The 56,530-nt window shown below is 46.7% G+C and overlaps 2 protein-coding genes and 1 long non-coding RNA gene across 3 annotated transcripts; 1 reads left to right on the plus strand and 2 right to left on the minus strand.

Annotated features, from left to right (window-relative positions):
- Positions 1-13,420: 13,420 nt before the first annotated feature.
- On the minus strand, positions 13,421-31,794 carry LOC144168232 (ipis-1-like). The gene is made up of 6 exons (XM_077697261.1): positions 31,746-31,794; positions 28,241-28,319; positions 26,540-26,765; positions 22,456-22,726; positions 16,796-17,081; positions 13,421-13,637 (listed from the first exon to the last, which is right to left on the minus strand). The coding sequence occupies exons 1-6, from the start codon at positions 31,792-31,794 to the stop codon at positions 13,421-13,423; spliced, it is 1,128 nt and encodes a 375-aa protein (XP_077553387.1).
- A 12,952-nt stretch (positions 31,795-44,746) lies between these two features.
- Positions 44,747-46,182, plus strand: LOC144167309 (uncharacterized). The gene is made up of 3 exons (XR_013321945.1): positions 44,747-44,958; positions 45,562-45,655; positions 46,096-46,182. It is a non-coding gene; the product is annotated as an uncharacterized LOC144167309 (long non-coding RNA).
- A 2,657-nt stretch (positions 46,183-48,839) lies between these two features.
- Positions 48,840-54,544, minus strand: LOC144169127 (defensin-1-like). Its single transcript, XM_077698155.1, has 4 exons — positions 54,377-54,544; positions 52,252-52,319; positions 51,618-51,677; positions 48,840-49,151 (listed from the first exon to the last, which is right to left on the minus strand). The coding sequence occupies exons 2-4, from the start codon at positions 52,292-52,294 to the stop codon at positions 49,033-49,035; spliced, it is 222 nt and encodes a 73-aa protein (XP_077554281.1). The 5' UTR covers positions 52,295-52,319; positions 54,377-54,544; the 3' UTR covers positions 48,840-49,032.
- Between the last annotated feature and the right edge of the window lie 1,986 nt (positions 54,545-56,530).

Here is a 56,530-nt window from a genome sequence, read left to right on the forward strand (position 1 = left end):
GAGTTATTTTGTGACGAATAAAAGAGATAGAGAGAGAAATTTTATTGAAATGACAAAAAAAAAACCTAGAAAGGCTGGCCTGATGATGTAACTTTTGGCCAGCAGATCAGAATGTCGCAAAGGTAAGGGAATAAAGACATGTATGGAGGAGGAGAGAGATGAAGATGGCGGAAAAATAAACGAATTGCTTTGTACAAAGGATGTCTATGCTTATACAGGGTACGTGTTTAAGGTCGTCTATCCTGGCTTCAAATACAAAATCGCAGCCACGCCGCTGCTGCGCTGACATATGAGCGCTGCTTTGAATGCCTCGTGGGAACGCTGCGCTTCCGGCTAAGGGCCCAGCAGTACTGCCTCAGACACAACACGACAGTCCAAATGGGCCTACGATCTCACTAATTGTTCTTCAGGATGCGTGTATCGTGGATAGTTGCAAATTACACGCAAAAAAGTCTGTTGTAAACGGCATGTTTCACATTTGGCATCACTCGCAACGTCGATAGGGTGCTTGTAGGGAGTGGTAAAGGCAACGCCAAGCTATATTCGATAAAACTGCAGGGCGTGGATTTGCTGAATACCGGGAGGTAATCGAAACTTCCAGTATGGGTCCAGTAGGTGGTCTTCTTTGACGATTATCCCGAAACTGCCTACGACAACTTTGTGATAATAATAAGCATCTTGAAAGGAGAATTAAAAAGAGCTGTATACGCCGAATAGCGAAAACACTCATGATCATGGCTAAATCTAAAATTTTGGCAGCTATTAAGAGAACAGATGCACGTTGGTCGAGGTTCCACAAAGCCCCGAACAACGATAATGCTTATTCTGAATTTCGCGCACCTAGTTACCGTGCCCAAGTGTGTCAGAGGCAGTTCAACTCTAAGCAATTCCGATATTCCGATCATTATATGCAAAAACGCGGTCTGTAGTAATCAGCTACGTGGAAATCATAGGAGATATATTCAAGATACGGTAAAATATGACTGTGGGAGTTGATGTTTGTCTTTGGCTAATGATGTTCACCATGAGTTTTGCTTTGAATATTCCGCGGTGCCTCCTAATACAGCTTTCTGCGGAATTGTTTGTCAAGCATTTTCCGCTTTTGTTCCTTCCTGAACAGAGCCCGACGTAGTATCTATTGTGTCGAGCCTCAAACATCAGAAAAGTGCAGGACTAGACAGCGTATATATTGGCGACATTTCTAGGAACTTGCCACGTCAAAAGATGTACTGTTATTTCTTCTGAATGGCATCATTGACTCTGGTGAGCTACCTTATACGGTATTGCAGGTGCGCATCGTTCCGGCCGACAATGTAGGAACGAAAAAAAAACACTGCCAACTACCGTCCTATTTCTATAGCGTTCTGCATATCACAGATGTTATAAAAACATCTAATTGTTGTCATGAACCATTTTGTTACTCAAGCACGATTTAGTAGTGCGTATCAGTATTGTTTCGTTTCGGGCTCGGATAGGCAAACATCTTCGCTATTGCATTTGAAAAACATTTGAAAAACAAAAGAAATAGCTTTTGGTCTCTTATTGATGGGTAAAAGGCATTCGATACTGTGCCTCATGAGATTTTTTGTAATAAGTTATTTACTTATGGACCTTTTTTATCTGTCCTACGTGGCTACATATCTACCCGTTCCCGAATAATATACCTTGGGCGTGAGCTGAGTCCTGAGCTTTATTTGTGGAAAGTAGTCCGGCAGTGCTTTATTTTATTGTCACTTATATTTAACAGCTATCTAATGATATTGTTGACGTGTTTCCATCGCATAACATATTTTCTTACGCAGACAATACTTTGGTTGGGTCTAGCAGCACCTATTACTACACTGCGGTTTTATGGCTTCACAAAGGTGCTCTAAAGTGGAGGGTTTGGGTTGAAGCAAACTTAATAAAGTTAACCCTAAAAAAAGTAAACTGAGCAGTTTTCGGAATCCTCATAAGATAATAACAAATAATGATTCCGTTTTCTGCACACGCCAAAATAGACAGCTTTTTCTTGCCGCCATGCAACAAGGGTACCTCCGGTAGAATATCTCGGAGGGTTTATTAACGGTGGCCTGCAGTAGAACAGACTCATGGAATATACATATAACAAATTACTAAGCGTTGCATGTATACTTTACAATGTGAAGGTATTGCTGCGCTTCTCAGCAGGTAATTGGTCGAAGCTCAAGGTTACAGTATTGTCCGTTATGGCATGTGCTTTGTTTTTAATTGTTCTGCAATATGGAAACGCAGTGATAATCTAAGTCTGAAAAATCTTGCGAAAAATTGTTTTTAATGTGCAGTGTCTAAATAAGACGGGTTGCTAGTTTCGTCAGTGTATTTAGAATATGTGTCATTAAAATATTTTTGGTAAAGTGATTGTTGCAAATGAAGAAGAGGGGAAAGCGGGCAGGGGCACGCGGCGCATTATCAGCATGGGTAGTGGTGTTCGAGGACAGCCAATAAAGAAGCACGGATCGCTCCGTCTAGGGCTCTCGGCCGTGACTCGCGCTAGCTTCCGCGACATCTTTGATGCCGAAACCCGGGAAATCGCCCTTCGGAGCATCACCCTCATCGCTTCGTCGATCGACCGCCTTCGAAAGACTCGTGGCGTCGTCAGGAGTGGCATCACGCGGGCTCTCACCCAGCTGAATGACCTGCTGCAGCAGCCCTCTCCCGACGCTGCAACCCTGAGCTTCCACGTCGAGTACATCGTACAGCGAGAGCCTGAGCTCACCACCCTCAACGAGAAAATCGCCGATGCCACGGATGACGACGGGCTGGAGCAGGAGCTCGAAGGAGCTGCAGAATATACCCGCAAGGTATCCTACGCCGTCTCTCAAGCAGGCTTCCTTCTACGAAACGCCCAGCAAGTGTCCAGCGCGACCGATTCCATCGCCAGCGGAGGGACAGCCGCTCCAGTTATTGATCCCACGGGTGCGTCAGGCGGGCACACGCATGCTTCACGTCATCGGACGGTTATGCTTCCCAAGCTCCAGATCCCAGCGTTTTCGGGAAATCTGCACGACTGGCAAGCGTTTTGGGATCATTTTAACGTGACAATCCATGAAATTACCGAGCTGCCGAAGATAGAGATGTTTAAGTACTTATTGGCACACTTGATCGGCGACGCCAAACGAGCCAATGAGGGAATCCGGCTTGCTGACGCGAACTACGATCTCGCGGTGAAGACCTTAGTTCAGCGATTCGGCCGACGAGACTTGCTCATCAACGAGCACATTGACCAACTCATGGCAATGAAGCCGATCAGAAGTTCAACGGAAATCGAGAGGCTCCGCGAAATGTACGACAAGGTACAATTCCGTGTCAGCACCCTGGAAGCCCTGGGAGTTCCGCGAGAGCAATACGCCGTAGTCCTGAACCGTGTGCTCCTCCGATGCCTGCCGGATGACCTGACTATAATGTACCAGCAGAGGGTTAAGGAGACGGATAAAGGGCTAACGGACGAATCCACGACGCAATAGCAAAGAGCTGGACAGGTGAAAGAGCTGATGGAATTCCTACGAATCGAAATTGAGATTCGCGAGGAAGGGAAGCAAGGACAACTTCTATCAACCGCACCTCGTGAATCCGTCCAGAACGCCGACTTGAACCCCCCAGGACAACCGGAGACACTCGTTCCTTCAGCGTTGGCATTGACCGCAGAGACCCAGCCCTCAGCCACACCGGCGTGTCCCTTGTGTGACAGCCGCGGTCACAAGGTGGTGGACTGTCGGGTCAACCTGTCGGCGGCCGAGAAGAGGACGCGATTGCACAACGCTCGCTGCTGCTTCCGATGTGGCAGACGCAACCATGTTGCTCGTCAGTGCAGAGCGTCGCGCTACCTGACCTGTAGTACCTGCAACGGGCGTCACCTCAACGTGCCGTGTGACGTGCTCCGCCGGCTGATCACACCACGCCCAGATAACGCCGCGTGTACAAGCTGGGCAAGGGGCACTGCCAACTCTGGTGACGGCTTCGAGCGGGCACTCCGGAGCAACGTCAGTTCTGCTGCCGATTGCTCGAGCCTGGGCGGAGGGTGCTCTACGACGTTTAGTGCGAGTACTTCTAGACACCGGAAGCCAATGCACCTTCATTCGCCAGGATGCGGCGAGGGCCCTGAAATGCACGGTTGTCGGCAGGGAAGACCTGTCCTTAGTAACGTTCGGTAGTGCGAAGTCACCCAAGGTTCTACGGTGCCGGCGAGTACAGGTGACGCTACGTGGACAAGCTCGTGGAAAGCCGGTCATGTTGGAAGCTTTAGAAGTTCCGAAGATTTGCTCCTTTACGAGTCCGGAACTCGATACCGTGACCGTAGAAACCCTCATCGAAAAGCGGTACAACAAGCCGACGCCTTCCAGCCGAGTACATGGAAGGGAAATGAAATCAGCGTAATGGTTGGTTCAGACGCCTACTGGAAGGTGGCCACGGGAAGGGTGGACAGAATCAGTGAAGAGCTGACAGCGGTGGAGACAGCTCTAGGTTGGACGATTCAAGGAACACTCGGATCTACGGCTTGTAGATTTGCTAGCGCCATGGTCCTCTCGGGTGGCACACGACGGCATTTAGAATTTGGCGCATGTACTGTGTGGCGCCGGCGGAACTGATGGTCTAGTTAATCACGTGAACCCGAGTCGCCTAATGCCTTCCTCAGCACTTGTAAGGGATTCAGAACCAACCGCAAAGTAGTTGAAGACGTGATGATGGAGAAAGGGGCGGAAGGAACGGATAGCTCTAGCGAGCAGACCCCGAAGCAAGAACCTGCCCAGAAAACACCCACTTATAAATCCGCACGTGGACGCAAGAAAAATCGATACCCCGAAATGGCCCCGAAAGAATATGTACCTAAGGACCCGACGTCGAACCCGAGCGCATTATCGAAAGAGGGCACCGGGAAGGCATGTTCGAGACGGGTCAGTTCTGGAAGACCAGCAAAGGGGGAGACGAAGACAAACCGAACGCCCATTGCGTGTTCAGCCAACCGTAAACATACGCATGTGGAGAAACGCCAGAAACTTAGCTTGGGCAGCAGCAGCGAAGGAACCAACAGGCAGAGCGTAGATCGCATCAGCCGTTTCTCAAAGCAAACCGAGGCCAAACAGTGTGCACAGCCTTTTGTGTCTGCGGAGCCGGAACGTCAGGCTTCGGGTGGCTGCAGGAAACCTCATACGCTGGCCTGTAACCGGAAGGTTCTCACGCTGTTGACTGCATCCCCAAGCGAAGGAAGGCAAACGTCGAACACCGACGATGGAGTTGGAAGCCATCGCGATCGTGATCCTGGGCGACAAGGCTCTTTCTTCAATTGCAATGGGGACATCGCCAAGTGTTACCGCCGCATGACAAGTTTTATGTGCAATCTTCCTGTGTAATAACTGCACGTGCTTGAAGTCGCTGACTGACCATCTTGGGCCCGCGGGAAGATGTTGCAAATGAAGAAGAGGGGAAAGCGGGCAGGGGCACGCGGCGCACTATCATCATGGGTAGTGGCGTTCGAGGACAGCCTATAAAGAAGCACGGATCGCTCCGTCTAGGGCTCTGGGCCGTGTCTCGCGCTAGCTTCCGCGGCAGTGATAACAAAGTTTGTAACGCGAAATATTTACATCTGCGAGATATGCCTTTTTATGCTATACCAATAACTGAAATTCATTCCGAGAGAGCCATACGATCATCAGATGTTCAAGCATATTTTAAGGACCTTACAGTGGATTTGTTTCGGATAATTTCGCAACGTAAGCTGAGAGCAGCCATTCTTTCTTTAGAGGACGGCTTATCTCAAGTGCCTAGAAATGTTTGATTGGGTGGCACCTGTGTTTGTCGTAAGTCGTTATCCTATCTTTTGCGCTTGTATTACCTGCAAACTATCCTCGGGTGTGCTGGTTTGTATTTTCTTCGAAGGGTTATGACTTCGCGCTTTGCGCAATGAATCTGCGAAACTATCGCTGCTGCAGGGCGTCGCCTCAGAAGCCTACTGAACTCACCTGCGACGATATTGCTGTATATTCATGGTTTCAATATATCCCATCTTAACTTAGATAAGTGCAACATTGTGTCTTATTGAACATATATTTTAGTACTCCTCAAATTTTGCTGCACCAGCGTCGTCGGCTGCTGCTGGCATTCGAAGAGTCCGGTATCAATGGACTCAAACTTTTTAAGTTTCATTCGCCTCTTAAGCAGCCGGCTTTCGCCGTATTGGACATGCCGTTCAAATATTACTTTGTTATTTATACACATGGATGTGCTTTATCTACAATTGTCTTAATTCCAGAGGTGGAATGGTGTCTTCGTCTTTCAACAGTCAATTCTCGGCGACTTCGCCATCGTAGTCTTAAGAACTTATTAATACCGAAGTCTAGGGGGCAACAACCCAAGATTTCGTCTGAAGTAAAGTCTATTTATTACAAAATAAATTATCCTTAGAGTGCACATTATGGTTGAAACTCACAAAACATCATGTAGATTTATCATTTTGCGGGTGTTTCAGCACAAATAACGGTGGGTACCCGAAATAGACTTTGTATACAGGAAAATACAATCAAAGAACCTTTAAATCGCACGTTTTTGCCCTACATCGGTGCCCCCACGATTTTCGAATCAAGTGCGTGAAACGGTGGAGTAGGTGAAAACACAACCAGCAAAACATGTATGGATCGGGGAACAGAGCCATAAAAGCAGGGCGTTGTTAGTCAAGCGAGAGCAGAAATGTTAAGGAAAATATATCGTCTGTCAACGGAACCGAATACGCGAAATAAAGTTCGCTAGTTATACGGGACCAAAAGTTATTCAACCGAATGCAAAAACTGACAAAAAGGGAAGAATGAGACGAAAACAAAAAGAAAAAAGTCGAAAGTGTTAGCAGAACCAAAACATTGACTATTGAAAAGATACGAAACAAGGGAACTGTAAAACATCCGGGCGAGCTATGGAACAGCCTCTCCGAAATAATTGCTTAGAGGAACGATGAGCGTTCCGTGGAGAAAACGAATCAATTGCTCCCATTTTTTGTAGCATCGGCAGCACGCTAAGGAATAAGCGACTTGGGACTGCCGTCAGAAGAATTGACCGTGCGCCTAAACACGGTGTAAGAAAGACAAACTTCCTTAGTTTTGAGAGAAATCAGAAGTTGCACTGTTACGAGCAGCGCAGGACAGGAGCTGTTGGTGGTCGACTGGAGAGGCCTTCGTCCTGCAGGGGACCAGAATAGGCTGGTGATGATGATGATAACACTGTTTCAAATAAAGCAGCGAAAGCGCTCGGACAAAACCATTTTATTGGCACCACTGATGGAACCACTGTTTGTAGCTTTATCCAGAATTGACTCTTTTTCAGTTCGTAAGGCGTTGTTTTACATAACCAGTTACCGACTGCGACTGCTACCGTTACCGACTTCTAAAGCTATCGCGGGTAACACAAAGAATGGCTTTTTATTTAAAGTAAAGAAAAATCGCTCAAGCTGCAACTAAAATGACACAAAGCAGGGCTTGAGCATTGTCTTTGCGTCTTTCCGTTTCGCAGTGATGGTTCCCGTTGGTGTGTTTTTTCGGTGATCCACGCAGACAGGACCCTTATGAAATGGAATAACCTTCAACCTTCTGAACAGCGCACCCGAAGAATACGTTGTCACGAATACTTTGTATGCCTGAAAAATTTATACCATTTCCTTTCCTTCAGGACATTGCAGTTGACATGTCCGGTTTTTCAGGTATGTCGTCTTCCGTCTTAAAATTTGTCTGCCTTCCTACCTACTTGAGTCCGACAAATGAGCATTTTTGAAACCGGAAGTGGCAGCTTGCGGCGCCACTAAAAAGAAGCCTCAGCAAAAAAGTAACCTTCTGTGATAAATTTAGAAAACTTATCTCTATAAGCCCTGTTTGCCTTGTTTGACAGTTACTTTATTGTTATGTGGCAGATATGTGTCCCCACAGGAAGCACAATTTGCTCCAAAGTATTCACGAAATGGTGAGAGGTAGTCCTCCAGGAGCCATGTGATGTGCTCGTGTTTGGAACTGTGAGCTAAAGGAATACGTGATGTCGGGGCACGAATAACTGGTTTTCCCTATGGTTGTAGACATTCAAGAGTCTACATTAAAGCATTTGACGACGGGTCACGCTAACCTTTTCGGCAGGTGCTCTTTGATAGGAGGAGAAGGAAGAAAAGTAATCTTTATTTAGGCGTACTTTCGGTGCCCAGGTCTGAGCACCCGCCTGGTGGGGGGTTTCTTGTAGTCCAAGATACCGTGGCGTGCGCTGGCCACTCGGGCCCTATCCACCAGGCTACACTAGGAGGAAAATTCGGAGCTTATCAGCCGTGCCACCCGCTGCTCGTATGAGATGAGCATTTAATGTTTGTCCAAGGTACCATATCTGCCTGGTGGCCGAGGTCAACATGAGATCTGCACTTGCCTCGACATGGAATACCACCTTCTCCTAACATATCCCTGTAATGCTGATATATTTATTACACATGCAAAATAAAGACATTTTGTTTGTTAAGGCATGTATATTTTAGTAAATTTTAAAGGGCATATATATTTTAATATTGCCTGCCAGAAGTCAGGTTGACCAGCGATAGTTTCGATAAGCGACGCAGTGTGTGTGTTCTAATCTTCTGTGCTAAGTGTGGTGTTAGGAAAAGCGTGGCAGCCCAGAAAAGATAAATTTTTTTCAATTGACGAAAGCGAGAAAACATGATTTATGGGCTTGGCCCAAAGTATCGGGTTTAGAGGAAGCCCCAGGGACACCTTTCGAACCCTTTAATCTCGGTAACACTTCATGTCGTCATCTTCAGCCGACCGACCGAAACAGAAACGAAAATATACGAGAAAGCTGAGTAAATTGGAGACGACCTAATTGAAATGAGGGGCATTGCAACGTTAGCACTTCTCATCGGATCAAGTTACTTTTAGTGGTCTACACAGATGCGGTATCCAAGGAATTTACTAGTCACAGCCGCGACCATACTTAGTTGCAGTGTGTAAGAACCGGTTGTCTATGATTGACAAAAAAAATAATTTGGAAATAACACCCCAAAAGTAAGACACGATATTCACCGCAAAACTCCAATGGCACTGCGACTGGATTATATTGTGCTCATTGTAGTCGTCATTGTTATACGCTACGAAGGAACGGTTAACTTAACCTGGTCTCTTTTGATGAGAAGGGTTGCTACTGCTCTTCATAGGGGGACAGACAGAGCGGTGTTAGCAAAGAACATGATGTCCGTCTTAGCATTCTGCTGTTTGAAACGGCTCTATCCCCCGTCCATCACTCCCTGTAACGTTAGCGGGGTGCGGGTGACATCGCGGTGCGCCTCTTGATGGGAAAGATTGGAATTCCTGCCACAGGACTAGGAAACAGAAGTTGCGTTAGTAATGAGCTGCACGTTGACCGTAACGTTATTGCATAAATAGCATTTTCAACTTTTGGTTGAAACTGTTTGGGTTCGCGTGTACTATAAATTGAAAAAAAAAGTAACAACTGAAGACGACTAGTTATGATTACTTTTTATATACGTAAAGTGTTCCACAGATACATCCCACAGTTTTAATTCTACTGGCTTACTTATCAGACAACACGATTGACCACTTAATGTTTCTTTATAATACGAAGTTGGAACTATTGGGAATCGCAAAGGCTGTGAAAGGTATTTCTGGAGGTTATTGAGTAACTTTCCTTTGTTCGGGACTCAACATATTTTCTTTAGAGGATATCTTGTTAGAGAATATGTTTTAGGATATTTATAGGCCGTATTTCTCAGTTTTTTCAAATATTTTCTCTGAGGCAGACTTGCTTCTGCAGAGTTTCCTCTATGATGTGGCGAGAGTGTATTTTGAGGTCGTCCACGTTCTCCTGCCGCAGGAGCGCGCCTGACTCAGGTTTAGTGCAAACATCAAGTCAAATCAAAGTAATGGTTTTTCACCACCAAAAGTCGAATGGGTAAAGTTTTACCGAGAACAGTCCTAAAGACACTAAACTGCGTAGGAGCACGTGAAACAATAAAGCAAAGACAAGTTGAATACGCATGGCAGTTACGGAAGTGTTTGTAATGGTACGGCCAAATAAAACTGCATTAAGATTGTAGCAATTTACAACGTACCACAGCAACAAGAATTCCGAGAAAAAGATCTCAAGTGCACCGATGTTTATGAAATCTGGGCAAAAAAATGAAAAGTCAAAATTAAAGTGAAAACAAATTCCATTTAGTGAAATGTCCCATAGACAATGTAAAGACTATAAGGGTACACTGAATAGACACAAATCCACAAAACCAAAAAAAATACTAATAGTATAAAAAACGAACAAAAGCGAAAAGCCACACAGAGACTGGATGTCGTTGGATGGCTTGGCGTTTTTGCCACCTATGAATTCAGATCTGAGGCAGAGGAAGCAAGTTTGCACCCCCCCAAAAAGCGAAATAATTAAAATACTGCTGTCTTATACCCCTGCTACACTGGTTCCAAATGTCATTTGAATAAAATGTCATTTGACTCAAATGCCAAGCTGTGCTGCTACACTAGGTTTTCAAATGCCATTTGGCTCAAATGACATTCGAGCCAAATGAGCACCGGGAGAGACATTTAAAATTTCACATGCCATTTCCAGCACTCTCGGACGCAATGTCTTCGGTCGGCAATAAAAAATATAATACTTCCGTACGTAAAACAAACTAAATATTGTTGTTTGTGAAACTTTGTTCACTGTTTATTTACTTCAAAGACGAAATCAACATATTTAATTTTCATACTCTCAAAACCAGTGGGTCAGGTGCAAAAAAACAAACAAAAACAACGCAAGGCAGCCATATTTAGAGTCAAAACTGGTGTCTCTTCTAATTTGATATCATTTTACTGCCTTGGACTGCTCTTAAGTTTGATTGTTGTATTAGTTTACGAAAACGGAACGGGGCAACAACAGCGCCACTACAGCACAGCGAACAGTTGTGAAAGCTTTCAAATGCCATCGAAATTGTAGTGTAGCATGGCGGATTCTGAATGACATTCGAAGGAACCCATTTGAGTCAAATGACATTTGGTTCAAATGACATTTGGACACTAGTGTAGCAGGGGTATTACAGTCTCGGAATTTGCATGTCTCGGGGGAATGCTGCTCACAAGACGTGACTCATCTGGGCGCCGAACAACTTCAGTGAAAGCTTCGACCACGGGTCAAGAACCCCGGTCGATTACGGTGTTGTCTAATGTTCACCAACTTGTACCCCCCAAAAGGAGGTCGAGGCCAAGGCGAAACATAAGAATTGCAGCGAATTTCCCCCAATGAAGTGTAACCAACACATCGTTTATTTGTCTTCACGCAGGTGGTGTCCGTGAACAAAACAAAATATTTCAACCAACGGTAAGAGAATTCCACCAGCACATGGCAAGTCTCCGCCATACATATATTTCCATCGGCTATATTTGCGCTGCAGCTGATCGTTATAAAGACTGTCGTATTTGCTGATCTATCCTACAGCGCGCACATTTGAAAACAAACTATACTCTTTTGCTCGTTAGGTTCATGAGAGAAAACTATGTAAAGCAAAATTTATCCATAAAAAATTGCGTTTATGTCTGATACCATGCGAGAGGTGAGAATGCTTGAAGAATCAAGGTGCATTTTATCATAAATTGCCTTTATCCGTGGTCTTGCTTTAAGAGATCACGCAATGTAATACAACTACAAGACGTCTTTGTGACAGAGTAGCCTGCCTGCCGAGAGAGTTTTCTAATGGTCCGTCAATCTATCAGTGCAGCTCCACAGGAAGCCTTATCATCACCATATGACCTTCCGCACGCACCCGAGGAGGAGGAAGGCGTCCGGCTGCATGCATAGAACAGCAAAGGCAAAGGGCCTGTCCACAGTGAAGACTACTGGCGGCTGGGGCAGCATCACCAACGACGATATGGCGCGCGACAACGGCGCGACCACTTCAGCCGCGGACGAGCGATGTTGTTGCCTCGGCTCTTTTTCCGACCAGCGGCGACCGCCAGTCTGTGCCGTCTGGAAGGCAGCAGCGTGGCGCAGACCAGAGAGGCGTTTCTCTCCGGCTGTTCCACCCCAGAGCCGTGCGCGCTCCGTGAACACGTCGGACACGCCCAGGGCAGACAGGCTAGGACAGAGGTCAGTGGCCTAGGTGAGAGTAAGAGCCCAGTGGTCACTTGTGAACGCGGAATAACGTTGCCAGTAAATAATGCGTTCATAATGCGAACATTGTCAATACGCAAAGCTTTGTTCTCAACACAAACGTACGACTTCAAGCGGTCCGTTCTTGTGTATTCCTATGGTTGCACAGGAAGACTACGCCGCACAGCGAGCTTATATATTGGTTCTCTCCAGGAACATGGCACACCTTCATGGCAACGGTCTAATCAATGTCGCATCGTGGCGGGGACGGGAGCAGTCATTTGATTTTAGCCAACCGGACCAACTACTTCCGCTTACCGACTAGCCAGAGTTACTGTTCATTATTGATAGAGACGCTGGCTAGTCAGTGAGCGGAAGCGGTTTGTCTGGTTGGGTAAAATCAAGGCAAACTGTTTAGTTGCAGTTGCAAAACTACACCAGCGAGGATTGCTGTACTGGATGGGAACAGTCTGTCTTGATATTTACCCAACCGGCCAAACTATGTCCGCTCACTGACCAGCCAGAGTCATTGTTAATATTTAACAGTGACTCTAGCTAGTCAGTTAACGGAAGCGGTTTGGCCCTTTGGGTAAAATCAGACTTCTCCCACCACCGCCATTTGAGACACTATTTAAACCCTTGCTTAATTTGGCTGCTTCCATCCGAGTGTTCAACTAATATCTTTCTTTCAAGGTCCTTTGCCGAAGATAAGCTCGTTCTTGCTTTTAAACCCGCTAGCCTACACAAGAACTCTGTAACAAGACAGCAAAGTGCTTTTAACCATTCGGTGTTTTTTTTGCGGAGGTCCGGTTAGAACACCCGGCATAAAGACGACCTTTTTTTTCGCCTGGCGTATTTTTATAACTTGCAGTATTTTTCTCCACCGCCATTTGAGTGGAATTTTAGAAGCAGTAGTCTCTTCACCTTTCGTGTTTGCAGTGCCTTGTTCGTCGAGAGTAGAAGACACAGGAGGGGACCATTTACTGAATGTTTCGAGCTTAGGATCCTGTTTTTGTTCTGGTCATCCCCTCCACCGTGTAATCTACCAGATTGTGGTGAGGGGTTGGTTCGACTCTGCAAATTCAACCTGGCGTCCATAATAAAATCCTGCTTTCCATTCCAAAAGTGCTAGGAAATTCAGGAACAAAGTACAACAGAACATTGAAGAACGCCGGGAAATCTAAATGTTATTTTAGAGGAGTTTCTAAGCGTTCAGTTGTGCGTGTATGCACAAGTCAACGACTCGTACCGCGGTCGTTGCCTGCGTCTTAAGAACGTTCAAGATATCAAAAATTGGGGGTTAGCAACCCTTAAAAGCACTGTAGCAATTTTCGCGACGCACATGTTTGATTCTGAAGAGTGGCAGGTTGACGCGAATGTCCCCTTTGGCCTTGAGCTGGCTGAAGCAGCGCTCTAACGCAAGGGCGGACAGCTTGTCCACGAGAGCTGCGAGTCCGTCCACTTCGTTGGGAAGGAGTATCACCAGAGAGATCTTGGGACCGCAGTCCGCCGAGGCACTGCGGTTAAAATTGGGAAGCAAACAGTGAAGAAAGCAGGGAAACCTGCCGCGTTCGGTTCGGCGACACCACACAACAAAAAGAAAAAATAAGAGCACTGGAAACGCGAATCCCGGTATTCGATATGAGCAGAACTTGTGAGATAAGAAGAGTACATTGTGAAGACATTGATAACAACAGAACCAATACATCGCCCAAGAGAAAGTGCTAAATGATGGGGAAGTGGTGTATTTCACAAGTCTCGTCCATCTTCTGTTGTTTCGCTTACTGCGCTATCGCCTATCGATTACATCAGTGTTTGGTTTAAGCGGGGCGGGGGCAGGGAGGGGGTATGCAGTGTTAGACGGCAGTGTGAGATTACTTCAGAAAAGTTGCCGATAAAATATAGATAATTGAACCACACAAAAACTGTGGATGACGTAATCCTGTTCACTCAGGGGGGATAAGAAACCAAAAAAAATGTTTGTCAAGTTTTCCTGGAAAACTCTGTCCAAAAGATACAGAGATCATGACATACCAAACATATAGAAAATCGACGTTTAAAATGTCCCTTCGCCCAATGTAGGACTTTTTAAAGGAGTCTGCACAATATGCTCATTTTGAACAAGCTGTCAGTAGGGACAGAAACAGTGAGAATGAAATTAGGCATTGAAGTAGTATGCGCTGGGCTGCTTTCAAAATGAACTTTGTTGTAATAAAAAATTCGCTACCAGTGTCAATAAACGTGAAGCTACACAAGCTATAGTCCGATAAAGACTGATCAGAAAGGAATTGGGAACGTGATGTAAACAGCACAAAACAAAACTTTGACAAGAAAGACCACGGCACGAAGCACTACTAGCACCTGAAACGTTTAATCGTAAAACCATACAAATATGCACATACAATGAAAGCCACCGTATTCGCAACATCCACAGTACAATCTACCATCTTGCGCAGTCACGGGGAGCAACCAAAGCACTGCATACAATCAAACCACACGTGTACAAATCCGCAAAGACGCACGGCACTCTTTATCAGCCTTTTTCGAAAAAAATAAACCTAAGCGTCTGACAGCAAGACAGATGGTTGGCTGACAAAGGTAGTCTATTTTTTATATTACAAAGGTATTTCCTTCTTTTTTGGTGTAACACACATCAATTATCTCCTGTTTTGGCCACTTACGGTGTTTGCCAAGAACCATGATGTGTAGCAGTTATGGACGGCACGCGCATTCTTGTAGTTCTGGTTGCCATCAGTGAGTGTGAGTGGCAACTCCAGAGGGCCCGCGCACTCCTTGCAATACATGGCTAAATGGGAACACGGTACCCCTTTCAATAAGCTGTGGTGTTCGCGAAGGTGAACGTTCAGGCAGCGGCCTGGCTTCTTTCCGCACTTGAAAGGGATACTATAAACAACGTCCTTACTGCACTCAACAAATTTTATGCCATTCTCACCCCCAGCCCATCCGTTCTTTTTTCTTCCCTGTCTGTTAACCTTTGCATTGCTGGGCAAACCTTGGCCACTTTGTTTTGCGCTGAAAAGACGACGCGCACGCCATATCTAGAAGCCACTTTCTTCAGCGGATGTCATACACCATTATAGTAAGCAATGACAGCTATCTTATCGGGCACCGAACTCACTTTTTTAAATGCAGAGCATTTCAGTAACTCACGATGTCACCCGCGTTGTCCCGTCGTAGTCCGCACCGTCGTTGTCCGCACCCCTCCCCCTACACTATATAAAAGAAAATACTATCCGGCGCCTGGTTTTCGATCCCTCGACCCTGCGGGCGGAACGCAATGTACATGGTGCTCTACCCACTGCGCCAGAAAGCCGACACAGTATGGGACGCTACGAACGCGCCTTATTATCCCTTCGCCGGGCCATGCTTCAAGCCTTCTTAATCTCTCGGCGATTCTTTTCACAGGCCAAACTAACAGATTCCTCTGGATACAAGGCTGCTCTTAACCTGTCTACCTGGGTGGCGACACTCCATTCTATAAAATGCTGGCAGGGTTTGTTCGACGCCGATTTAATGCAAGAAAACACGACACCGTTCTTCACCAGATTCGAATGGGCTGAATCGTAACTTAGTAACTCCTTGGGAGGCCTTGGGTGGTACATCCAGCAGTTGTGGGTTGGCAGAAACGTAATTAATATATCCAAATACTGGAGTTCACTTTGCTTAAGTACTTCAAACGTGTACTCAAGGCCCAAACCTTGGAGGCCTTCACAAAATCAACAAGCGCGCTACAACCATGGGCTTTTTTTGCTAAACAAGGTAGTCATCAACATTCCTAAGTAACTTTAGATTCATGTCAGCCAGCCCATTGTCAGTAGTTATGTCAACTCTGCTTGAAAAGATATAACTGATGAAACACGTTACTCAATGCAAATGCCTTCTTTCTGAACGCACACATTGCACCCCACCCCACCAGAGTAGACTTCAGATAGAGAGCAAGCGGGCACTATCTGAAGTCTACTGAAGCCCACCTAAAGTCTATCTGAAGTTGTTTAGGTACGTTATTGACTACCTTGTTTTAGTGAAATAAGCCCAGCGACCCATGAATTCACGCGAGGGGACTGGACGAAGCTGTCCTTTACTCCACCATACGACGGCTGTTGGAAGTCTCGAAACTTTCTAACAAGACCATAATAATCCAAGCGCGTGGCGGCGCGAGTTTAGCAGGGTCGATAAAGTTAATCTTGCTCATATCTGGGCTTCGGTATACGCAATCTCTTGTGAGCGTTTTTTTTTGTAAAGTGCAGTACGTCACTTTTTTGTAAGCCGGGACGCTTTTCGTTTATCACGGAATGCAAGTTTTTCATTAAAATTACGTAAATCAAGGGAATGGGGAGCTGCTGTAGCGAACACCTCAGGGCATCGTCGAAAAAATGGCTCGCAGGGGCAGATTTTCAACAACAGGGCCATCACTTTCAACTACAGGGCCCAAAGGACGTAGCCCTCACTTTTGTTGTTTAGAAAAACGGTCAGTCTGTCTTAGCAACTACAAGCGAGTAACGCATTTGTCACACCTTCTGTGGCAGCTGCGCTCACGGGCAAATCTCTGCGCAGCTGCCCAGCAGTTACTGTGTTTATAGCACTATCTCTGGTCATCTGTTCCGCGACAAACCGGATACGCCGCCGACGATCGGCTCTTTCTTTATCCGCTCACCTCGTCGTCCTGGCACCAAACGACGGGGAGCTAACCCCGGTTGCGTTTTCGGTCGAAAGTGAAGGCGACCAGTAGGGCAGCTCGAGTGCGGTGGCTTCGAGGTCGTCGCATGTCGCCGTGCGGAAGGAGCCCGTCTGACTCAGCATGAGCACGATGGTGGGCGCCTCGTCGGCCGAATCGTAAAAGGGCTTGCCGGTGGGCGTGCAGTCGTCGAACTCGTGCATCCACGAGCCCCGAAAGTCCACGACACTGACGACCCAGACTTGCGACTTGGACGTAATGCTTCCTGCGTCCCAATAGAATGGGTAAGGATGAATAAACCTACAGGCCTGTACTCTTATCCCTCAGTGGTGCCAACGCTCAGACTGTGGTGCCCCAGCATACTGAATAAAGGATGATTCTACCCCTACTTCTATAACACTGATCACGGAAGATGGTGCACCACTTAGAGCACAGGTAGCAGGGCTTGTACCATTTATCTATTAAAAACGTACTTAGAATCATCAAAAGACTGGATTGGCTGCCTCTTTCCAGTGAAATACTGGGTCCGTCCCTTAAACTCTAAGTGCAAAATAGTACAGGTAGGTATGAATCTGTATGAACAGATGAACAGATTTTCTTGAATCTGAAGCTGATTCCCCGTTATCGGAGGCTTACGATCTTGAAGCCATGATAAAAACTATTGCCTCTTGCAGATGGGTGAGCGTATGCAAGCTTGGGTTGGCTATTGTGTGGGTATATTGGTGTTGACAGTTGCATTGAATATTAGGTAGGCCAGCCCCGGAGGCCGACGCAATGAACGTTAGGCATGCCAAGGGTTGACGAATGTCACTTACCGTGTTAGATAGCACAAGATCTTTTTACAAGCCGGTTCTTGAGAAGAATTATGTATATACCAAACATTTATGCTCGAGTTTTCTGAGGTGAAGTTTCTAAAACTACTGCTCCTCAGGTTCCTCAAGAAACGGTGCCGTTACACGCCAATGACGTACTTCGTGTTCGCTAATGGTTCGAACCTGCAACTTTATTTAGTTCAAAAGCTCAAGGGTAGCAGTATTTATTCAACCATAACAATCAATCTGCTGCTTGATAGCACAAAAAAGCAAAAATTAAAAGACACTTAGGACATTCATGGGAAATCATTTCACTGGCTTCGCTGAATTACACCTTGTGGATACATCACACTGTCACACGTTTCCTATAATCACCCCTGACAAGCACTTCGAGGGAGTGCTGGGTAGTTCTGACCTTGGAGTTGAAGCCTCCCTCATGACTAGAGCCACTATCGTCACCAACAGGCTTACGCCGGTGTCCATTCCAATCCATATCGCATTTCTGCAGCTTAGTAAGGGTTTTTTATGTGTCTCTTTCACACGGGTGCAGCAAGCACAATCAGACTTTTGCTTTATTTATTGTGAGTTTTACATTCCAAGAATCTCCATTTCTGGGCTGAGGTGTCTCCGTTCTCTTGTGTGAAGCTATCTGCAGCTGCGGCCACTTGCACCTGCCACAGTCTTACGTCAATGTCGTACGCGCTAGGCTCGCTTTCTCCGCAGCAGGCAACATGTTCATTTAGCGTCTTCTCTTACGCACTTGGCCTAAGTAACCCGGGCTTCATTCAAATTGTATTCAAAGTTAACCAATGTTCGTTTCAAAATATTTTGTTGCGTCATCTAAATGTTGCACAGTGCGACACTCGTGGATGAATTTAGAGATTTTATTGAATTTTTTACCTGTTACAGCGGCGGTCATTATCAGTATGGGACAAAGTCAACGAGTCTTTTCACCACATTGCGGCACTCGGGCTTTCATGTTAAAACGGGCGGAGCATAACGAAAACCTATATCAGGAAGTGGTGGAATAACTTTTGTGGTGAAATAAATTATCGTGCGAAAATAACGTAGGAGAAATAACTGCCGAAGAACAAAACAAAACACTGCAACGCATTTCATGCAAGCGCGTTGCCGGTACTCGGTGAACTCTAATGAAAATGGCGTATCCAACGCCTAGGTGGTAAAAGATAGTGGGGTTAACACGCCGAAGCTGCGCCTGGTGGATGAGGAGCGCTTTAATAGAGCGCTCTGGATTACTTTGGCCATTTGGGGATCTTTACCGTGCACCAAAAATTTTAAATACTCTAGCATTTTCTCTTTTCTCCTCCAGAAAATAAGCAGCCAGCGCGACCCCATCGAACGCTCATCCCTGAACATAACATGAGAAAGTTTTGGCCGATGAGCCACCGCGGCGGAGCGCATATGTGGGAATCGACGTACCGCAAGGTTTTCATCTTTACGTTGTGTTCGGGAATGAAATTCTGTGTGGCGTTTTATAAGAGCGTAGTCATGTGTGGGGTATCTGCGGATTTGTCAGAACGGTGGGAATTGAAGCGGGATTCACATGACGGGGAGGAGGCGCGCGGAGGCTTAAGAATATGTGACGTCAACAGCACGTGACCGAATTTTCCGGCTTGGCGGCGCATCCACCCGTGCGGAACCATGCCGAGTGACTAGCAGACGTCATCGCGGAGGAAACAAGAGGATTCTCCACGAGGCACCCTGCGGAACCTGTTTTTTTTTTGCTTGCTCTCGTTCTCCCATAGCGCTCTCAAACACCAAGGCGCGGTCCACCCTGTTGTCCCGACCACAGCGCCTACATTATCAGCCACGATCGAGGCTGATCGAAAGCGTCGTTTGGCTGCAGTAGCGGTGTTTCTTTTTTCCCAGCGGCGCCCGCACCTCTCACTTCACTACGTGTCAACCGCACCGCGTCGAAAAAGCTTCCCTTCCACCCACTTCCAGCTGCTACGACGTAAAACCACGTGACCGCAATTAGCACGCGTTGCCAGACTCTCTGCCGCTCTTTGTGCCAAAAACAGGTTCCATTCCCCGCAGAGGGCCGCCGCCACGGAGCCGCCGCCGTCGAGGGGGAACATGCGGAGACATTTTCTTTCCCATAGCATCCGCGGGATATCCCCACCGAGGGGGGGCCTAAAACTAGTCACGTGAGCGGGCCTCGCGGGCCAGAAAGACAGGATTTCTCCGTCGAGTGAATCCCGCTTAACGAGGGCATGGAGAAATACTATCGAGAAAACCTCAACGTCTTAATCTCGCTGGAAAAGACGCCACCTGAACCAAGCACAGGGGTTCCACTCGACCATGTGCCACTGGTCGCTTTCCAGGTTGGTCACTCGGGCTCTGTAGCGGAAGGACGACAGTGCTAGCTGGTGTAAGAGAAATCCCAGTAGCTCACCCGCCAAGAAAGCAGCAGCAGCAGCTGCCGTAAAACCAGGAGAAAAAGCCATAGAAAGCCATAGAAAGCATAGAAAGCAGTCATGATCTGCGAGGCTGGCGTCCCTTTGGTGTGGTGCACGACCCCGGCGTGGTTGACTGAACGCTCCACCTGAGCACCGTCAGGTTTGTAAGTTTGTAATTGTAATTTGTAACTTTGCAAGTTTGTACTTGCAATTGTTTGTAATTGTTTTGTTTTCCACCCTCCACAGCACCCGTACAATTGTCAGACTTTGATCGTTGTGGGAGGATTTGTGAAAGTTTATTTAAGACGGCCTCGCGGTCTAAAATAACGGTGCTAGGCAGAACGCGGAAAGCATTAGTATGTAGTTTTGCACAGAACCCCAGGCTCTACAAGCTATAGTACTTGCACAGAGGGTACGCGCCAATTACTTTGTGTAGCGTGCAATATATATGTATAAAAGGTATCGACGGGGTTGCTATGAACCCTCATAACTGAAACGTGGCGTCTAAAGGAGCTTCCGTTCCCCATCTAAGCGTTGAGAAGACAACTCTAACCTAGCAAGAAAACATTATTATAAATCGACATGACATCCGAAAGAAGCGTGACGGTTTGGGGAGAAATTCGTTTTTGCTTTTTATTAGCTGTCGTGCATTGACGTTGGTTCAGAAAGGTTTCTTTTCTTTAGCCGTGCTGTATATGGGGTAGAATTTCTCGGGTACATGGTGGTGAGATTGTATACCCTGAAATGCGTTACTACTCATTATCTTCCAAAATATATCAGTAGCCGAAATCGAAATGGTGACCCGTGTATCGCGACTCGTGGGGTTTAGACAGACTTGCTGTAACTCCGCATTCCCAAGACAGATTCTAAGGTAGGTATTTTGTAGAAACGTAAAATGACGGTTTGCCCAGGGCTTCAAACTGTCGAGATCACTACCGTTTACTTCACAAGAATACCCTAAGACTTTGTACATCGCAATATTACCACAGGGTAATTAAACTATGTGATCTTCAACAAATCAAGGCGTTTCTGGTAATAGAGCATTTCTTTTGGGTGCGCTGCGGTGGCTCAGTGGTCATGGCATTGTGCTGCTTAACGCAAGGACGCGGTTTCGAATCGCAGAAGCGGTGGCTACTGTTCTTATGGAGGGGAAAAGCAAAAACGCCAGTGTGCTCGATATTTAGGCGCATGTTAGAGATTCCCAGGTGGTCAAAATATTCTGGAAACCTCCACTCCGGCGCACCTCATCGCCTGTGTATAGTCCGCGCATTGAATCCTGCAATAATTCAAGTAATCAATCATTCAATCATTCTACCATTCAATCAATCATTCATTATTTCGATCATTTATTCAATCAATCAATCAATCAAAAAATCAATCAATCAATCAATCAATCAATCAATCAATCAATCAATCAATCAATCAATCAATCAATCAATCAATCAATCAATCAATCAATCAATCATTAAATCATTGATTCAATCATTCAATCAATCAACCAATCAATCAATTCTTTGTGTATTGTAACTAAATATAATATAATTTTACCTTTAAAAGTATTGTTCACGAGTATTTGTTTCAAACTTTGTAATCACAGCTCAATCACAAATTTAGAGCTGATGTGCCTGGCAATTTGTTTTCAACCGCTGTTTGCACCGGGCTTCATAACTTGGCTGGGTGCGGTATCTTTCGTCTGGTTTAAACGGCTGATGGGCAACCACGACAAAACAAAACGACGTAGATGGTGTGGTGCGAGGAGCAAACTTCCTACGATGACAGCCGCTGAGTAATTGAGCGTGGCGGGGTGACCCAACTTCATATTTCATGTGCCAAAGTCTTAAGCGGAAGAACAAATCTCTTCTCTTAAAGACAATATCGACATCTCACCGTCTTTGTGGATCACGGAGCTGCAATGGCAAGTAATGCGCATGCGGAAATTGCTTCGTTTAAATTGCGCTCTTTCTAGTTACGGTCACGACGAACCATGTAGTAGCTGACAGGAAATCCAGCACGCTTCTTACTCAGTACGTCTTTCCTAATTCATAAATCGCTGTCCACCCAACGTTTCCGGCGCGGCCACGCAAGAAATCTATGCAGCCTTCACAATTTCGCTGTGCGAAATTAAGCTTACTTAATTAAGCTTACTTAATTAAACCTACTTAATTGAGAAGTGGCTTTACCGACTCTGTTTCTCCCGAGGCTGTAATTTCGACGCAAGCCAGCGAAATAATCGATGTTCTGGACTGCATGAAGGCCTTAGATACATGTAGAGCATGCAGACATGGAACTACTGGCCGCCCTTCGCACGGAGATTCTTGCAATGAAGCCAATTAAAGTATCAATAAATTTACGATAAGCCTTCTTTCACGAGCGAGCCATACTTGTGACCGGATACCAAGTCGCTCACCTGGGGGCAGTATTTCGCCAGGCTCGAAGGAGCTGGCGTAGAGTCGCAGGTAGCGGTCGATGTCGGCGCTGCTCTGCTCGGCGTCCTCGGCGAAGTCCCAGCTGAAGTGCTCGAGTCGGAGCGGTTCGTCGGTCTCGCTGTTGGTGTGTACAGTGGGAACGCCTTGGTCGCTGTGGACGTTGTTCACGTAGCCCATGTCAAAGCGCCTCCGGGTGTCGCTGCAACGGCGGGTGGGTATCTCCCGGTCGCGGTCCCGGAAGTACTTGGTCACCTGCGTGCACGCCCGTGAACGTTTGGATAACTGGGCGAATTTGCATTGTCACATCGTCACACCGATGTGTTAGTTCAGGTTGAAGAAGACCATGCTCTTCGTCGTCTTCGAATTTGCGGACAAAACGCTGTCCCTAGTGAAATACCTCCGGAGTCTTTTACAAAGCCATTTCGCAAGAGCGAGAATCCGAGACCAACACTCGATCCAAAAGAAGGTGTAAGAGTGAAAAATCGTCTTAATAAATGGGTTTCTTAATAATGTTTCCCACAATATATTACACCATTCCCACCTGATGCTTTCGGACAACAGCATACTCAAAGCTTCCCACTCTGGCAGGCAATAATGTATTCGGCGCTTCATTCTTACCGCGCACAATGACAGAATGTATCGGGCTGGGGCTTATTTCTTTCAGGTGGTAGTGAGGCCGCTTTGAAGAAGCGTGGGTTAATTTTTCCAGGGAAGCTGTTTATCGATTGGTTCAGGTGGAATTCACTAGTGCGCACACACGCGCCTAGCGCAATATTTAGCTAATGAAAACATTCATAAAAATAAAAGAAAGGTTCTTGAACCTCCATATTACTATATAGGATGGCGTGTATTTCATCTGGAAACATCTTTTCTGCAATCAACTTGGGTTTAGAGGAGGTGATGACTTATAGCTATAGGTCTTAGGTGTAAGATTGGTCGTTGAAATCTGCCATTATGAAATTGTATTTTGCATTGTGAAGAATTACTTTTTATGGAGGCAGCATGGTTACAGCTCCATATTCAACTCTTTTCCCAGTCGTGTATGCGTCTTGCCATGTGCGGCATCTCTGTTTCCCGACATTGCGCAATGCATGCGCTCTTCGGCAGCCTACTTGCGCACAGCAATTTATCTGCCGCGCTAAAATAAAACTTCATTGTCTCTGCTCACAAATCGTATGTGACCTCATTTTGTGACGTACAGATTGTGCCACTGTCCTTGTAATTCATCATAGCAAAACCCCAATGTATCTAAACTTCGACATAGTGAATTCCAAAAAACGACAGCTTCGCTGGGTTTCTCTTTTTACTGGGTGTAACGGTTCTGATTTTTTCATGTAGACTCTCTGTTAGCTTCTTTTTCTCGCCCGCTCTCTTTTTGACTCCGCAGGAACTTCTTCGAGGATTACATATCTCCTACAGGTTATTATGGGCTGCGTTTTTGCTTTACTTTGTGGAGGATTGATTAGCAGTCGTGAGAGTCAACCGTTGACTACGTACGCTCGATAGACTGGAGAAGTGCTCATAAGCGAGGGATTGTTGGTACGCATCTCGGCTACAGTTCTATAAAATTTTGATGTATATAGTTTTTACACTATGGGTAACTTCACTTTTCAAGCGGAACTTGCATCGGCTGTCTTGCGCCTTAGGTGATGGCCAACGCCGAAAGGCCTTGCTGCACAGCCAAGTTTTTTTCATGTGCTTTATTGGCGACGACGACGACGGTGACGATGGTGCTCGTGAAGTGCTTAGCATGTACACACTCGGGGGGATTGGTCAGAAATAAAGTGTTGACCCTACCCCAGTGTGAGTTTATACATTCAACTGAATTAAAGCGCTCGGGGTATTCTCCTTCACGGCAACAGCTTTTGTGCGGCGCACTCACGTTGCGGGAGGATGCGCGCACAACTGTCGCGCTATATCATACACATTGGGAGCCAATCAGCGTCGTCACTCTAATCACGCCACATCGCAGATGCAGTCTCTCGCTCTCGTCGGGTAGTTAACCTTCAAGTGCGACATGGGTAGGCCACGCTTGCTTCGCTCCGCAGAAGCGCAAGCAATCATTGAAGAACGTAAACGTTCCTGACAATGGCAAATGAATGATCTACAATAACGTATACAAGACATTTGCGTTCCTGTAATGCACAGAAAAATGGAAAGGTTCCGTTTTAGTCGAATGATACTTTAGCAATCTCATTTTGGTCATTGCCTGTTGACAGAAGTGTTTCATGTTTCGTTTTGAGGCCACTACGTTTTGATTTTGGTTGTTTTCGTTTTCACTGCGATCAAGTTTTCTGTGCACCCCTATTTCTGGAGGGACCGTGTACTTATTTTTTTATTCGCATATTTTCTGCCCCATATTCTCGCTTTGCTAGTAGTTCGTTCAAAGTTGCCGCGCAGTTTTGGTGTTTTATAGTGACCTCAATGGTGTTTATAGTGTTTTATAGAGCCCTCACTGCTTTTACCGCTGCAAGCACCGGTTTATTCACTGAGAAATGATTAAATTTAGGCTGAAACTTTGATTATACTGCGAAATAGTGTGTTTTATGACGCCTGTGAAGACGCACAAAGGACAGGTCTTCAAGCGGACGTTAGTCTGCCGTTTAGTCTGCAGCAGATTTCCGAATGTCTTGTTAAGCGTCAGTCCTCCGTGATGGCGCCACCACACTATGCAGCACCGCTGTCCACCGTTGCTTTGCTTCTGACCGTATTAACACCTGGCTTGCTTTTTTTACGGTAAGTATCAATTGTTTCGCGAAACATAAGGTATGCTTGACAAACAGTGCCACGTAAGACAGTGTCGTTTACGCCAATCGGGCTGCGTCGCGTAAGACAACCCCAAAGCGGCGTACTGCTGTGCAGCTGTAACAATCACAGTGAGTGAAGTACCAACAGCAGTACTCAACAGGGCTTTTATGGATACGTGTAATTTAGTAACCTCCAATGGTAACTTGCATTGTTTGCTCCACCGTTCTTACTGCTATAAAATGAGTACGCATTAGATTTCAGCGAAAATAGCTCAATCTGCAAACTTATAAGCGTTGCCTAACTTGCGTTTGCTTTTTGCGTTTGCTTTTAGCCAATAGCACGACTGTGCATATTACGTTAGACGTCCTAATCGGGAACTGAGTGAGTGAGTCGCATGGTCACTAGGTCACTACCTTTCTTCTTCAAATTATATAGCTTATTTGACAGACGTTTCCATTAAAACTGGTTTCAGTGTGATTCTATTGGCGAAATTTTTTGAATCAACCAAAGTTGTGATTTTGAAGACGCGCGTTCGATTCTCGGCCACGGCGGTCGCTTTTCTGCTGGAGACTAAAAGTAAAAACGCCAGTGTCTACAACATTTCAGCGCACGCTTCGATCCCCAGTTTGTCAAAATTAATCCGGAGGCCTCCAATACGGCGGCCTTACCATGTTCGTTGCATAGGCGCGTTAATCCTCACAATCAAATCAACTTTTTTTGTCTTTAGGGCCTTCTAATCTTGTCACGAAAACTGTAATATCTTACTTAACATGACCTATCATATTTTTTAAAATCTCGCGGATGCTTTGTGTTCTATAACACGCAGATATTTGTAGACAATAAACACAAAAATTGAAGTGTACAGCTTCGAGGAAGTACAGTCGACGGGGATCGTATCCCTAATAATTTCGAGCTTCACCTCAATCCTGGTTTCTAAACACAACTGAGTAAAGCGTTGTGCAACATTATTGCTAAGGGCCAACCACATCATTTTAGCTTAGTAGAAGACGACGACTCCATCGTATGACCGTTGGCTGACCTTAAACACACCGCTGCTCAGTTGATGCATCGGAAGCCGTTCCATCCCATAAATCTCCTGTAAACAGGCCGGTTCATCCCGTAAGAGTCCTCCACCTAGTGTACTTTCACTCATCTAACCTGATATGCCAGATAATAGAGATGTAAAAAGCGTAAAGGCTAGCCCGTAACAATACTTTTACGCTAAGGATAAGGTTCCTCAATTCTTGTTGAGAGTCGACGTAGACATATGTGCACTGATTAGACAAGTGCTTTTATCAGAACCTTAACTGCACGGACCCGCTGTCCTGGCGGGATGTGCAACGTGGCAGCAATCTGGTCGGCAGTGCTGCCAGTCGCTCCGACAAGCAGTTCTTCGAGGCTGCTGGCCACGGCATAAGGGGAGACGATCAAGTTGCCGTCGCCGGTTGATGAGCGCCGCAGCTCTCGCAGAAGCTCGACGCCCAGATGGAGCAGGCTCCTTGAAATGAGTGCCTCCGAATCACCAGTGAGCTCCGACGCCACACTGCAGTACCATTACAACACGTTCTGCGCTTATCCACAGCGCCAAGGCGGCGTATACATTTCACTAAAAACATGCACATCGACGTAGTGGATTAGACGCAGCGTTTTCGAGCATAAGATTGCAGGTGTCCATGCCTTTCTAGGCTCAGGGTGCTTTCAATTGGCGCAGTAAACGAGAAACACCGCTACTCACCTTAAAAATAGACAAAGATACGATGGCAGAATCTTATCGACTTCCTGATCACGCGTAACGTTTAATGGTCATCGTAAATGTTGTAATCTGGACATATAAATGCATAGGCAGGGAGTTATTTTTGCTAACGTTATGAAGCTATTTTTAGGGAACCAGTTACAAGTTAGTGAAGTCCAATGACGTGTCATGACGACGGACAACAGTCGAACTAACAATATTGACAACCTCGCGTAATGCTTTTGTAGTCTTTTGGAAACGAAAATGCATTGTTACGCCAACAGGTCTCACGCCATGGGGGCATACAGGGGTGGTACACATCACAGGTAGCCTCACACGATAGCTGTTGTACAGCCCGAGGACCTCTTCTAACTTGCACCTGGTAGGATATTCTGCGTCCTGGTGTTGTAACATCTATGCGACAAGAACGTTTTAGCATGAGGCACGTGGCAGTCCCTTGTGGAGTCTCTGGCTGTCTGAAACCGTTTAAGCGCAGCTGTCACGCGGACACCATTCAACTTCCAATGCCATCTCAACTTCCCATGCCATCAACTTGAAATGCCATCATGAAACTTCCAATGCCATTCGGCCACCCGACATGCGCATTCAGCAACGAAGCACTGCCACCATCCTTCTCTACAGCCACCGTCACGTGGCCAACGCCACATTAAAAAGAACGCCGTTGCCTCAATCGTGCCATTTAGTACCATCCTAATAGATCTCTTTGATTAATGCCACCATCGGCTGCGGTCCCGTTCCTTTGTCATTGTTTTGGCGCCGTAAAACCCGGAAAACGACCCCCGTAAGTTGGACCCGTCGACCTAGTTTTTGATCCCTGCAACCACCGCTTCGCCTCTGCAGAACTCTCGTGAAGTAACCAATCTACCCAGCAGGTTAAGAAAACATGATGCAGGCACATAAAGACGAAATGAACCTGGCCGACCGCTGCTGTACTGTTGCCGACGCTGACAATATGCACGCATGGTTGAGTACCAACTGGCATAATGACGCAGGCTTTCGCCGTGTGCGTCCGACCGGAAGTCCTATCGACGTACCTATCGCTAGAATTGGCTGTCGAGACCATGAATGAAAGATAACTAATCTTTCTAGAACAACAATGGAATGTCATCGGCAAGATTAAGCACTTTTTTTCATCAAGCAACCGCGGATGAACGAGTCGACAATCATTTTACAGAATATGGGTAATCGAAATGAGTGCCTGACGCGAATTGACATGGAAGTTCAGAGGAGCGCAGTTGCACCGAAGCTACATGCACTTCACTCACCATCCCTCCGTGGTCCGCCTGCCACTGAGTCCTACTGCAGACGAGATGCGGCCCAGTGCACTGCCGCCCGACCTGTTTTCTGTTGCAGGTGAAGGGGCAGCCCTGAGATTGCATGAAGGCGACTCGTGGACGGGACGACTTGCCCTTTGCCCCATCACTTCTCTTCTTCTTTGGGCATTGATGACAATGACGTGCCGCTTGAAAGAACAGGCGGATGCTTACTGCGGGGATTGCTCAGTGCTTTTTCAGTCGCGTTCCATCAAATCGGTCTTTAGCGAGGAAGCGAAAAATATGCTGGATACCAACGCACCGTTCTAAGCTGTGCGTCACCACGTTTTACCGTTGCTGTTGATATAGACGGTTTACAATTTACCGCAGCATACAGCGTGCCGACGATGTTTGTAGAAAACGTTTCGCGAGAAAGGCAGCGCGTGCACTGTGTGCGTGGTAATTACATGCGGCGTAACTATGCACATATCCGGTAATAGTACGTTTAAAAAAACCGCAGTGCGCATACTAACGGGAGAGAAGGAACAGGCAAAAATAAATGGTCTTCTGCCTCTTTCTTTGCTCACGTCCATTCTTGCGCTGTTTGCCGAGAGAGAGAGAGAGAAAACTTTAATGAATACTGAAGAGGTTAGCCCCAAAGACGGCGGGGCTTGCTACTTCAGATGGGGGTGAACATAAGATTCTATATAAACTTGCCCAACTTTTAATTTTGATTTTGTAGTATCCATGAGTCGTCGTCATCATCATCATCATCTTTCTTTTTCTCATACGAAGTTTTCTACTTCTTTCTGTGCTATTGCTAAGAGGGTTGAGCATCAATCGCCCTTGTTTGTCGTCCTACATAAAAGATATGACAGGGGCCGTTCTTTGGTACATACAGAATTGCTACTTCTGTAATTACGGTGCTCAAGTTTGTTGAGCAGTACTAAGTACAGCCTTACAGTATTTGCGAAAGTTTTGCAGGCCAAGGCGCGCGCGTGTCTATACGGGGGCGCAGCAGTTGCAGCTGTGGGCTGGTTGCGCTGCTCAAACGAGCGAGGGGAACTTTCGCTCCGGCTTTCGTTGCGAGCACGCTCCCGTGTCGCCCTCATCGACACGTGAGCCGACTACTCAGTAATAAGCGGGTCATTCGCATCAAAACTGAAGAAAGTTACGACAAGATGGTACGGTTCCGCATATACGCACAGCAGGAGAACATCTCGTAACACCAATTGGAACGTGCGCATCACGCGTAACCATAGACGGCACCATGTACCCTGCTGCGTTCGTCATTTTACCTAACTGCTCGCGCAACGTAATTCTCAAAATAGACTTTTTGATGGACAACGGCGCAATAATTCATCTGCAGACTAATTCTATAACTTTTTCCTCTGATCACTCTACGACGCCGGCACCGAACCCCGATCACCATGCTGCTGTAAGAATCGCTGACGATCGCGCCACCCTGCCACCCCGCGCCAGCTTGATGATCGCCGTCTACTGTGAGGATACTGCTCGTGACATCGACGCTATCGTAGAGAGTGACCAAAGGTTGCTTCTCAACCGTGGTGTCTCCGTCGCAAGAGGCATTGCGCGATTTAAGCAATGTAAATCCCACGTTTTGGTCACCAATTTGACCGAGGAGTACCAGCATCTAAACAAGGGCGCTGCAATTTCGTTCCTCGAAGAAACGCAAAAGCAAGTCAAGTGATCGCTGTCGCAAACTTTGAACACGCACGCGAAGATGCTTCTAAGCTGCCGCATACTTTCGACGTCAACCTGGCGTCTGTCGCAAGAAATACGGGACAGATTACTGAATCTAGTGTATCGCTACAGCGAGTGTTTTTCGTCAAACTCAAAATTAGGTCAGACAGCCCTAGCGAAGCACCAAATTATAATCGAAGGTGGAGCCCGACCTACCCAACAGTCACCGTACCGCTTCTCTTCACACGAGCGGGAAGCCATCCAGACTCAAGTAGAGGACAGGCTCAGCGACGACATTATACAGCCATCAAAAAGCTTTTGGGCTGCGTCGGTCGTACTCGTGAAGAAAACAGACGGCACATTAAAATTCTGCGTTGACTACAAGCGACTGAACAAAATCACCAAAAAGGACGTGTACCCCTGCCACGAATCGACGACGCCTTCGACCACCTCTGCCATGCGAAGTACTTCTCATCGATGTATCTGAAGACCGGCTACTAGCAAATTGAAGTGGACCAGAGACACCGAGAGAAGACTGCATTTATAACCCCAGACGGCCTATACGAGTTCAAGGTGATGCCGTTTGGGCTGTGCACAGCACCAGCGACGTTTCAAAGAGTCATGGACACTGTGCTAGCTGGCCTGAAGTGGCGCACTTGCCTCGTATACCTCGACGACGTTGTGATATTCACCCGAACGTTCGACGAACACCTCCCAAGGTTGGAGTCTGTACTCGAGGCCATTCGTACGTCCGGGTTTACGCTGAAGCCTGGAAAGTGCCGTTTTGCGTACGAGGAACTCAAGTTCTTGGGCCACGTCGTCAACGCAGCGGGAGTCCTACCTGACCTTGCAAAAACTTCAGCCATTGCAAACTACCCAAGGCCGAAAAACAAGAAGGGCGGGCGAAGATTTTTTGTACTCTGCGCATACTACCGGCGCTTCGTCGCAAACTTCGCAGGCATTGCAGAGCCACTCACGCGCTTGTCTAAATATAGCACACCTAAGAAAACGACCAAGAAAAAGCATTCTGCGAGCTGCTAAAGTGCCTGAAAACCCCGCCCGTCCTCGCTCATTTCGACGAAAACGTCGAAACGCAAATGCACACAGACGCCAGTGATATAGGCATTGCTGCCGTCCTCGTCCAAAAGCAAAGCGGTTGCGAAAAGGTAATCGCCGATGCCAGCCGTGGTCTGTCGGAGGAGGAGAAAAACTATTGTGCATGTGAGAAAGAGTGCCTGGCTAATATATGGGCGGTTTCAAAATTTCGCCCATACGTGTATGGAAGACCATTCATGGTTGTGACAGACCACAATGCGCTGTGTTGGCTCGCCAATTTGCAAGACCCCTCTGGCCGTCTTGGGCGGTGGAGCTTGCGGCTGCATGAGTTCGACGTTACAGTCGTCTATAAATCCGGCAGGAAACACTCCGACGCTGACTGCCTATCCCGCGCCCCCGTCGTCCCACCACCACAAGACTCTGATGAAGAGAGCGCGTTCTTCGAAATCGTGACGGAGAGCGACCTAGCCGCCCAGCAGCGTGCCCATCCCGAATTACGCGTAATAATCGACTACCTCGAGGGATGCAACGTCGCCGTTCCTAGGACCTTCAAACGCAACTTACGAGCATTCACCCTGAGAAACTCCGTTCTCATGAAGAAGAATTTCAGGCCCGGAACAAGAAGGAATTACCTTCTTGTCATACCCGCGTACCTTCGCGACGAAATTTTGAAAGCGTGCCACGAGGACCCGTCTTCCGGAAATCTCGGCACAGCTGGCACTATTGGAAAGGCGAGGTACTCTTGGCCCCGCCTCACCTCTGACGTCATCCACGACGTCCGCAGCTGCCGTCACATAGAGGTTCATTTCTTACATAGAGGTTCATTACATCCAGGTTTAACTGCACATCGTAAACGCATACTTCGAATTATCGTCTATGTCGAACAGTGTAAAGATCTCCTTAAAAAATCTCATGAAAGCATAGCGCTGCTGTAGGCGTGTATCGAACTCGCGGTCAGGAGCACATTCGATATACCGCACGCTGCGGCGCAGGTGCACTTGCAAGTGCGCTTCTCGTTCGGGAGGACATGATGATGACGATGGCTTCTCGCGGGCGCTGCTGCACTCGGTGTGGAGGAGGGCGTCGAGCGGTGTCGCGTCGCTTCGGTGGCCTTCCGTGGCCTTCGGCGGTTACATGCTCGCACGCTAGCATGGGTGGCAGCTCCGTGACAACGAGAGCGCGGGGTGGGATTTGGTGCGAAAGGCTACAAAGGAGGAAACAAATCCTACCGAAGGCACTCTGTTTCTGAGATTTTTCTGTGCTTGAGTGGTTACCAATGGTTACCTGCCGCAGCGTTTAGCGACCGATGCTGGTTGTGCGTGTTTGTTTTGTCCTCAGAACGCGTTTGGAAATCATGGTCACGAAAAAACGAAAGAATTTAGATTTATACACTAAAACTGACATTTTTTGACGTGCACAGGCTCGTGAAAATACGTCGGCTGCCGAGGTACAGTGTAGCCCATTTATAACGAACCCACTTACAGCGATATAGCGGTTATAACGAAGTGATCTTGATTTTCCGTCCCAATTATAGCGGTCTTATAATAGTCCAGATATAGTGAAAAAGCGGTTATAGCGAAGAAATGTCAGATTCCCGCTTACTTCGTTATAACCGGGCTACACTTTATTCGAAATTTTTCGCAGAATTTTTGAGCGAGATGCTGCTAGTCAAACCTGACGTAAACGAGATGGCGCACGGCCACGCTTCGGCCGATCCGGAGCGTGTCGTGTGCAAAGAGGCTTTGTTGCTCGGCTCCAGATGAACGGTGCTCGGATACCGAAGGCAACGTCTCCGAGAGCCTGGAGAGTCAGTTTACAGAGGTGTCAGCATTCCCATGTGCCATGCCGCTTGACACAACGGCACACGATTGTGTAAGTTCTGACGACGATGTCCAGGCTGTAGCGGGCATCACCGATGCCGAAGAAGCGGACCTTTCTAGCTGCCCCCACAACGTTCCCAACCACCGCTGTAGCCGACTTTGTGTCAGTGTTCAGATGCGGCACTGTTGTGGCAGAGTGTACAACGCCTCATTGTCTCATCTGGATGGCGTTAGTAACCTTGAAGACAGTACGGTAAACATTAGACGCATAAGAAGAAGCAAGCCCATTTCAGAGGTTTTCTAAATATAATTCGGTGGTCGTCGCGCTGTGAGTAAAAAATAACTCCGTAAGCTACCATTTGTCTCTATCTCGGAAAGCTCAGAGTTATCGGATAATCTTCGGACAGGCATATTTTATATTTCGAAATATCGATATATCGAATTATTTCGCCATTCCCTTGGAGTTCGATATATCAGTGTTAAACTGCCTACCTAAGCATTTAAAATTACTGGTCCTTTTTCTTGTCGCAAGATGTCATTACTACATTTAAAAACAGTTAGAGCAGGAAAACCTCCATTATGTTAAACCGTGCCATTGGTCTCCGTTTGTAGTGATTAAGAGGAGCGACGCCGCATAGTTTCCGCTCCCTAAATTAAGCAACAGAAGTAAAGGCTTTATTGAGACAAGGTAACAATGACAGTTTTAGCATTTATTCCCGAGAGTTTTTGGCAGGCTTGCAGAAAACTAAAAAAACTTTTACCTGCTGGCACACTATTCGGGAAAAATGAGGCCACATGTTGTTCAAGCGTCGTTTTGATTGTTCCGCAACACGGCGAGGTAAATTGCGACAAATATTAGAGCTGTAGCCTTGAGTGCTGAAAAGAGTTATTCCGGCAAATAGCAGTCTTCGATAACATCAGTTCAGTCTAGGTGTGGCAGGGGTTTCGAGTGAGCTTTTTATGTGCTTAATCACCTTTCTGGAAGCTGTTGATTCTCCCATGCTTGAAATCATCGCACACTCCGCTGTAGTGTTCACCGTAAGAGCCCTTTGAGCGAGTACTGAAGCAAAGAGAAAAGTTGCGGCGGCAGCTAAGGTCGCGTGTTGGCGCATGTCCTTGCGCAGAGTCAGGCTGGCCGATGCGAACAGGGCGCCCGTCGCTCCGATGGCGAAGACCCATCCAGCAGCAGTGCCACGTACGCCAGTAGGAAACAGCTCCAACGTGTAGGCGACGAAGACTACGTTCGCCGGAGCGCTCAGAGCTTTGGCTAAAACGAGGAACACGTCGCTCACTACTGTGGCTTCGAATGTGATCTGGAGGCTGAGCAGACACATAAGTACGCCAAGTAGTGAGAAGCAGGCTATGATAAATTTTCTCATGGTGACCTTTCTGAGTAGGTGGATCATCGCGGGGTACCAAAGTAAGGTGACCACAAAAGCAGCCTGCTTGACCCGAGGTTCATTTCGCATCACAGTCAGCATGTTCACCGCACGCAAAGCATATACGAGAGAAAAATAAAGCGCGAATGTGCCAAACGCGTGTTTCCGGATGGAACCTCCACTGAGAAGGTGGTCTTGGGCTTCAGTAAAGGTAATTTGGGGTGGTGCCTTGGCGAATTCGTCTTTTAGGTCTTGGATGAGGCAGGCGGTGTTTTGCAAGGGGAAGTTGTTGAATTCGACAGCGTCAAGCATGACGCCTTCCGCCTCTGTAAGCCGGCATTTCGATATCAGCCACCGGGGTGATTCCAGATGAGTGAAGAATGTCGTTATCAGTAGCAGCGTTGGTGCGACAAAGAGTACTTGCTTAACCTCCCAAGCCATCCTTACTTCCGTCATCATTACAATCTATGATTCCGAAAGCATAGAGGCGGCTGCTCCGCTTATGACGACATGAATCGGCCTGTTCGTGTGGGTCGTCACCTCAAAAAGCATGATTTCATTGACGAGGTATGTAGCTATGGCGCTGCTCTCAGCAAAGAATCTGGACAACACGTATAGTTCGTAACTACTCGCGAAGCAGCTGCACAATGTTGATGCCAAAAGCAGCGTGACTGCTATAGTCATAACCGGGATGTGACCTACCCAGTCTGCAACGTATCCTGCGATGACCTCGAACACGACTGATGCGACCTTTTCGCTCAAGACAGCAGCCTTGAAGAGCACTTGCCTTCGCACACCAGGTTTCATTTGCTTCGCATGGTGGTCATCGCTTGGTCATCGTCGTATGCCCACTCTTCGCAAGGAACTGTCCGGCTGCGGTTGTGTTCCTCGGGGTTGTCGTATCGGCGGCATTTGCTGAGTTGCCCATTCTCTTCCGGGGGGATGTCTCGGTCTACCAGATAAGCGCCGATATGTTGGAGTGCGGGGGCTGCCTGCACCAGTGGTCGACGTCTCCGGCGATGACCGACGCGATGTAGTTGTAGCAGCTGAATGTAAATATGCTGAGGGTGCAAATCAGAAACAAACGCTTCTGAAAAGCTCCGTGCCCTAAGCCGTCATAGCAGTCGAACGACTCGCTGAGTAGGAAGTTGCGGTGGTTGAGGCGTTCAGTGCAAAAAAAGGTCCATCGCTCAAACACAGGGGTGCTGAGGAAAGCTGCTACACTTTTGGTGGTCTGCTTCTTCTTCTTCGTCTTTGACAGCAACTTGTATCGCAAACACCAGACTGAATCATATCATTATACCGAATACAAGGCCAGGAGGTTTACGAAGGTTCGGAAAGTAACATATTCACAGCAAAAACTAGTGATCTGGACTCAATTCAACAGTGACGTCGTTATTTTTGTTCCCTCTGATTTAAGAACGTGCTATATTGGGGTGACCGTTTTAAAGCAAAGCTTTTTACCTCTACCCCCCAAGGGTTCTTTCGCGACCGTTGGTGTCACCAGAAAACTCCAGCGAACAAATAAAAGAATTTACTGGCACCGCTGGGAATCGAACCTGGAACTAATAGACTAACAAAGCGAGAGCCCGTCGTCTCACCGATTTAGCTACGAGCCCACGCGAAGACTGGAAGACAGGTGGTGTACTCACCAAGCACATCTACGGGTTTACCCCCTGCGTTCTCACTGAATGCCACGTGAAAGCGTCACGTGACCACTCACGCCCGTCTAGCGGCCCTGTGCGCACCTTGCTTATGTGCTAATAGTTACAAGAATTAAAGGAAGCTCACACCAATGCATGACATCTCACTTCTAGTACGCCAATGTTCTAAAGCCTGTGGCGTCCAGTGTTCACGTAAACAATCACAGCTCCTTGTCGTCCGCCCTCACGCAAAACCAAGGAATACATTCAAATACTCCTTGATGGTCAGGCCATCACTCCAAGCCCCAGCATCAAAATCCAGGGCATACATATCGAGGCTAACACCAAGAGTGACGTCTCCTTGCAGAGCCTCAAAAACAGCATTAATCAAATCATACACATGATCAGGCTAGTTGCCACCAAGAAGCGAGGCCTAAAGGAATCCGGTACCTTTCCATTAATTGAAGCTTTTGTCCTCTCAAGAGTTACTTACGTCAACTCCATGTGTTCTTCTCGACAAGGAAGACATAGAGATGCTTTATATAATGATTAGAAAGGTGGTCGAGCAGGCCATTGGTCTTCTCATGAGTGCGTCCACACAGAGGCTGCTTAGCACGGGGCTCCACAACACGGTGGAAGAGCTGATAGAAGGCCATCTTTCTAACCAGAAGGTCCGACTCACAAGTGCGATGAGTAACCGCATGCTTCACCAGATTGGCTGGGCAGCCCAGAATGTTACTCCGCTTGACGTACTCCCAGACTCTTGGTGACTAAAACTAAAGATGCTCCCTTTGGTTAGAAATATGAACCCCTCACATAACGAGAGTCACCGAAAAGCATGGGCTCAAGCGCTAAACACCACCCTCGGTGGGGATCTTGCAGTTAACTACACAGACGCCTCCAAATATCGAGGGCAGCAATACGCCATCATCGTGCCTACCTCCAGAACCAATTTTCTTGCGTGTACCTCGCTTAGGACCCAATAAATGACGGCAGCAGAAGAGGCAGCCATCACCTTGGCTCTCGCTCAACCAGGGGTTCGGAGGGTAGTCATCGATTCCCAGCAAGCCTACTGGAATTACCAGTAGGGTTCGGTGTCCTGACCTGCACTGCGCGTGCTAAAAAACCACTCCCCAAATGGTTACATTCAGCTCATCTGGACACCCCTTCACGCTTCAATAAAGGGCAACCCACCCAACAAGCCTGCGCTTTTACCTCCCGAGCTCTGGAGCTGCACGAGGACAGTCACCCGCTTGTCACGTTCAGGGAGATTACCCAGCCTTATCGCCTTCTGAGACAGACCGTACCTTCGGCTTACCCTGACCTTTTCAGAGAACAACAAATTACCCTACGGCTCATACAAACCGGGCTCCTTCCCTCAGTCTACGCGTCTTCACTTAATGTATCGGAATCGCTACGACGCTGAATGTAAATTTTGCTCAGAAGTAGGAACACTCCGCCCCGTAATCGGGGTGTGCGACTTTAGCCCTGAGCACCCTCCTCTCTTTCCGTCAACTACCCACAAGAGCATTGGGAGATGCTGCTGTCCAGGCCCTCTCTACCTACCCAGCTTCAGCGGGTGGACAGAACACAGGCCTCGCGCACTGCATATGGGCCCCACACTCCCCAGGGCTACACTCTGGGCCATTCAGAAATCTGAACAGAAGTATTTCTTCCTCCTCCTCCTTCTCTGCTGCAAATATCGTCGCCTCCGTCCGCGGCGCAGAGACGGAGACGAGAGATCGTCTTACTTTAATTTTATAAAAAAAGTTTCCACTCTTGTGCTACACCAATACAACTCAACCAAACACCGTTCATGCTTTATGCATTGATTTAACCTTAACATGAATATCTCTTTTAAGTAATAAATGGTGTGGTTAAGTGCATTTCACTGCTCTCTGGTTTTGCTATTTGTAGAGCGATGTGAGTGAATTTAAGTGACGTCGCATGGGTAATCGTTATGGGTGCCGTTTACAGCTTTGCTTTCCAACCACATTCACGGGGTGGATTGGCGCGATTTTTTTCCTTATGAGCAGCATTCACTAAAAGGAAACCCAAGTGGAATGTAAGGATCTAGTACTTTTGAATTAGGATATGAACGAAAAAATATTATATTTGAAGTTTAAACGATGACGATTATCATTGCTGTTGTAATAATACAAAAGGGTAGAAGATGATTGCGAAAAATATAAACAGCCAGTAGTGTAGGTTTAAATATATTTTGAGGGGTATTATACGCCAATGGGAAAACAAAAATAGACGAATGAAGGAGAGACCCCGGGAACCCAAAATATATATGTAATTATTCTCGAGTCATCAATTTCAGGGGGTGTTCTGACACCGATACCCCTCCCCCCTGGCTACGCCCTGCAAACGACATGTGTACCACCTCAAGGGCACAGAAGTTGCCACCGTCAAAACGATCGATCTTGGTGGTTGAATTTTGATAGTATTGGCTTCGTTGCCACCTACCGGTGGTGTAGAAGCTGCGTTGGGCGCGTGCGAAGGCCCAGTGATGTCGTCTTATTCCAGCAATCAGTGTATCATAATCTCCGCAGGTGGTCTGATGATGATGACTATAAATAGAGCTGAACTCTACAGCATTTGATAGTGGCGGGTGACCGTTCGCACTGGGCCGCAATAAATAGTAATGCTTGCGGCAAAAAAGGTTCTACCAAAGCGTCTTGTCATGTTGATAGATGGAAAACTACAGACGGAATCAATTGCACTCTAGGGAATAGTCATCTGCCGTGTTTTCTACGCAACCCCTTCTCCACTCTTCGCTACCACCCTCACGCTCTTTCCCTCACTCCCTCTCTCTCTCTCTCTCTCTCTCTCTCTCTCTCTCTCTCTCTCTCTCTCTCTCTCTCTCTCTTTCCTCGTGATAATTTCAACGAAGGTTTCTTCAATGCAATTCACTTTTACCGCCTTCGCACTGCTGGCGCAGTCTGGTGGTTCCGCGTGCATCCTTTCTCTTCTCTTTTCTTTTTGGTTCTGCCGGAACAGCACAAGCTGGACCCGTGTTGTTTTCATGTTTGCTTTTATCTCGCCCGAGCTGGAACATTTCTCTGCCATTTTTAACTATTGAAGCTATTGTTTTTACGAGGGGTGCTCCTTTCTTCTGTCAGTGTGGATCATTAAAAGAAGGGAAATGGAAAGACAAGTAGTGTGAGGGAAAGTGTCAGGAGGCGAGGGGTCCTCGAGTATGTGTTGGGAGTGCGCGGCTAAAAACTTAACTCGTACCTGGGTCCCCCACGTTATGCAACCGGCGACTATGCGATTGCGCTAGTATCGAATAAGGGGCGCTCCACATTTCCTTTGGCTTCGTAGCTCGGGCGCTGGCGTTGGATTTTGGCTGAGAGGAAGTAGGGTTTGACTGCGGACTTCGGCATTTTTTTTTATTGGTTTATAAAAGGGTGGACTGTGGTCTTTGATTTAGATCGTGTGAATGGAGAGCATCGCTCTCAACCATCTTTTTCTTCAGAAAGGGGCATACCTAAAGAAAGCGAACTTCAAGCAGTTGGTGACCACCCAGCTCGGCTTCTCCCGCAGTCTTCGCGTCTGAATAGCGAAGGTGGCCGTTTTTTTTATCACTGCGGGGACTACAATTTGACTGCTAAAAATTTTCCTCAAGTGTGCCCGATGTTTCCTTTGCGCGAACTGACACGGGAACTCGTGGCTTGCGCCAAAAGTTTTAGTATTTCGGAATGGATCTGCCTATACAAACTTCTTTACGATGACTTTTATTAACGCTTGCCCGAAAGGCTAAGTTGGGGTCTGGAGTGACTTTAACTGCTATCTTTCTGGCTCCGTTAGTTTTGTAGAAACGAGCACTGCTCGAGTTTTATTGTTTAGTGTTGTAACCTGGTATCATTTAAACTAGGATTGTTTGAAAATGAATTTATGTTTTTATACAGATAGCCAGTGAAAATTGTGTCGTTTATGTCGTCTCTAAAAGATCAAGCTACCAGCTCAAACACGTTACGTTTCGTATAGGCGTTTCCAAAAGATCACAGCCATGTGCACACGAGGTCATCTAGGATTACGTTCGAACAATTATCTATGTGCTTCAGGAACCCTACTTAAGAGGGCTGGGCCAATTGCTTTCGTAGTTGAGTTGTTCCACTTATGGATAGAACGGTCATGAAACTGGGTTCAATGCTCGGAATTTCTGTTTTAAACGCTTACTTGTTGGTTATTACTTGAAGGGTGACATTTTTATCTCGTGCAAAAGATATCCCGCGGAAATGACATCATCATCTGAGATATAGCTCAGGTGATTGCTGGGTGGGCTAACAAGAAAAAGCACACACGCTAAGTTGGTTTTCCCATGTTGGCCTAGCATTAGTGGCCCCTGCAATGACGCATAGAGTGTGCCCATCGAGAAGGTTCCCTGGAGTTGCCATTTTCGTTGTGCGGCTGGCCTGGTCTTGAAGAGCAACTGCAGGGGAACAACTGCATTAACTACGGTGAAGTGAAACGATGAAATGAAGGGCAGGATCATAGGTAAGCTATTCCTTCCAATTTTTAGAAATAGGTAAGGGTGAAACTCGACGTGCGAATGGGAGTGTGGTATCTATGCGCTACCTGTCCGATGACTTGATCATGTAAGAGTGCCAAATAAACACTTGCGTAGATTGCCTAATGGCTTCACCTGGGTCATTTCCCTTAGACGTAGTGAATGTCACAGTGAGCGCTACCGGCGCGTGTTAAAGCATCAGATCGACGAAGGAACCAGCGCTGCAGCAATTTCTACAGGTTCTGTCTGGTGCAGCGTCCGAAGGCTCTTAGAGTGCTCCCCTAAGTGCCGTCAATCAGAGTTTCGCAAGAAACCGCTGTGTCGTGAACCACTTCGTTTTCCACAAAATAACGTACCACGACGTAATTTAATTTTCCACAATAAATTGAAGCAATCGACTAGAACACTAAGAGCCAAATTAACCCATGATAGTGATATAGGTGAATTACCCAATGATAGTGATATATTCCCTCTACAGAACACGCCGCACACCTAACGGAACATGCTTGTCCATTAACGTTTTTATCGTACCGCTTTGCCACCTCCCGTTCCCTGTATAACTCGGCCCTTAGCGGTTATGTCTCGACAGCGGCTACCTATCGCTACCGTTTATCCGTCGCCCAGGCAACCCAGACTCTTGTATCGGTTCAATGACAGAGTGAGTGAGTGGTTGATTTGTTGGTAATGAACAACGTATAAGCGTTGATTTTCGGGCATTTTCTTCCGTCCATTAGACTTTGATTTCCTGCTAACCAACTTTTGGCGAACCTAATGGCATTCATTTTGGCCTTCCGTATTGTGTACGAGGCAAAAAAAAATTCTGTTAGGCGTCTTTATTTCCCGATGCAGTAATTCTGGAAATGTGCGATGTAAAAGCAGATTTCCCTGGTTAATAATCTGCTTGGTTGGGTTCCTGAGTGTCGGGTTATACCAGAGTCATTCAATGCTTCTCTGGTCATGAAACTCCCGGCCAAGTTTCGTACGGGGACAAAGGCTACCGCGAGGGGCGCCACCGCAGATCGGAGGCTATCGGGCGGCCGCTGCTGCTCTGTATCCAGACCGGCAGGCAGGAACGCAGAAGCAGCGTGCCCGTTCGCACCAAATGTTTTCGCCACTCACAAAATGAGAAGTCCATTTGAGCGGCCCACGACACGTAAAGCGAAAGCGCAGTGCTGATAAGGCGGCAAGCGTTTGTTGAAAGCGCAGTGCTTATAAGGCGGCAAGCGCTCTGACCACGCCCCCGACTGTCCTCCGATCAACACCAGCGCCGCGGCACGGCCTCCCTGTGGAGCGTACGAAGCTCTCCTATAGCGTGACGGCGAAGTTTCATGACCAGAAAGGCATTGAAGGACTCCGGTTATACGCTAAAGCAGAGAGCGTTGTCTTCAGAGTCGGAATAATGTACTGCAAGTACCTTATTCCGGCTTATTCTGTCTTATACCACATTCCGGTTTTCTTCACCGTCGGTGCGAGAGTAATGGCAGAGGGCTAGGGGAAACCTACGCAGGCTCTGTAAGTTTGGCAAATATTCTGCTATACTTTTCAACAAGAAACTGACGCCAGCGAACAGTGACCTCTTCTGGGTGGCCAGGATCTGAGCAAAGGAAAAGTCGTGCAGGTTTCTGTGGGCTCCTGTGGGCCGGTTTCTGTGGGCTCCAATGATGCCAATAGTGTGAATTATGATAAGTTTTGCATGCACCCGAATATGTCTCGCTTATGACGTATCTAACATTGCAATGTTGGAACTTCACTAGGTCAGTTGCGCAAATTCGACGTGCACTGTGAATGAATTGTAGGTCCAGTTCAAAGGCATTGTTAATGAGTGTATAGTACACTTTGTGCCTTAAGTTTATTACAAAATTCAAGAACCGCAATCCTTGGATAACAAGAGGCATGCAGCAATTACAACTGAAGTTCAAAGAAGAAAAAAGTTCAAAAGTTCTACGAATGTCTAGCACCAATCTGTAATATATAAAACGTCAAGCAGCAACACGGGCAGCCTTATTATTTCACGATGCTATATATAGAAAACGTTAATTCCTTAGTTATGCGTACAGTGTTAGCTCGGTGCCTAAGATGAATGCGTAAGGGCCTCCCCAAAATCCTTACGGAATAATATAAGCCAGTGTTAGGAACCGAGGAAATTGAAATTACAAGTGCCCTCAAGCACCAAATTGCTTGTTTTACAGCGGTAGTGATTTCAGCAAATGTGAACGCTCGAGCAGAAGTAATTAGGGTCGTCAATTACAGCCAAGGAGAAGTAATTCACTCCCCCCACGAGAGTACCGGCGTACGGTGGAACAAAAGGTAACCTTATAGTGCAAGCTGTCAACCTCAAAATGTCGATTGCCAATAGCCTGGGCGTGTTTCTTATGTTTCGATTATCTCAAGGGATAATACATGTTTGTTTAGGAAAGCAGGGAGCTATATTAATTAAGGCGGTAACTTGTGCCCGTCCCTCAATACTGGTAGTCTGACCACTTCTGTTCTATCATAACTTTCGACGGCATCACCGCATGTGATTCGGCCAACGGTGCCGGTTCCGGCACATAAGCTTGAACGTGGCTATCTGGGCGTGTTGGATTAACATGATTACGACAAGACAGCGCGGTTTACACACGGACACAAGGAAGAGTACTTGACACACACGAGCGCTGAAGAAGACTTCGTCGAAGAGAAGCAAGTTACGCACTGCCTCCAACAGAAAGCGCCGGAGCGGCGCAAGGGTAGAAAAAAATGGCAGCATCTCCACTCCGTGGGTGATGGTGAGGGTGCGGAGTACGGGGAGTCGAAATGAGATCGAACTTACGCCCCGAGTGACATCCGATTTGAGTCCCGACCGTCATTCGATTTGAGCCGTGAGTTGCACCTTGATTATTCCCTAAGTGATACTGCAACTCACGGCTTAAATCGAATTTCGCTTGATTTTAGCTTGATTGTGGTGTGTGCACGGATGGACGCGGACGGACATTGAGAGATCTTAAGGTACTCCGCGCCGTTACAGGCGAGGAAGTAAGCGATTTGACTCTCCGGTACTATCTCACGGTCGGAGCCAAATGGGTAAGACGACTGACACCGACTTTGTCTGGTCTACCAGACACAGGCTCGAATCCTGCCGGTGCCTGTCTGATTTTTTGCGATTGTAAATGCGATGCTCACGGAAGCGGAAGCACATTGCGCGGTTCTAAGGTACTCCGCACCTAAAAATCAAGCGCCATCTCCCCTAACGTGAAACGTGGGAAGGGGCGAAGAATGCAGTGTATAAGTGTATTCTGGGCGCCTTGGTATTTTTGCCCACGGAGATGAAACCGTCCGAAGGTATAGGTGCACACCTTTGCAGTACAAATATCGTGTCTTTGAAGCACAAAGTGTTCTAGGGCGAGGCGTTTAAAAAGGAGGGCCCAGTGTGTTGTTTTAGTACGCATTTACGCCCACGGAGATAAAACGTTCTAGTGCGAGGCATTGGAAAACGAGTGCCCGGTGCGTTCTTTTGGTACCCGTTACATTCTAGGGTGAGGCGTTGGAAAGCGAGTGTCCCGGTGTGTTAGTACGGTGACTATATGAAACGGCGACGACGACAGGAGACGCCGAAAGACGGAGCCCCTAAGGGGCTTCGCCCCCAAGAAGAATTGAGGAAACTTTCATTCATTTGAATGACGGGACGAGCAAGAACAAAGGGCAAGAGTGTGAAGCGGTGGTAATGCAACACAGGATTCATTCATTCATTCATTCATTCATTTATTAATACTGTTAGCCCAGAAGTGGGCCGTTACAGGGTGGAAGGACAAAAAGTTTCACTCGAAAGCAGGTTATCAAGTTGAAACAATATTTCTCGGGGCTGTAGCGAGCAACAGCTCAAAATTATACATAAAAATGGAACACTCACGGAAAGCAATACACGCGGCCAGAGCTGGACAATGACTCAACGCTTTCAGACAACGCTTTGCGACGCCAGGAAGGCGGCGGATTGAGGGTTAGTCGGCAGCAGCGGCAGAAGACTTATCTGTGGACAAACACTGCTGGGAATCGAGTACAGGGGGGCGCAAAATAAAAAATTACTCCCACCTCCCCTCGCGGGAGCCCTGGCGTGATGCGACACTGAGGGCGGTTCAAGCGCAAGCGGAGAGCAACCGTCGACCGAAAGGCCGCCGGAGAGCGGCACACCGGTTATATGCGCAGCGCGCCCGAAGGAGAGGAGACCGCGGAGAGAGAGAGAGTACTGCACATGCGCAGCATAGGGTGCCTCGATGCGCGCCCGCTCCGCTCAGGGTGGCGCCACTCTTTGAAGGGGTCGCCGCCGCCAAGACCGGTTCTCGGGAGGCGCCGCCGCCGCCATTTTCTTGCATCCCGCCCCCGCCGACTCCCGCGCTAGGCGCGCGAGAAGCGGCGCTCTTCACAAAGTCTCTTTGCAGAATGTCTGGGTGCTGCGTTCACCAGTGTTCTAACAGCGCTACAAATGTCTGGAGGATGTTTTCGTTTCCTAGAGACCCAAAAAGGCGGCTTCTGCGGACGGGGAAGATCAACCGGGACAAGTGGCAGCCGACGAACCACTCCTGCATATGCCCGGCTCCTCAGCAATGCCAAATTCATTTGGGGCTATTATCAGCTGGTCTGTGTGGCGGTTTCTAGATACCAGACGTACGGTTTTATGTGTTTAAGTTGGAGTTTTCATCATGCTTTGGCGGCCTTTTTATATTTCATTGATTAAAACGGACGTGGCCTCTTAAAGCGGGGGGCCGATATTAAACGTATGGCGCTTTGTATCTTCAGTCATTTCGCTTTGTATCACGAAATAAGGCGCTCGTTGTAAGAAGGTGTGCCACCTTTCCCAGTCCCGAAGCGTCATCCCGGCGCATCACGCTTACTTCAGCAAAAGCCCATTTTTGGCAGTGTGAATGGTATATTCCGAAGCGTAAAACTGCATGCGACGCGTTATGCTCGTGTTTCTCCTCGTTGTCTCAACGTAAGGTCTGTTTTACATCTCGTTGTGCGGAAAAATTATGACATTTAGGACATTTATTCTGGCTTATCATGTCATAAAAGTAGCGCATGGAGGTGAAAAGTAATGTGAATTAAACCTCTATTTTGTGAATCATGTGCGGATGTACGCCGATACGTGTGGATGCCAGTTTGCTCGATTTGCTTGATTTCACAACATTTATTCTTATTTCTCAGGAGAAAAAGGCAACTTTATTGGAAATTTATCGTGCAGGCTCACTTTGAGGGATTCTGTTTTGAACCAAACCGGGCAGATGGATGGAAGAAGCTGAAGCCAAATGCTGTGCTAACGCCTTTCCCAATCAGAGGTAGACATTTACCATTTGATTCACTGCGTGTTTTCGTATAAGTGCGTACATTACTTAAAAATCGGTGGTGGCCGCTGGGAAACGTTCCAGCGGCATTTGAGCCGTCGGTCTGGCATGCTTCACTTCTTTTGACTTTACACGTTATTCATGCATGCATTTAATTGTATATGTATCGATGCTCCTTCTCCTGCTCTTATCGGGAGTCACTTCCACCTATTCAATTTTAATGTCAATCAGCCCATGCAACAACCTTAACCTCACGCATCCAGTTTATCCATTTCCACTCCATGGAAAAGGCACAATCGCTCGACCTGGTTAGTGTAAATGATGCAGTGTTTCCGCTTTGTTTTTTGTCTTGATTTCCCGTTCCCTTGATTACCGCGCTTTCCCTGAACTTACTGCATATTTGATCATTGCTTTGCATATCTTTCTGCTTTTAGTTGCTCTAAAGCAGCGAAAGCCACCCAGAGAACGAACGCAGCCTGTGCCCACATCCAACAATGAAGAGGTGGACAACTCTGCTGAAGAACGTCACGCATCATCAGATACAGCGGAAATGCTCCCAGAGTAACTCACACGGTGTCACAAGAGACATCATCGCAAAAACTCCAACTCAACAGCGCAGGTGTCGAAGCTTTGAATACCGAAACTCGGCAAATGAAACTCTCACAAAAAATATAGTGAGACACAAAGGAATTGTGCTGAGTTGAAAAAGCAGTTGGCAGACCTGGAAAGAACATACACCCTACTTCAAGAACATCACACATGCCAACAACGCAATTCAAAACTTCAAAAAGCAAGTTCGAAAACAACCGAGCTTAATCATCGCTACCTGTTTTATAACCGCAGTGAAGTGTGTTTGTATCATTTTGTGCATAATTTATTATCTAACAGCAGTGGGGTATGTTCTTCATCATTTTGTACATAGTGTATTTGTGCTTCTTCAAGGTATTAAATGATATTATTCCTACTTCCGTGTAACCTTTATGTTTAGATTGCAGCCCACGGACGCTGGTTCGATTCTCGGCATGGCGGCCGCTTTTCTGATAGAGACGAAAATACAGAACACCCGTGTGTTCGAGCTTTCGGCGCATGTTAAAGATCTATAGGTGGTCAAAATTAATCCGGAGCCCTGCACTACGGCACGCCTTGTCGCCTATGTAGCGTAGTCGCGTTAAACCTCATCAAACAATCAATTATGTTTAGATCGCACAGTGCATACATGACAGTTTGCCGCCAGGCAATCCTATGTAAGTACCGCAAGTTTCAGTGTCCGTAAGCGTACCGGACATTCCTACATGAATATGTAGCAGTTCCCTTCCTTCGTGTACTTTACCTACTCTCTGCTATGTTTACATGTAAACGCAAGTTCACGGCGCCGGTTTGACAACGACGGCGAGAAGTTGCCCGCCATGTCACCTATCGTAAAAAAAGAAAGGCATTCACCATACCTTCGCTAATCATCTCAGAATAAAGAATTCTTCACCAAAACGTTACTCTCCTGTTCATCTACCCTAGAAAAGCAATGAATATCAAAAGTAAAGCCAAATCAAGCCCACACTGTTAGCGAGACCAGCACTATCAAGGCGCGTCACGCAGCAAGCGCGCGCCCCGCGTCCAGCGGATGCAAGAAAATGGCGGTCGCGCTAGCAGACGACGCGGTTGTCCTCACCCTCAGCGGAGCGGGCGCGCATCGAGGCACCCTAGCGCAGCACCGCGCACAGCGCCGCCCACCGGCGGAGTGAGAGCGCTCTGGGCCGCATACCCGCAGATGTTGAAAGAGTGTGTTCGCTCTCACCTGGGCACGCGCCGGCGCCAGTGCGTCTGCCGCGGCTATGACGCAACACAATCCAACACAATCCACTTTAATCCAATGCAATCCAAATCCAATCCAATCCAATCCAAGTCAAGCCAAGCCAGTCCAAGCCAGTCCAAGCCAAGCCAATCCAATCCAATGCCCCTCGCGAGAGAGTGTTCGCTATCGGAGAGGAGAGGGGGAGAGTGGAGGATAGACGCAGCCTTGCGGACAACAACAACGGACGCCCGCAGGAAGGCAGTGGTGCGGACAACAACGGACGCACGCAGGAAGGACAGGGCCACCGACAAGAGATGCTCTCAGCGTCGCATCTAAAACAGAGCAATCGAGCATTACACGAAAGGAATTTCTTCTACATCTGTTGGACCATTGGCTGCTGCCAAAATCGCTGAGTGAAAATGGGTATTGTTCGCCTGGAAATGCTTAAACTTTCTTGATTTGGGATCCCAGCACACTGTATTCCTTGCATGAAGCAACCGGTGGCGCCTAGAGCTGCGCCTCCACCGAGAGGCACAAGTCAGCCAGACAGCTGATATCAAGTAATGATAACAAGAAGTATTCGCTCCAGAAAAACATTATGGGCGACACCCCAAGTTAGGTGAGTCCAGCTGATTGATTATGTGCAAGGTGGCTGCTGTGTCCAAGAAATTCATGGACGCGTCGTCAATGGGTCCCGTAAGAGACCTTACGGTTTCTGCGCGAGAGCGATGGGTTTCCCGATTTCCCCCAACTGCCTGCAACAACTAGCCGCCGAGTGGCGACAGTTATGGTGCTCCGGAAACCTACTTTGGCTGCGCCGTACGAGCTACCTGCTTTATAACCATTCACCCACTTGGACACTGCATGACTTATCTGTACCTGTAAATGCACTATCCCTCTGGCGCCTTCCTCGCAACAATATCTACTACAACATTCATAGCTATCCCTACGCAATGATCGATACAGACAGAAACGCCTCATTGAAATTTTTTGCGGGTTTTTATAATACAATTGCGCATTTTTTTCTGAAGCGAATAAACCATCGCAGTTGTTTTATGAGCTTGATACCAGTTGTGCACTCGTGACATAAGGATGCATGTAAACACGGGAAAATCTTATTGTCACCTTGTGTAAACGCCATTGTGTTTTAAAGCTGACAAGCAGACGATAAGTGGAGCACCTCAAGAATTCCACCTCAAAGTTAAACGCGACCGTGATACAGCTGCCTTCACCACGCGTCTGCCGCTGGCAAGAATCGTGCGCTCGTACTCAATGAACGCAAAATCGTACAAAATACTCACTAGATCGGCCCGTAATTTATGTACGGGCCCAAAACTCACAGGAACAGGACAACTGTTCTACTCAGCAAGGTATATTTTGTCTCAATAATATCTTACATCTCTTATGAAGAAATTATATATAATACATATATTTACTGTTTATTACCACTTATGTATTTGTAATTTACAGTAATATTTGCATTGTATATCCTCTCGTGTACGCTATATCTGGAAGCTCAGAACTTTGTCAAATGAAACGCAAAATATCTTCGCCCCGGTCCTTTATTTAAATCTCTCGGCGACTAGTCTTTGTAGCAGTAGCAAGTCAACCTGAAGTTTCCGCAGTAGCCCCCTCTGCGTCCGATGCTCTGGCAGTGTTCATGACAGGTCCATTCGCTCCACGGACAGCCGAAGCCACGACCTGTAAATATGGTCACCGTACAAGTGTTTGTATGGCTCCAACATCCAAATGTACCGGGTAGCTCTTATTTCTATGGCATAAAGGCATAAAACAAATCGGGAAAATTTCACATACAGGTATAATTTTATCGAAATCAAATCAGATATTTGTTTTTTGCGGCTTTTAATATATTGCCAACTTTCCCTCCACTCTAAAGTAATGTCAACTCTACACAGGAAACGCAGACATGGTATCCTAAACTTGGTTTTCCACCGAGGGCCAGCGCTCCAAATCTGAATTTCCAGCCCTATTTTTAATACGCCTTCCAATAGCTCAAAAGCAGCAGAAATTCGTAGAATCGACTAATAATTTATAGCATCCTTATGCCGCTTTTCTCGGGTGTGAGTTCTTTATACCCAGTTATGACTATCAGTAGCGAAATACGTTGAATTATTCTATTCTTTTGAAGTTTTCTTTTCTTTCGTTTCGCCAATGATGTAAATATGGAGGGTGCGCCACCTTTAATGAACCAAGATTTAATGACAGCGCAGTTGTATTACTCGAAGAAAATACACTGTATAATTTTTGCGGTGCAGAGGAGAAGCGGATAGTAGCTTCTGTCGTTAATAATCCTTGCTAATAATTTTTATAAATTTTCTTATTTGAGAAGTCCTCTCCTAATCATTAAACTCTCAATGAGACACTTTTACGTACCCACACGATGCATCTAACAGCGGTATTTTCAGCAACTAACCAATTGCTTACTCATTTATTCGTACTCATAAATAACCACAGCGAAATATAAAAAATACCACGTGACGGCACTCAAGCCCACCAGGCAAACCATCACCCTGAAATAACTTGATTGAAAGCTGCGGATTCGCCTGTCAACCACCAGAAGTGGCGGCGCATCACCTTTATAATGGCATGCAAAGGAGGAACAGCAACAGGAAGTTTCGCGGGGCGTCTGAGAGAAAAGGCACTAACTCGGTCGCGATGCCGGCTTCTTTCCTTCCCTTTATTTTCTTCTGGCTAAGTCAGAGGCATCCTGTTCGAGGGCATTGCTTCACAAGGCGGGCTGCAATGCCGCAACGTGGTATTGGTGTGGTTTCTTTATCAGTAAGAATAAATGAATGCGGAATTAGTTCGTCGCTGAAAATACCGCTGTTAGATGCCCCTCGTCGGTACCAGCAAGTGTCTCACTGACACATTAATGATTAGGAGAGTACTTTTTGAGTTGGATCATTAGTTACAAATAGTTAAGTCTCAACGAAAAATTACTGACCGCTTCTCCGCAGTAGTGCGAAAATTATGCTCTAGGTTATCTTGGAGTAACGCCATTGCACTTCTTTTAAATCTTGGTGCATGATAGCTGGCACCCTGTATACCATTCCAGCTATGAAGTGCCTTTACATCACTAATTATGTATTTTTCCGAAGAAGGAAGGCGTACTGCAGAGTTGAACCATTTATGGTATTTATGTATCCATTTCTAACATTCTTTTGAGGGTTTTCTTGTTTTTTTCTTTGGTTGTGTGGGGATATGTATAAGTTGCAGAGTTTTGATTTTGTCGGAACAGTTTTGTACAAATTATACTTTCTCAGTTTTTTCCTATTTTTAATTATTTCGAAATTGTGTTGCACCAATATCTCCAATTAGGTGATTATAATGAATGCAGGTGTTATTTTCACAAAATCTGCAGTTTTCTGGGAATGCAGGACATTCGTTACACGGTCGTCGTATTCGATTTTTATTCGTGCTGTGAACGTTTTTTTTGTGGACGTTTTTTGTTTATTCTCAGGTTTTGGGGCCGACGCATGTGATAGCATATCTTTTATTTTTTCTGATCACTTGTGTGAACATTTTTGTTGCTATTTTTTGTTCTTTGGTTTTTCAAAATTCCGTTCGACGTATTGCTCTATTTACGCTATTATAATGGTTACGCGTGTTACTTCCGTCACATCTGCATTTTTATAGAATTGCACAGCCTTACACGGGTCGTCGTTTTCGCTATTTTCATTGGTATTCTTAATGTTTCTTTACGAACTTGTTTATTCTTGGGTTCCAATAGGATATGTATAAGATGCATATTTATGATTTTATCACAACATTATTGTGAATTTTTTTTATTTAAATGAATTTTCAAGTTTTTTCATCTAATTATCTTAATTTTGCGCTATTATAAGGACCGCAAGTGCTACCTACGTTCGCCAAATCTGTAGTTTTATGGAAATGCAGGGTCTACATGGTCCTGGCTGTTGGGGTACTCGGCAAAGATTGCTATGATTTAAATTATTTCCAAAGGAATGCTTTCCTCTTTCAATGTTTATATATCAGAGCCATGAAACTAGGCTTATCTAGCTGGAATTTTAACCGCTTCGAGAATATTCCCCTAATGCTGTAGAAGGCATTTATTTTGAGGGAAAATCAAAACAATGGCATTATACCTTGTCTTACAGTGAGACTCAGGAAAGATTTAGTACTCACGGACACGGACCAAAGGCTTCGATGGATCTACTTCGGTTCCACTAGTCATGGTCAGGAAACCTGCGAAAATTAGCCGCGCCACCCCTTTCGCCACCAACGCACAAAAGCAATGCCGAAAACGAGACCGGTGTTCAGAGCTGCTGCACTATCCGTCTTATAAAAAACCAACCGCAAAGTCTGAAAGAAAAGTACCTTATGTCTTGCCAAAAATAGCGTGAGGTCGTTGGTGCTTGATACGAAATGACGCGAGCGTCAAGCGAAGGACTTTTTTGTTGCTTACACTTACTATCACACACGCACATTCCGAGAATCTCTAATCCTTGCTTGATTGATTGTAGGGTTCAGCCCGCCGACGTTACACAGACGATGAGGCGCGCCGTAGTGGAAAGCTCCGGATGAAGTGTGACAACCTGGGGATCATTAAACTGCACAGAAATCTCGAATACACTGGCGTTTTCGCTTTTCGCCTCCATCAGAAAACCGGCAGCCGCAGCGCGAAATGGAACCCGCGTCCAAAGCTCCACTCCTGCATTCCGCCCGCGGTGCCAGATGCTTGTCCGAGCTCAGTCTCCGGGATACCATGAAGCCTACGCATTGCGACTGATTCGTTTGGACCCATTACAGTAAAACTTACACAATAGAATCCCCAACAGGACAGCAGCTGAGAAGAGCCTCATCTTGGTCCTCCGCAGGACGTTGCACCTGCAAAGTTGCAGGCGTTGCGGATATACTTCAAATATCGGAAAAAGGCTTTAAAAAGGTTTTGCACTGCCTTTCAATCATCCTCAGTCATTTTGTCAACAAGATTTGTTTTTTGGAGGTTCAGGTTCGAGCAAATGAGTTAGCGAACTCGGCACACGCGCAAAAATAGGCTTCCTTATTTACATGCGCAATACGAGCTTCCATCAACAAAAATTTTGATATTTCTTGCTTAGGAAGCGCTGCTCAGCGTCAATCAGCCGAAAGGCCGTATTCTGAATCCCTCCTCCACTCCATTTGCTCCATCCACTCGGCTGAGGGAAGGATTCCGCAATGCTTATGAATGGTGAAACCGATTTCAAACATCTCCTTCACTGGAGGCTTGAGTGGAGAAGAACTCAGAATACCAGAGTAAACGTCGCTCATTTATCCACTGGTGCCTCAATTAGGGAGCTCAGTTTTGCCCCGCTCAAAAGAAATATAACACTGAAGAGAAACCCCAAAGCAATGTTCATTTGGTTAACCACAGCAGCTTAAGCGTCTTGTGGACAAAGCGTAAAAGAAAACTTAACGTCAGGTCGGTGGTTTCCGGCATACGTGCCTTGACCAAGCTTGCTTTGTTCTGAAAAATGCCTCAATAATGCAAGGGTACAAACGCTGTTTGAAAGCATGCAAACTTGAAGAATTGTTTTAGTGCCATTGTACAAATGTTTTACAGGCAACAATCACCCTTGTGGAACTCTCGAACAAAAACCTTACTGGTACTGGTCTTCTTTGACAGCGGCAGCCAAAAGGGCTATTCAAAGTAAACCTGCTGAAGTTTACAAACATGGGGGCAGTGCAACAAAATAAGAAGAATAAAACCGCTGTGACGAATTGAGAGGACTGTATCAAAGTAAGCCATTACACGAAGACGGGCTTAAAACCACTATCGTAAACGTCTGTCGATAGCAGCGGCTAGTATTGTGGTCAAATGGGTCATTGCTTTTTTTATTCATCGCCTTCACGATGGTGCGTCCATGGCTCATTTTTGGTCATTTGAGAGCGGAACGAATATAGACCTGAGCAGAGGGCACACTGGACGAACCAAACGCGTTAAAGTTAACCTAAACACAATATTTCGCAATATACAACGAGAAAAGATATAATACTTGGCCGGTGTATTCAGGGTGTGTTTTTTGACTAATAGAGTTTCCTTGAGGGTCAGGCATTATTTAAGCCACCAGTCACCCAATGTGGCTGGTGGCTGGAAGCGTTAGTTAACTTGAATGGTCAAAAAGGCGGTCTCCGTGCTATACATTTAAAACTTTCTGCTGTTCTTTTACTAATATTGTATTATTATTATAAATATTCTCTTTTCTTTTTCTCACTTTGTCAATTTAGAGGTAAACGCAACTTTTATAGCACTTTATAATCCTCCAGCACCGCCAAAAAGTCATGATTTTCTGATTACTTGATTGGGTATGCACCTGTAACAAATGAAACGCACCAACATCAAAATAAGCGGGCAGAGAGCACACGTGCCCTCTAAGGCGATATGGAGAATGTCGAATTGGTGAAGGCACCAGTTAATGGGTCTGTGTAAAATGAGCGCACCAACTCTCCCCGGCTTCGTTCTTGCGTTGTAAATATGATGATCTGCGTGTTACATATGATGATGGAAGCTCCGTACCATCTACTTCAACAACTGCTTCGAAACGTGGTCGTCCACGTTAATGCACCGCTAGGGCAAGTCTACAGCAAGCTGGGCCGCCTCTTAACCTAACCTCCGTCTGTGGACCCGACTGGCCAGAAGTGCCAAATCCTAGCTACCAAGATGAAGCCACGGCTGCTTTAGTTGGGTGGGTGTCACGTGTCGTGGACGTCCAACACTCCGCGTGTGACGACCGCAGAGAGCGGCTTTGTGGGTATTCGTAATGTCTGCTTGCGTCGTGGCCTCAAACTGCTGTTAGTAACTCTGGTTCGTGACACTTCCGAGAGCTCTAGAAATGGCGGGCCGACATTTGACAACATCCGTCAGTCTTCATCGAAATATGGACCAAGAAAAAAATTTTGCTTACTTTGGCCGGCAGGAAATTGCATCCAAAAGCGAGATATGAGGATAAGATCAGCACGGCAGCCAACGACGATAAGCTAGGCTGCAATAAATTCGTTCTGGTCGAACAGGGGATGCAATTTGAACGAGAGTGCCCTAACTGTCACCGTCCACGACATATCGCGGTATTTGTACTACCAGCACAGAGGCAGTTTTTGACATCCACCACCAAAAGTGACACCATAGCCACTTGGTTGAATGCAATAGCGAGGCAATACTAGGAAGGGAAAAACCGTAAAAAACAAGCCTGAAATAAACAGAACACGCCATAGCCAGGACACGTGCGGCCGAAGGTCAGAGAGCGCGCTTTCCAGAAATACCACCCAAAAAAGGCACCGCCACGTGTCTTTACCCTGCCCTCACTGAAAAATACCGCGTGACTAGTCGAAAAAACAAAGTCCCAGAGACAAACTCGGGAAACCACCCAACGACGAGACACAGAAGCGGAAACGAGAGAGGAATCTGTCTCTTCTCGCAATCTTTGTGTCGTCATAGCGTTTGTCTTTGTTTTCGACGACAGTCATGTGCCAATCAGCCTGCATTAAAAAACCTCTTTCACGAGAAGAAGGGCCAAGGTTCATGCCACCAAGTTCCACACATATATTCCTAGAATATCGACGGTTAATATGCCGGAGCGTGCTGCGCGTAGTGTTCGGAGAATAGCACACCAGTGTCTTCCTGGATAGGTCTCGCTTGTTCGGCAACGCCACTCCAGAGCAAAAATTGCTCACATGGCGTCTACGAAGGGCAAACTAAACAGCTCATACGCTTCTGTTGATGCCGTAGAATCTCCGCCGCGACTTCCGCTTTCATTGCATAAAGGGGGCAACTGATTTTGTTTCGAGCTGACGCGTGAGGCACCGATAGGCAAGGAATGAAACCCGGGCCACATAAACGGCATGGAAGAGACATGCTTTGAATACAAATATTTTCTCAGCCAGCGATGGTTTAAGACAGACGCATTTCGACTCTGCACCGTGGTCAGCCGCGCTACTTCACCTGAAGCCCTGGGAAAACTCCTAATAATTTGACGCCCTCACCCCGCGTCACTGGCGATTTATCACTCAAACGAGCCGAAGCCAATGGCAATGCTCTTGCCTCTTTCAACTGGACGTGTTTTGTGTCTTGTATGGGTGTCTTTAGATCTGACAATACAACAGATGCAGGGAAGTTCTTTAAGCCATAGAGTTCCGGTAAGGTTGGCTGTTTTGGAAACCAGCTGCAAAACATTCAACAAGTAACTAATTCTTAAATTTGTTTATGAAAACAGTTATCAATTGCGCACGTAGCGCTCATTTTTTAGCAAAAGAACCGTTATCAGTTAATATTTTGTTTATTTACCATCCGTACGCTGAAGAAGATTGACAGAAGCGCGAAAGCTAGAAGTGCGTCCAAAAATCTCCGAAAGTGCGTCTAATGATAATATAAAACGTTCGAAAACCTAAATCGCCAACTTTTCCGCCAATTTTTTGGGCCAATCGCCAATTTTTCGGGCAGTAAGAAAACGCATCTACGAACGATCTAAATGTAGGCCGATACGTGGTTTATGAAATGAATGTACACTACAGTACTTCTTTTTCATGATCGACGCACCTATTGTCGTATTTAGCACCGTCTGTTTTTTTGCCATTTTCAACTAATCGCTTTGACACACTGCAAGTCCGTTTTCACGCACGCGCCGAGTGTGCCGACATATAAGAGAGCTTTTCGCCTGACCATTAGGTCTATGAAGAAAGTCATTAGATTTTTTTTATACAACGCAATTGGTCACAATAAAAAAAGCTTTCGCTTGAAAAACCTTGCTAATTAGCGTCACGGTTCCCCAGCTGGATCAACGAAATGAATTTGAGATGGAGCGCGTCCATTACCTTCCGATTAAATGGTTCCTCTGCGGACTGGTGTTTTTGCATGGTCAACATATTTGCAGTTGTCCGCTACCAAACGCGCAGCTTTTGTGCGGTTGTAAACGACGCTGTGCTGCAACATCAAGTCAAATGACACCTCCCGTAACATTACGCCCGCCATTTCGTTCAACGATCTGTACGAACCGTGAAAGCAATCTAAACCAAGCGCATTTTCGCTTGTAGTACACCAAAAAAGGCTACGATACAGCTTCAAA

Source organism: Haemaphysalis longicornis, unplaced genomic scaffold (assembly GCF_048455015.1).
Source record: "Haemaphysalis longicornis isolate Haplotype H1 unplaced genomic scaffold, Haemaphysalis longicornis Haplotype H1 scaffold_2, whole genome shotgun sequence".
Taxonomy (NCBI): Eukaryota; Metazoa; Arthropoda; class Arachnida; order Ixodida; family Ixodidae; genus Haemaphysalis; species Haemaphysalis longicornis.

Bases quoted from the DNA above. Each gene is read 5' to 3' on its own strand.
- LOC144169127 (XM_077698155.1), bottom strand. From the start codon at position 52,294: ATGAGGCTCTTCTCAGCTGCTGTCCTGTTGGGGATTCTATTGT. The intron at 51,678-52,251 runs GTAAGTTTTACT...TAATTTTCGCAG, and splicing joins CCTGTTGGGGATTCTATTGT to GTTTCCTGACCATGACTAGT. The intron at 49,152-51,617 runs GTGAGTACTAAA...CCATATTTACAG, and splicing joins GAAGCCTTTGGTCCGTGTCC to GTCGTGGCTTCGGCTGTCCG.
- LOC144168232 (XM_077697261.1), bottom strand. From the start codon at position 31,794: ATGAACCTCTATGTGACGGCAGCTGCGGACGTCGTGGATGACGTCAGA. The intron at 28,320-31,745 runs GTGAGGCGGGGC...CACCTGCAACAG, and splicing joins CGTCGTGGATGACGTCAGAG to AAAACAGGTCGGGCGGCAGT. The intron at 26,766-28,240 runs GTGAGTGAAGTG...ATGGTACTGCAG, and splicing joins AGGCGGACCACGGAGGGATG to TGTGGCGTCGGAGCTCACTG.